At 35.4% G+C, this 70,436-nt stretch overlaps 8 protein-coding genes across 16 annotated transcripts; 5 read left to right on the forward strand and 3 right to left on the reverse strand.

The window, feature by feature from the left end:
• The first annotated feature begins 5,276 nt into the window (after positions 1-5,276).
• On the forward strand, positions 5,277-8,953 carry LOC110605359 (ketol-acid reductoisomerase, chloroplastic). Its single transcript, XM_021743872.2, has 11 exons — positions 5,277-5,338; positions 5,425-5,788; positions 5,895-5,987; positions 6,203-6,268; positions 6,458-6,598; positions 6,974-7,201; positions 7,289-7,406; positions 7,495-7,634; positions 7,733-7,900; positions 8,014-8,169; positions 8,287-8,953. The coding sequence occupies exons 1-11, from the start codon at positions 5,292-5,294 to the stop codon at positions 8,653-8,655; spliced, it is 1,890 nt and encodes a 629-aa protein (XP_021599564.2). The 5' UTR covers positions 5,277-5,291; the 3' UTR covers positions 8,656-8,953.
• Positions 8,954-10,340: 1,387 nt separating this feature from the next.
• Positions 10,341-14,640, forward strand: LOC110604797 (putative disease resistance RPP13-like protein 1). The gene has a single exon (XM_021743103.2). It carries the CDS (start codon positions 10,387-10,389, stop codon positions 14,557-14,559), a length of 4,173 nt encoding a protein of 1,390 aa, XP_021598795.1. The 5' UTR covers positions 10,341-10,386; the 3' UTR covers positions 14,560-14,640.
• Positions 14,641-16,183: 1,543 nt separating this feature from the next.
• Positions 16,184-16,839, reverse strand: LOC110604798. Its single transcript, XM_021743105.2, has one exon. It carries the CDS (start codon positions 16,788-16,790, stop codon positions 16,377-16,379), a length of 414 nt encoding a protein of 137 aa, XP_021598797.1. The 5' UTR covers positions 16,791-16,839; the 3' UTR covers positions 16,184-16,376.
• A 1,377-nt stretch (positions 16,840-18,216) lies between these two features.
• Positions 18,217-19,411, forward strand: LOC110605023 (ervatamin-B). The gene is made up of 2 exons (XM_021743314.2): positions 18,217-18,690; positions 18,793-19,411. The coding sequence occupies exons 1-2, from the start codon at positions 18,246-18,248 to the stop codon at positions 19,362-19,364; spliced, it is 1,017 nt and encodes a 338-aa protein (XP_021599006.1). The 5' UTR covers positions 18,217-18,245; the 3' UTR covers positions 19,365-19,411.
• Positions 19,412-20,323: 912 nt separating this feature from the next.
• On the forward strand, positions 20,324-21,435 carry LOC110605478 (heavy metal-associated isoprenylated plant protein 28). The gene is made up of 3 exons (XM_021744074.2): positions 20,324-20,447; positions 20,615-20,690; positions 20,775-21,435. The coding sequence occupies exons 1-3, from the start codon at positions 20,325-20,327 to the stop codon at positions 21,140-21,142; spliced, it is 567 nt and encodes a 188-aa protein (XP_021599766.2). The 5' UTR covers position 20,324; the 3' UTR covers positions 21,143-21,435.
• A 1,497-nt stretch (positions 21,436-22,932) lies between these two features.
• On the forward strand, positions 22,933-29,907 carry LOC110605150 (putative lipase YDL109C). Of its 3 annotated transcripts, XM_021743500.2 has the most exons (12): positions 22,933-23,561; positions 25,059-25,206; positions 25,552-25,619; positions 25,695-25,765; positions 25,902-26,153; positions 27,805-27,968; positions 28,066-28,121; positions 28,221-28,273; positions 28,936-29,104; positions 29,189-29,286; positions 29,374-29,485; positions 29,733-29,907. In XM_021743500.2, the coding sequence occupies exons 1-11, from the start codon at positions 23,399-23,401 to the stop codon at positions 29,476-29,478; spliced, it is 1,347 nt and encodes a 448-aa protein (XP_021599192.1). In that variant the 5' UTR covers positions 22,933-23,398; the 3' UTR covers positions 29,479-29,485; positions 29,733-29,907. The 3 variants fall into 3 exon arrangements, with proteins under 3 accessions (XP_021599192.1, XP_021599191.1, XP_043808509.1); XM_021743499.2 differs by lacking the exon at positions 29,733-29,907 and having other exon boundaries at positions 29,374-29,709; XM_043952574.1 differs by lacking the exons at positions 29,374-29,485; positions 29,733-29,907 and having other exon boundaries at positions 29,178-29,288.
• A 1,461-nt stretch (positions 29,908-31,368) lies between these two features.
• On the reverse strand, positions 31,369-32,480 carry LOC110604808 (dof zinc finger protein DOF1.5). Of its 3 annotated transcripts, none has more exons than XM_021743115.2 (2): positions 31,935-32,480; positions 31,369-31,708 (listed from the first exon to the last, which is right to left on the reverse strand). In XM_021743115.2, the coding sequence occupies exons 1-2, from the start codon at positions 32,386-32,388 to the stop codon at positions 31,617-31,619; spliced, it is 546 nt and encodes a 181-aa protein (XP_021598807.1). In that variant the 5' UTR covers positions 32,389-32,480; the 3' UTR covers positions 31,369-31,616. The 3 variants fall into 3 exon arrangements, with proteins under 3 accessions (XP_021598807.1, XP_021598808.1, XP_021598809.1); XM_021743116.2 differs by having other exon boundaries at positions 31,369-31,612; positions 31,935-32,472; XM_021743117.2 differs by having other exon boundaries at positions 31,562-31,752; positions 31,935-32,477.
• Positions 32,481-41,555: 9,075 nt separating this feature from the next.
• LOC110605057 (protein SCAR3) lies at positions 41,556-49,550 on the reverse strand. 5 transcript variants are annotated; one of them, XM_043952498.1, is made up of 10 exons: positions 49,048-49,550; positions 48,040-48,203; positions 46,846-46,969; positions 46,604-46,736; positions 46,238-46,305; positions 45,325-46,160; positions 43,412-45,276; positions 43,195-43,296; positions 42,028-42,135; positions 41,556-41,916 (listed from the first exon to the last, which is right to left on the reverse strand). In XM_043952498.1, the coding sequence occupies exons 1-10, from the start codon at positions 49,200-49,202 to the stop codon at positions 41,866-41,868; spliced, it is 3,606 nt and encodes a 1,201-aa protein (XP_043808433.1). In that variant the 5' UTR covers positions 49,203-49,550; the 3' UTR covers positions 41,556-41,865. The 5 variants fall into 5 exon arrangements, with proteins under 5 accessions (XP_043808433.1, XP_021599053.1, XP_021599054.1 ...); XM_021743361.2 differs by having other exon boundaries at positions 43,412-46,160; XM_021743362.2 differs by having other exon boundaries at positions 43,195-43,293; positions 43,412-46,160; positions 49,048-49,546.
• Between the last annotated feature and the right edge of the window lie 20,886 nt (positions 49,551-70,436).

Below are 70,436 nucleotides of genomic sequence, written 5' to 3' on the forward strand. Positions count from 1 at the left end.
CCTTACCGATCTGCTTCTACCCAGATCCAAAGACCTTCTAGGGTCTCTTACTGCTCTTTCCCTGCTAGACCTACTAGACATTGCCCTAGGCAATGCAGGAGGACGGGCGCTCGTGCCCTCATCCTCAGGTGGTACTCCAGTCAATCGTGCAGATCGATGAGTTCCTCTCATCCTGTTTCTGAAAAACAGTACACATTGTACAAACATTAATATCATATGGTTCATGTGGGAACACATGAACCCACATCACATACATCATATACAAAACATATCATTAATGCACATGCACATTATCATGGCATTTCACATCATCATACAAGACAGGACTCCACATCCTATCCTAGTGGACATGACCTTTCCTATTGTGCTTGACCTTCTATGACATCTATAAGCCCAACACACTATAGGTCCGACCATATGAACCTAGGGCTCTGATACCATTCTGTAACGACTTGAAAATCGGACCGCTACCGGCGCTAGGATCCAGGTTGGCTTAAGGCCGCCGAGACCCGTAGCAAGCCTGACATACAACCTGTAAACCTGTTTAATCCCATACATGATCAAGAACATACATAAAAATTTGAACTTTTCTTTACATTCATTCATTCACTAAACTCAACCTATGCATGCACTATACATAACATGGTTATAAACATTAACTCCTTTTTGGAGTCCCAACAGTGCCCCAATGGGGTGACATCATATATATAGAGTTTGGTTACAAAAGCATCATAAAACATAGATCATGTTTACAAAAGGGATTACTATACAAACTCGGTCAAGCACAATTTCTAAACCTCAATCTCAAAATCAACATATACATGACATAACTATTCATAACTTTTACATCATTATACAATTTATCATGTCCACATTCTATCTATTACATACACATAACTTCATTCATCTTGACTTCTCTGTCTAGCCCGTACCTGCAACCCTGGGGGATTAGGGAAAGGGGTGAGCTACTAGAGCCCGGTGAGCAGAATAATAAAACATTTAAAATCTCATGCTCTCATGTAATGTAACACATCACAACAAATCACATCAAGGATGGTATTGTCACCAGTAGTCCTCTACATTCCAAAGTGCCGGGACGTAGAATGGGTCAACCGGTCTTTCTCTTAAACATAACATATCATAACATTCCAATGTGCCAGGGATGTAGAATGGGTCAACCTGGACTTCCATACCATATCATGCCGTCACAGCATCATATCATATGAGGACTAAAGGATCATCCAATAACCAATCCGCATCAACATCATAAAATGCAATGCAGCATATTCGTGGGTTCTAATGCAAACAACCTAAAATCATCACATGGCATCCATGATGCATGAACATGCTCAAAACTTTATAATTTATTTGCTTTTAAACATAAAGGTTTATTCTACTCACCTCCGCTAGCTCTGACAATGACTGAAGCAGCTGACTCACTGCTGGGGTCCTCGGTTCCTCGGGTCCGAACCTACACAGGTGGACTCAAATGAGGGACCAAACATACTAGAACATGACTCTAAAAACATCCCCCAAAAACCCTCTAAAACACCTCAAACATCCATGCAAAAACATGCAAAGGAAGGCTGAACAGGGCACTTTCGGCGGCAGGTTCGGCGGCCGAAAGTCCCTCCAAAGCCGAAAGTCAGGCAGGTTTGGCGGCACCTTCGGCGGCTGAAACTCCCAGACAGAGACGAAACTCATGCATGTTCGGTGGCACTTTTGGCGGCCGAAACTGCCCTCCAGAGACGAAAGTCCTCTTTCGGGGGCAGGCTTCGGCAGCCGAAAGGCTGGCCTCCCAGGCAGGTTCGGCGGCCGAAAGTCCTTCGGCTGCCGAACCTGGTTTCTGCCAAAAGGCAGAAACTTGGCTCCTCATGCACATTTGCCTCCCAAAACCATCCAAACATGCATTTTTCCTAATCTACAACATACATACTCAAGCATACAAGTTCCTAGGGGCTTCAAACTATCTTAAACCCCATCTACAACACATCAAACATTCACATTGTCCAAAAACATAATATGAACCCATAAACCTAACCATAAGCTAAACATGCATTCTACCCCATAGATCTACTTAAAACTTACTTAAAACATGCCATAAGCTCAAGATCGACCCTTACCTCTTGAAGATCGAGAGGAGAACGACCCTAGCTCGGAAAATGGGAGAGAGAGAGTTCCTTGAACCTCCAAGCTCCAAAACTTGTTCAAATGTTCAAAACCTTCAAAACAAGGGTAAAACTAATGAAAATCGAGAAAGATTTGAAGGAAGGAACTCAAAACCGGCGAGGGATGGCGGAGAGCTCACCTTGGCCGAAAATGGGGAGAAAAGCTCGCCCGTTTTCGGCTAAGGGATCCCTTTATAAGTGGCTGGCCAGGCCACGTTAAAGTGCCTCCGCATGCATGCCATGTTCGGCGGCCGAATATAAGGTTCGGCGCCCGAACCTGGTTTCCCCCACTTATGCTTTCGGGGGCCTAAGGCACACCCGAAACGCATGCATGTTCGGCGGCCGAACCTGAGTTTTCCTCTAAGGTTGTTTTCATGCAAAAACTCATTTTCTTTCATGCTTAAAACATAAAACACATTAAAACATTTTATGAAAACATAGTTTTACCCTTCTAGAGGTCTCTGACACCCGAGATTCCACTGGACGGTAGGAATTCCGATACCGGAGTCTAGCCGGGTATTACAGTTAGCTCGAAATCGCATTGTTTAATGAAAAAGACCAAGTTGCACCCTTGCTGGGCATCTATTAAGTCCATCGGAGAAGGGTTAGGAAGGACAATCCTCTTATTAGGAAGAGGAGCCATAATCTTATATATGGTGGTATCGGCATAGTCGCTATAGAAGAAATTAGAAAGAAAAGAAAGGGTGATAAAAGACACCAGACCCACAACATTCAGAACTTTAACGGAAACCATGAGAAGAGTAAGACATATCTCAGATCGAAAAAGTAGAAATTACAGAGAAGAGGGAGAGTAAGATAGCAGAAGCAGCACGAAAGGTAGAAGAGCAAGCGAAATCAAAGCGCAAATTTGAAATGGGTGAAGGCAATGAGAAGAAGTTTTGACAAGAGCACTCCTAGGCTACGTAGTAATAATTAGAGTTTCGAGATTTACCTTCTCATTGATCATAGAATAATTAATGAGCGGGTAAAGGGACATTTGATGATCATCGGGCCTTAAATATCCAAACTATAACGGGCTTTTTGCAAAATTAGGGGCGGGAGAAAACTTATTTGTGAATTTAGGGTTGAAAATAAATTATTTGCGGATTTGGAGTTGGACTGACAGGTGGCAGCCGAAAAGAAAACCTGCCGCTTGTTTAACCGGCGCCAGGACCTGGCGCCATTTTAAATGGCGCCAGGCATTATTCTTTTTTTTTAAGAATGGCCTGGCGCCACTTAGAGTGGCGCCAGGCCATTCTTTATTTTTTTTATTTTTTTTTATTTTTTTATAAAATTATAAAATAATATTATTATATAATTAAAAAATTACTCATATTATTTAATAATAATATTATTATATTAATTTATTAAAATAATAAAAAATTTTATCATTAAATAAATATATATAACATTATTAAATTATTTTTATATATCTAATTACAATTGAATTGTTTTTATATATCTAATCGCCGTATAATATTAATTTTATAATTATGAAATTATAAATTACAGTAATTTTTTATTTAAAAATTAATAATAAAATTTATTTAATATTAATATATTAAAATTATAAAAAAATTATTATTATAAAAATATCTAATATTATTTAATTACAACCAAAACTACTTAGATCGTTAGTACGGAAATGTCAAGACTCTTTTCACGTCAGACGGTTATTTAATTTCTTCAGCGCGCATGCGAGCAGAGCTGCGAATTGACTGGGTTTGCTGTCCTTCTTCAAGTCACATCACAAGGCTGGACTCCTCGTGCTGATCCAGACTCGCAGGCAATCCGATCTGTCTCTTGTCTGGATCAGGACCGAATATGCTGGACCGGCTAAATAAAGTGGGTTTCTGAGACCTTAGACCTATTTCACTTTTTCGGGTTTAATTTCCCTTAGAGTGAGAAAAGTCCGGCAGTTATCAAATTATATAATAATATATTTCATAACTCTCTAAAATATTAGGACATTAATATTATTCTGTACGACTGGATAATAGCAATTCAATAAAAATAAATTTAATTTTTATAATTTTAAATATTTATACACTCATATATTAATTAATTAATTAATATAATTATAATATTTTAATAAATAAAAAATAAATAAAATAAATAATGGTCTGGCGCCACTTAGAATGATATATTTCATAATTCTCTAAAATATTAAGATATTAATATTATTTTGTACGACTGCATAATAGCAGTCTAATAAAAATAAATTTAATTTTTATAATTTTAAATATTTATACACTCATATATTAATTAATTAATATAATTATAATATTTTAAATAATATATAATATTATTGTTAAATAATATGTGTAATTTTTAATTATATAATAATATTATTTTATAATTTTATAAAAAAAAAATAAAAAAAAAGAAAAGAATGGCCTGGCGCCACTCCAGGCCATTCTTAAAAAAAAAAAAAAAAAAAGCCTGGCGCCATTTTAAATGGCGCCAGGCCCTGGCGCCTGTTAAACAGGCGGCAAGTTTTCTTTTCGACTGCCACGTGGCAGTCCAACCCCAAATCCGCAAATAATTTATCCGCAAATAATTTATTTCCAACCCTAAATTCACAAATAAGTTTTCTCTCACCCCTAATTTTGCAAAAAGCCCAACTATAACTGAGCCCACGTTGAAAGGTCAAACCGTAGCCCCACCAAAACCCAATATGTAGGTCTGAGCTCCAGTAGGCAGTCCAAGCCTCGCGTGAACAGGTCGAACAGGGCAAGAATCAGATCTGAGTGAAGGAAGTCTGACTAATCACTCTAAACATCTGGATAACATCAATAGTGCTAAAAAAAATTAAATGACCATCTGACGATGAGAAATAATACATATACGACTCCACATAATAATGACAAAGACAAAATGTATAAATATAGAATCACGGTTATAGGTTGCTTTGGGATAAAAAAAATATAAATAAAAAAAATTATAAACTATTAAAAATAAACTTATCAAAATACCCTGTAAACCTACCTATTAGGTGTCATAGCATCAAATTCGATGGTATTAATGTGGCTCGTCAAATTATAAAATTTTAATAAGAGTAATGAGTTCACGTTGTTTTTATTTATCAATTTTTCTTTAATTGTTATGTTAGGGTTGGCGTTTATGGTTGGGGACTGGTATCAACTACCAAAGCCGATAATTAAAACGTGGTAACCGACGCCGTTTCACCTCCACGTGCTACAATTTTTGCTTCCACGTGACTAAATCTAACAAACTTCCTCCCTCTTTTTAACAGTCACTTCGTCGTTGCATTTCTACCATCTGCAGCACTCACTACTCCGCAATTCTCAACAATGGCTGCCGCCGCCGCCACCTCCTCCGCCATCAAGTCAGCACTTTCTACTCCGTCACTCTCTCCACCATCATCATCGCTTAATCCCAATGCTTCGAGATCCTCTCTAGGATTTACATCCTCGTCTTCCTCGACGCTTAAACCTCTGGTTTCTCGTGTCTACACCAGGCAAAATGCCCCATCAAATGGAAGATCATCGCTTTCAGTTAATATGGTTTCCGTTCCTTCCATCACTCCTACGACGTCGCTTGATTTCGACACCTCTGTTTTCAAGAAAGAGAAGGTCACTCTTGCTGGTCATGATGAGGTATATATCAAAACCCAAATCCTATATCCATATAGATTTTGGAGTCTTATTTGATTGGGTCATTGATTGATTTTACTTATCGATTTTTCTTGCTGATGCTTCACAGTATATTGTGAGGGGAGGGAGAGACTTGTTTCCCTTGTTGCCTGATGCTTTCAAGGGGATTAAGCAGATTGGAGTTATTGGCTGGGGATCACAGGTCTGAAAGTAGCAATCCCTTGTTTTACTTTTTCAAATAAATTACGTATTCAGCTAATTTCTTTAGTCTTTTAAGTTATTTCGTTTGCTTACACTTTGTTGGAAATGGTCGAAGGTTACTTGTATATATGTAGCATTTTGCTAAAGTTTTTGGTTTTTGACTTGCTTTTCTGTTATCGTAATCTTCTTTCATGCTGATTCGTGTTATCTTGATAGGGGCCAGCCCAAGCTCAGAATTTGAGGGATTCTCTTGCTGAAGCAAAGTCTGACATCGTCGTAAAGGCAAGATCTTCTTCCATCCATTAAGCCACTGACTGTATATGCAATTTGTCTTACGTAATTTTTCTTGTTCATGTCACGTGATTTATAAATTACTTCACACTGTTACAGCTCTCTCTCTCGTTCACAGAGAGACAGAGTCCTATTCGTATTCATAATCCAAATTTCATCTTCATCGTTTTGTTATTTCAGATTGGGCTGAGGAAGGGCTCCCAGTCTTTTGCTGAAGCTCGTGCTGCAGGGTTCACTGAGGAGAGTGGAACTCTGGGAGACATATGGGAAACTATTGGTGGCAGTGATCTTGTCTTGTTATTGATTTCTGATGCAGCACAGGTTGGTGGATCCTGTGTAACTCTTTATTTTCTTGCTGGCATGAGATATCTTTCTGGACTTTAAGACTATTTTACAAAATCATCCACTAATGCATTGTTCAGACTACTGAAAGGTTTCTTAAATAGTCATGACTGTGGCTAACTGATGCTAGTGCTTAATGTTTTCAGAGTTTTCGTTGCCTTTTGATGTTTAACTTAATAATGGATATGAATAAGTTGATATCAATATATTTTAGGGCGATTCTTTGAACTTTGACCCCCATGAAACAATTTTGGGGCTGTTGGAGTCAAACTCGGTTTTACATTTGATTCCAATTTTATTTCTTATTTGAGTCCTTTCTACCAGTTCTTAATATGTTCAAATTGTGTGCTACAGGCAGATAACTATGAAAAGATATTCTCCCACATGAAACCAAACAGCATTCTTGGGCTCTCCCATGGTTTTCTTCTTGGACATTTGCAGTCCTTAGGGCTTGATTTTCCTAAAAACATAAGCGTCATTGCTGTTTGCCCTAAGGGTATGGGGCCTTCTGTTCGGAGACTTTATGTTCAGGGCAAAGAGATAAATGGTGCTGGAATTAATTCCAGTTTTGCTGTCCATCAGGTATCTCTTTTCTCTGTTCATATTGCAATTAGTCGACATGGTTTCATGAGCAAATATACTGAAATTTGATATATAATTTCTGAGCAGGATGTTGATGGTAGGGCTACTGATGTTGCCTTAGGCTGGTCAGTTGCATTGGGATCACCTTTCACATTTGCCACCACATTGGAGCAGGAGTATAGGAGTGATATTTTTGGGGAACGGGGTGAGTTCAATTCTTTATGGTCTGTTGACATCAATCATGCACTTAAAGAATAGTAGGCATCACATTCTGAACCTTTTGATCATCTCAGGCATACTTCTCGGTGCTGTTCATGGAGTTGTTGAATGCTTGTTCAGAAGGTACACTGAGAATGGAATGCATGACGATTTGGCTTACAAGAATACTGTTGAATGCATAACAGGAATTATATCAAAAACCATCTCAACAAAGGTTGGTTTCTTGACACATACTCTTTCATTGGGATTTGGGAATATTTAGTATCCCTGTTCTCTTATTGTTGGTTGTTTTTTGTCTTGTGTTTTGATAAGGGAATGTTGGCTGTTTACAACTCATTGTCAGAAGAGGGCAAAAAGGACTTTGAGACTGCATACAGTGCTTCATTCTATCCTTGTATGGACATCCTATATGAGTGTTATGAAGATGTAGCTAGTGGTAGTGAGATTCGAAGTGTCGTTTTAGCTGGTCGTCGATTCTATGTATGTTAAGTGCAAACATTGGCACCTTTATGATTGTTACTTGCATTGTTATTTCTGACAGTTTAGAATCATCTTTGTAAACTACTCTTGCTGTTGCTTGTACTTGTTTATAGGAGAAGGAGGGCCTTCCAGCTTTCCCAATGGGTAAGATTGATCAAACACGGATGTGGAAAGTGGGTGAGCGTGTTAGAGAAACACGACCAAAGGGTGACTTGGGTCCCTTGTATCCTTTCACTGCTGGAGTGTTTGTGGCTTTGATGATGGCTCAGGTAATCAGATTCTATTAGTATAGCTAGACTAATAATGTTTCCTAGATTTGTTGCGACTTGGCTGTAATATTTTCTCACCGTACATTGTATTAAGTAGTCTTGCATTCAAAATGTCAGATTGAAGTATTGAGGAAGAAGGGACATTCATACTCCGAAATCATCAATGAGAGTTTGATTGAAGCTGTGGATTCACTGAATCCTTTCATGCATGCTCGAGGTGTCTCATTCATGGTTGATAATTGTTCAACAACTGCACGATTAGGATCAAGGAAATGGGCACCACGCTTTGATTATATCCTTGCGCAGCAGGCCTTTGTAGCCGTGGATGCAGGCGCTCCTCTCAATCAGGACCTTATTAGCAATTTCCTATCAGATCCTGTTCATGGGGCCATTGAAGTCTGTGCCCAGTTGAGGCCAACTGTTGACATTTCAGTGCCTCCTGATGCAGATTTTGTTCGCCCAGAGCTGCGCCAGTCTGGCAATTAGATAGGAAGGAATTTGGCTTTACCATGATGCATTTCATGGAGGTTTACAAGGATGGAAGATTTTGTAAGATTGAAGTGAGTGGGATGTGATCTAAATGAAAGCTTTATCTTCCTGTCTGAGTTCACCTGAGAAATGTTTTTCCTTTTCCATTTTTCCCCTTTTCCTTTTGTTGCAAGCACGTTATACATCCCTTAGTGCGGATGCTGCTTTATTTCTTTTTGTTTGTAAGGGTTATGGGATATATTTCCATCTATGTCGTTCAGTTGCTAAATAGTTACGAGTTCAATTTCTCCCTCAAGTGACCACATTGCTGCTTGTTCTAATTCAAATTCGTTGCATATTTAATTGTGAATTCACTTCGACAAAAAGAAAAGCTTCTGAAATTAGATGCATAGGGTACCGAGGAATGCTAGCTAATAGAAAGATGTAGAATCTGCAATGCAGACACAACGCTTGAAGATTCTAAATGATCCATGATGATCAGAGTCGGAAGACGAGAAGACCTCTAATTAATCAATGCCTGGGCGTAGAGATATTTTTCTTCCTTCAGATGGTCCTTTTCAGGTGATCCCTCGAATCTTGCTGGATTCTGGAATCAGAGAATAAAGGTATATCGAATGTGATGGAGAATTATTATACATAGTGTATATCATATCGGGACCATTAAAAAATTAAAATTAAAAATAAAATTAATTATAAAAAAATTATTAAAATAAAAAAATAATAAATAAAAAAAAATATTAAAAGCTCTGTCACTCCATCTTTTTTCTCACAAAGAAACAGAGCAAAGCTCTATTATTTTAGAAAAGGAAAATTTCATTTTTAATTCAAATCTCCTCCTCATCAATCCAATTAATTCATAAATTTCTAAAATTTCCAATTAATTCTTTATTTAAAGACTAAAAATTCAATAATTTCTTCTATAGAGTTTTATCTCTTTTATTCAGATTATTACGATATAATTTATTTTTTCTATAGTTAAATAATAATTTTTGTGATTAGAATTAGAAAAGATAAATTTTAATTAGATCAATTAATGAGATTGTATTTTTTTATATTGATAACTTTTATAAGTTGATTCAAATAATATTTATAATTTATCGTAATAGATTATACGTATTTATATATATATATATATATTTATGGAAAATTCTATTCATTTTTTAATCATATATCCATTTTTATAGATCAGAGAATGGTATGTATTGGTGTGACAGTGTAGCTCATGTATTCGAATATTTTACTGTGGGAACCAAGACGGCTTTAATTTGCGCAATTCTACTGCTTTCTTTACTTTCCTCGCAACTCCAACCCCCTTGTTCAAAGTATTTGTGCATCTCATCAAAACGGGAACATGAACTGCTTGAAATTAAAAAAATAAACGACAATTATAATTATCCCAGACTCGTTCTAAGCCATGTTGGCGAGACGCGGCATTACTTTGTGATTTCTGGCAGCCTACTACAAAGCGTAGCAGTAGCTGATTTGCTCTTCTATACGATGATGAAGTTCTCTTTTCTTTATATAATGAAATTATTATTTTTTTGTTAATTTCAATATTTGCAAGTTGTTTTCTTGCTTTGAAATTTCACATTGATGACGGAAAGAGGGGACTTTGTTTATTTATTTTTTAAAGTCAAATGCGTAAGGATTCAATTGTCCCAGTTTAACTACTGGCTTATTTGACATTGTCTTCTCTTTGTCCACATCTCCAAAGCCATAATACCATGCATGATTGCGTTGCTTGGTTTGTTATTTCCCACGGTAGGTTTGTCAACCTTGCTAGCCAAAATTATATCCTCCTCTTCTTTCCTCTGGTTGCCTTTCCTTGATCAATTTTTCCTTCACAGTTCACATTCACATCCCTTGCAGATTGGAGAAACCATGGCTGGGGCTTTGGTAGGAGGATCAATTATCTCTGCTTCTCTTCAGGTTTTGTTTGACAGGATGGCTTCCCATGAGGTTTTGGACTTCTTCAGGGGCCGAAAGCTTAGTGATGAACTGCTTATGAAACTGAGGACCGCAATGATATCTGTCAACGGACTGCTTGATGATGCAGAGGAGAAGCAGATCACCAAGTTAACCGTGAAATGCTGGCTCGATGAACTCAAAGATGCTCTCTATGAGGCTGATGACCTGTTGGATGGTGTTGCTTACGAAGCGCTCAGATCAAAGTTGGAAGCTGGGTCTCAAAACATCAAAAATCAGGTGTGCAACTTCTTAACTTTTCGTGATCCATTTGGAAAGGAAATGGGAGTCAATTTAGAAAACATACTTGATAGACTTGAATATTTATTAAAACAGAAGGATGCTCTTGGTTTGAATTTGAAAGAGTGTGTTGGAGAAAAACCTAATCAGATGAAAATACCGACCACTTCTGTGGTAGACGAATATGGTTTTTATGGTAGGGAAGGCGATAAGAGCACCTTAATAGACTTGCTAATATCTGATGCTGCAAATGCCAATGAACTAGAAGTGATTCCTATAGTGGGCATGGGTGGGATTGGGAAAACCACCATTGCTCAACATGTTTACAATGATAGCAGAGTCCAAGAATGGTTTGACCTAAAAGCATGGATCTATGTTTCTGAAGAATTCAATGTTTTCAAAATAACGAAAGATATTTTTGAGGAGATCACTTCAAAATCTTCTGATGCCAACTCTTTGAATAAGCTTCAACTTGAGCTGAAAACAAGATTGAGAGGGAAGAAGTTTTTGCTTGTTTTAGATGATGTTTGGAATGATAAGTATGGTGATTGGGACATTTTATTGAGACCTCTCAAAGCTGGATTACGAGGTAGTAGAATAGTTGTCACAACTCGCAACCAAAATGTAGCGTCAATTATGGGCACACTTCCAACTCACGATCTAAAGGAATTGAGCAATGATGATTGTTGGTTGTTATTCGCAAAGCATGCTTTTACTGATGGAAATTTCAGCTCATATTCAAGCTTAGAAGCAATCGGTAGAGAAATAGTGAGAAAATGCAAAGGTCTACCTTTAGCTGCAAAAGCACTAGCTGGTCTCTTGCGTGCCAAAGGAAACCTTAAGGAATGGGAGAAGGTGCTGAAGAGTAGCTTATGGAATTTGTCAAATGATAATATTCTCCCTGCTTTAAGGTTGAGCTACCATTATCTACCCTCCCATCTAAAGGGGTGTTTTGCTTATTGCGCAATATTTCCCAAGGATTATCAAATTCCAAAGGAGAAATTAATTTGTTTATGGATGGCAGAGGGATTTTTGGACCAGCCAAAAGGAAATAAGGAGGCAATTGAATTAGGCGAAGAATACTTTCAGGAACTTATGTCCAGGTCATTTTTCCAACAATCAAGACGTATTCCGAGGCGTTTTGTTATGCATGACCTTATAAATGACTTGGCGAAATTTGTTTCCGGGAAATTTTGTATTCGATTAGAGGATGATAATACCTGCAATGTTACCCAAAAAACTCGTTATTTTTCATATTTAAGGACAAGGCATGATGCCTTGAAAAGGTTCGAGACCATCTACGAAGCTAAGTTGCTACGAGCATTCTTACCGGTAAGTTTCTTAGATTATTGGATTTATGAGGAGATTGACAGTAAGGTAATGCATGATTTGTTGCCAATGCTTGAACGGCTGCGAGTGCTATCTTTGTCGCATTATGATAACATAGTTGTGTTACCGGATTCAATTGGCAAGTTGAAACATTTAAGATACTTGAGTTTTGCTGGAACACCTATTAAGAGATTACCAGAATCCGTTTGTAGTTTGTACAATTTACAAACTCTAATCTTGAACAAGTGTAAAGATCTAGTTGAGTTGCCAGTCAACATGGTGAAGCTAATGAATCTGTGTCATCTTGAAATTACTGACACGAGCTTGAAAGAGATGCCACTGCACATTGGGAAACTAACAAAGCTCAGAAAATTAACCGATTTTGTTCTGGGAAATCAAAGTGGGTCTGGCATAAAAGAGTTAGCTGAGCTTCAGCATCTGAGGGGAAAGCTTGGACTTTGTAATCTTCAAAATGTCCTGGATGCTGGAGACGCTTTGCAAGCCAATTTGAAGGGGAAGGAGCTCCTGGAAGAGCTGCAGTTGAGATGGGATGGCGACACTGATAATTCACTGCATCACAGAAATGTTCTTGAGCAACTAGGGCCTCACAGCAATGTAGAGAGTCTTCTAATTGTTGGTTATGGGGGTACAAGGTTTCCAGATTGGATAGGAGATTCTTCTTTCTCAAATTTAGCAACCCTGGAGCTGAACGGATGTAAACACTGCTGCTTCTTACCCCCACTTGGGCAGTTGGTGTCTCTAAAGATTCTCTCGATCAAAGCATTTGATGAGGTAGTAACTGTCGGTCATGAATTCTACAGCAATAGCACAAGCATGAAAAAGCTATTTGGATCCCTTGAAATTTTAAGGTTCGAAAGGATGCCGCAATGGCGGGAGTGGATTTCTTATGGTGATGAACCTTTCCCTCTTCTACGAAAGCTTTCCATAAAGAAATGTCCCAACTTGACCCATAATTTACCCGGTCATCTTCCTTCTTTAACAATTCTCGAGATCGAGGGATGCCAGCAGCTTGAGGTTTTACTTCCAAGGGCACCGATCATGCTTTCAATTAAATTGGTGGATGATAATCGTAATTTTTGGTTTGGAAAAATGTCTTCTGGGCTACAGCGTCTTAAAGTGGAGAGATTCCAATACCAGCCTTTTGATTCTTTGCTGGTGCAAATGAGTGGTCTTTCCACTAATTTAGATGAAATTGAGATCAGAAACTGCCTCGCACTTAAATGCTTCCCATTGGAACTGTTCACCAAGTTAAAGACACTTTGTATCAGTGGATGCCCAAATTTTGAATCCCTTTCTGCTTCTGGAGGACCTCTGGGAGACTTGACATGCCTTAATTCCTTGGTGATATCTAACTGCCCCAGTCTAGTATCTTTTCCCATAGGAGGATTAGCAGCCCCAAATTTGACACAGCTTGAGCTGAGGGATTGCTTAAATTTGAAGCATCTGCCAGAATTTATGAACTCCCTGCTTCCTTCTCTCGTGGGTTTGAGGTTATATCATTGCGTCGAACTTGTCTCCTTTCCACAAGGGGGTTTGCCATCCGCGTTACAATTGCTTTCGATCCATCACTGTACCAAACTCATTGATGGTCGCTTGCGGTGGAACTTACCAAGGCTTCCCTCTCTGTCGAAGTTTCTTATTGGCACAATTCAGGAGGTGGAATCATTTCCAGAATATACACTGCTTCCCTCTACTCTTACCTTTCTCACAATCTCAAGTTATAAGAATCTGAAATATTTAGATTCTGAAGGCCTTCAATGCCTAACCTCTCTCAGAGAACTGACGATCCAAAACTGCCCAAATTTGATGGAGCTGCCAGGAGCCGTGCACTCTCTCCTCCCTTGCCTTGTGAAGTTGGTGATTTTCAACTGTCAGGAGCTTGAGTCGTTTCCAGCAGAGGGTCTACCCTCTAAATTAGAATCACTTGTGGTCCAGCGCTGCAATAAACTTATTGCTAGTCGCATGCAATGGGGCTTGTGGAGGTTACACTCTCTTTTAAACTTGACTATTGGCAAGGATAAAGATGTGGAATCCTTCCCAGATGAGTTGCTGCTGCCTGCCACGCTTACCTCTCTTAAGATCAAGGATTTTCACAATCTGAAGTCTCTAGACTATAGGGGACTTCAAAACCTCTCCTGTCTTAGAGAATTGAAGATCCGAAAATGCCCCAAGGTACAGTCCTTGCCAGTAGAGGGGCTGCCTTCTTCCCTTACTTCTCTAATTATCTCTGGTTGTCCTATGCTGAAACAAAGGTGTCAACGTGAGAATGGGGAAGACTGGACCAAAATTTCTCACATTCCCTCCATAGAAATCAGTGGTGTTATGATCAATGAGATAAAACACTAGACGGATTCTCTTTTCTTAAATCCATCCAATCCAGCAAGACAAGGCATGATAATTGCAACTCAATTTCAATTTCTTTTCTTCCATCCTCTCTTAGCTGCTTTCGTCTCTGAAAGCTCATACCATGTTTTTGTAATTCATTCTTTCTTGTTCTTAGCAGGGTCTGATCCAAAATTTCCTTTTTCATGCATTAGCTGCTCACTGAGCTCATCTTTCAACATTGGTGCTCGTAAGTCGCATTGATTATTAGCAAATACCTGGTGGGAACATAAAAGTTTGACCGAATTGACAATATTGTCATGATTTAACTAAAATGAGTTAAATATGAGCATAATTTGATACATCTTTGCACAAGGCATGAGCAGGATCATAATTTTGTTTTATGTTCTTTATCTCCATCAGGTTCTCTGCAACAAAAATTCAATCTTCACCAAGGATACTGGAGCCAGTTTGTTCCGGTAACTGTATTCTAGTCATTATAACAATTGCAATATGATTGCCGTATTAGATCTTACCTTATTTATCTATCAGTTCATTGTCCTTTTATTTCTTCTCAACACTGTTCCTTGCAAACGTCCTTGAAATGCAAATTGACTGTCGTTTACTGAACATTGATTACCAGGCTTGAAAAAGATAATGAGAACCACTGATTGTAGCATGTTCTGATTCACTGTTTACTACAGAAAACAGGCTTCTAAAGGGTTTTACCAGTAAAGGCAAGTTCTATTTCATCTATTAATGCATCTTTCAAATATCTAGTACCTCATTTGCTGGGAAAAAAAGAAAAGTGCAGTTTATGTTGAGGGGTCACTGCTTTGCTCTCTCTGTGTACTGTTCTTTTTCTTTACTTAAACCAACCCCTGTACGTTCACATTTATATCTGAAACTGTGATTAAATAATTGAATATCAGAATATACCATGTCTCAAGTTCATCCGACAGTTGATGGAAGAGCTATACATGTCGCCTTGGCATGGTCAGTACTCAGTCCCGTTACTGCTGTAATGTTGTGGCATAGATGCTGGATCAGGTAGAGATTCTATAGTTGTTATTTTTAAATCAGTCATTTACATGTTTTCTATAAAATTTATGGCTGTGTAAAAGCAAACTAATCTATTATCACCCTATGTTCTATTGACAAAAGTAGACATAGAAGTGCTGCTGTTTGCTCTTAAGGATTCGAGGAAGAAAAGCAACTCAAATCTGAGTTGCAGTTTTACTCGAGATGTGAACTATGAAAATCCATTCACCTTCATGCATGGTCAAGAAGTGACAAGTGTTCCACAAGTGCACAGTTTTATAGGCCTTTGTAACTGCAGAAAATGGCAATTTCATCAACCGGTGTCTTATTAGCTACTTCTGATTCGTGTTCGGTGGGGTAGTCAAGCTCATGGAGGAGAGAGGACCGGTCTTTAATGTTCTGTGCCTGTACAAGCAAAACTTTCGCCCTGACCTTGGCCTGTCTACCAATCAGAAATCAATCGCCTTGTCAATGCCATTTTTTTTTTTACAAATATCATTATTATTGGTACTGCGTTTCAGGAAAAATTTCGTATTGCAGAGTTGGATTTAAATTGTAAAATTGATATAGATACTCTATTCACTATTAGTTGAAAGAGGTTCACTGAGAGACAATCTTGCAGCAAGGTATATAACTTTATTGTCTTTCTTAAACACTAGCATAATTAACCCATCAAATCCCTGATGAGAGAATTGCAAAATGAAAGAAGGAAATATAGTGTAACAAAAGGACAAGTAAACTTATGATAGAATTGTTGCAAGGTCCTGGTGGACCTTCAACAAATGTTCACTTTGTAGGCATCACTGGCCAGCAGCAAAAGCCTCAACTGGGAAAGTTTTGGTGATCCCAGCAAGACTTTTGAAGTGAATCTTGCCAGTAGGTGTATCATCAACAATAATCTCACTAACAGGAGGCCAAAGCATGAGCTCCTTAGCCTTCACTCCCTTGAGTTTCTTGATCAACTTCTTACTGACATAACCAGTTATTTCACTGTCATAGCTCACAAGCTTACTGATCATCTTGAAGTTGTGCTCTACTTTCTTCTTTTGGTGGATCCACATGTACCCACTACTCCTAACAAATCCAACTTCAATCACATCTTCAAGAGGGAGAAGCCCTAGAGGAAGTCCAAACTCCTCGAGAATAGAAACTGCCATTTTGATGCCTTCTTCATGACCCTTCTTCACAATTCCTCCTTCTTTTTTGTCTGCCATGGTTGATGGGTTCCTGGTTTTCTTTGTTACCAATCACTTTGAGGCTGCTTTGTTTGATTGAAGTTGAAGTATTGCCATTATTTATACCAATTAATCATATGAATAAGACAAATTTATATGGAGAAATCGAAGTAGGTAGGCATTGTATTAACCTCCAGAATTGGTTTTCTTAATACAAAGTTTCTGTAGTTTGTGTTGCGATTATTTTGCATTTACCAGGTGAGGTTTGCTTGTGTTTGTCCGATCATTATTTGTCCTCTATATTGATTTCAGCCGCTTGTGGCTGCATAAATATTGTGATTTGTGAAACTTCCATATAAAAACATAAGAAATTTATATATATATATATTTTTTGAAATGGAGATCGAGTGAATAGAATTTGAAATCTCTTAAATTTATTTAAATGCACTTAACATCAAAGTATATAAGTGTAAATTTGTATATTTTTATAAATTTATAATGAGAAAGCATCATTATTCAATAGTGTCACAATAATTAAAATAATTAAATTATACATATGTTATTTAACTTTTTTAAAAAAAATTTAGAAATAGAATTTATATATTAATATAATAGTTTAATTTTTAATTAATTATATATTCAAATGCATATAAATTTTTTATCTTATAAACCTTTGACACTTATAAGTTAATTCTTCATAAGTCAAGCTAAACAATCTCTATAAAATATGTTCTTAATATTTACATTTTAAATATTATATGTTCTTAATATTTACATTTTAAATATTTTTCTAAATTTATATATATTATATTTATTTTATTAATATTTTTTAAAAATTAAAAATATATCCGCAACTAAATATCCAGTTGGAATAATATAATTTCGGGAGAACATATCTAAGAAAAAACAAAAATTCCTACAATCACGCAGCTGACTTGATTAAATTACCAAAGAAATGGTGCAAGTGAAGTGAAAATTCCACGTACAAAGCCAATTTATCAATCAATACTGTGGAAAATTTGAATTGACGCTGCTTGGCTTTGGAAGTCTGGTTCAGTTAGAGCTAGACTTGTAATTAACTTGAATCCTTTTCTTTTCCAAGTCAATTATTACCTTTATTTTTATATATTAGAATCTCCAAAAAAATAATTTGCAGACCATAAAAAAGACAAAGGAATACCTTGATTTAAAAAAAAAAAAAAATCTCAGAGCTTTAACTTTTGAGAATGAATTATGATAATTAAACTAGTGTTAAGGATTAGTTTTTCGTTTACTATGTTAATTTCCACAACTTTCAATCTAATTATTTTTAATTTAAACAAATAATTGGAGTAATTCGGTTAGAATTAAAATTTTTAAAAAATGCAAAAATTAATTTTATTTAATTGACGTTTCTTTTTGACTGGAGACCGATGCAAGTATTTATACATGCATAGATTAAGTGCACAGAAAAGCAAAACCAAGCCATTTCCCATTTTGCAAATTAACTAAACCATGGCTCTCTCACTCCATGCAAAAGTTTTGTTTGCTGTGCTGATGATCTTAGGTACACGGGCATCTCAATCCATGTCCCGACCAATCATGGATGAAGAAGCCATTGTTCAGAAGCACGAGAAATGGATGGCTCACCATGGACGAAATTATCAGGACAATGAAGAGAAAGAGAGGCGATTTCAGATATTCAAGACCAACTTGGAATACATAGAAAATTTCAACAATAATGCAACCAACAAAACGTATAAGTTGAGTCTCAATGTATTTGCAGACTTAACTGATGAAGAATTCTTCGCCACTTACGCTGGCTTCAGGGTTCCCTCACTCCCCAAAACAAACAAAACAACACAATTCAAATATGCAGATCAGGCCGATGAAGCTCCGGAAAGCATTGACTGGAGAGAAAAGGGAGTTGTCACCTCCGTTAAGGACCAACATCATTGTGGTAAGAGCAAAGATCCAACTTTGGAACAATTTAATTACTCAAAAAAATGTGAAATTTATTGGTAACTAACCTGTAAATTTCATTTTCGTTACTGCACTTCAGGTTGTTGTTGGGCATTTTCAGCAGTAGGAGCAGTGGAAGGAATAATCCGCGACGGTGTGTCCCTTTCTGCGCAACAATTAGTGGACTGTGTGAGTAATAATTACGGCTGTAATGGCGGCACGATGGTAAATGCTTTCGAATACATAATACAAAACCAAGGCCTCGCCTCAGAAGAGAATTATCCATACACTGAAATGCAGGGAATGTGCACAGAGAGCAACTCAGTTGCAAAGATAACTGGTTATGAAAACGTACCCAGCAATAACGAGAACGCCCTAAAACTGGCAGTAGCGAACCAGCCCGTCTCAGTAGCCATCGATGCTTATGGACAAAGCTTCAAGTTATACAGCGGTGGTGTGTTCAATGGGGACTGTGGAACTCAGCTAACCCATGCTGTTACTGTAGTTGGGTATGGGGTAAGCTCCGAGGATGGTTCCAAGTACTGGCTTATCAAGAACTCATGGGGCGACTACTGGGGAGAAAACGGATACATGAGGCTTCAGAGAGACGTGGATGCCATGGAAGGTCTATGTGGAATTGCCATGCAAGCTTCATATCCTACCGTTAATTAATCCTGTTTTGGCTTTACTTAATTAATTACATATATTATGTTGCTTATATCATAAAAAATAGTTATATAGTGATATTTATGAATAAATGTGAGAGGTCTCATATTCTAATCTCTCAATTTTCTGTTTCTGATTAAAAAAAATTTAATTTCTCATGTTTTAATATTATCATTAATTTATTGTTAGATTTAAGTCTATTATAGGTATAAAAACATAAACTATATAATTTAATTATAATTTTTTTATATTTTATTAAATCAAAATCTTTAATATTTTTATCTTAGTAAGAAAAGAAAAAAGAATAGCGAGAGAAGTTTCTTTGATGGGTACGTAGATTTACGTACCTGGAAGTTATATGATAATTGACAATGGAAATATGAAATTGCAGTGATCTCATTTGTGATGAGGTCACACTCTCAAGTAATTTACCAAGCAACTACACCACCTTATTATTATTATTATTATTATTATTTTAAAAAAAAATATTATTAATTAATTATTGGGGTTGTTAGATTGTATGCGTAAGAGAATTATAAGTTATCCTCCAATTACCCTCTACGCGGTTGCCCAAACCATATAAATAAATGAATTTCCTTGCAAGCAATAAACAAGAAAATATAATATTCCAGGAAAAATCGAAATTAAGCTGTGCATCCTTACCCAGAAAGAAATAATACTTTCTAACAGTAAAATGACAAAAATTATAATTATTCAAGTTTAGATTCCACTGCAGATATTATAAGATTTAAAGGATCTATGTATTTCTTGGAAAGTTAGGTTTCCATTCTGACTTGGAAGCAGCTGCTATGCACTTTCTGTCGAATCTTTGGCGCAAGGTTTGTCGCTTAGAAGCAAGTTGAACAAAAGAGAGAAGAAAAGGTCGGTGGGGACTATTTTCTATTTTATTCTTTCTTATCTCTCGCTCTTTTGTGTCTTAACTCCCAAGAATCAGCAATCAAAATAATGCTCCTCTATTATCTCTATATAAAGCCTCCTTTCTTCTCACATTGTTCTTCATCACACCCTCTTAAACTCGAAGAAACCAAAACCCTCGTGAGTGTTCTCAAGCTATATCCCAAGATGACGGTAAACTCTCTTTTATCTTTCTTTAATTTCCTAGCCTTGGTGTGTAGATTTGCTTGCTTTCTTCATTCCTTAACGTCTGCATCTTATTTATTCGTCACCTTTGATATAAAAGTCTAGCCTATGGAGGAGCATAATACTAAAGTGAACTTCTGGTTCTTGTGTTGCAGATCATAGAAATGAGAGTTCATATGGACTGCGCTGGCTGTGAAACCAAGATTAAGAAGGCTCTTCAGAAACTAGATGGTACATATCCCTTTATCCATGTTGAAGCTATACATGGGGCTTGGATTAATGGTTAATTAACTTGATTGTTGTGTGTTTTCTCAGGAGTGGATGACATAGATATAAACATGGCCATGCAAAAGGTGACAGTGATGGGTTGGGCAGACCAGAAGAAGATTCTTAAAGCAGTGAGGAAGACAGGAAGAAGAGCTGAGCTATGGCCATATCCTTATAATCCTGAATACTATAATTTCAATCAGCAGTACTATTATCAGCAGCAACAAGGAACTCAACCTGCTGAAGCAATCACCTATTATGCACCTCAGTACTCCACCTCCTCCTACAACTATCGCAAGCACGGCTACAGTAACGAGGACTATGGCTATTATCAAAAGCCACCTTATTCAGTTGTTGACGAACAGACAAGTGCCTTGTTCAGTGATGAAAATCCCCATGCTTGCTCCATAATGTAATATGATCGAAGGTGGTGTTTTCAGTGGAATTTCAAAGGCATAGACCCTTGTATGTATAGCTAAGATAGAAAAAGCAAGAGTTTTTGTGAATCTAATGTATGTAATCGTGACATTTTCTTTGAAAGATTCGGGTTAGGCCAGCCGTTCAAAAATATATATATTGTAATTTATGAAAATTCATTGGGTTTCAAAAATTGAAAAATCATCCTATGTAATAATCAATTTACAAAGGCATTATGATCTTTTTTCTGTATAATTATAAGCAAAAAGAATCAAATTAATGTTATGAGAAACTACAGCTTATCATGTTTAATTAATTTGCAAAGAATATTATTAAAATTATAAAATAATAACCCTGGTACAAAGGATTAGGTGTGAACATTTTCATCGGTTTAATTTAAAATCGAACCGAACGAATAAATTAAAAATTAAAATTTTAATATTTATGAAAACCGAACTGAATCGATTTTGATAAGAAATTAAATCAAATCGAATTGGTCTGATTCAATTCGGTTCGATTTGAATTTTTAATAAATTTTTTTATTTTTAGTATTTTAAATTTTAATTGGAATATTTTAATATTAATATGATCTAATATCTGTATATTATTAAAAATAATATATTATTATTACTAATCGATTTGATTTGATTTTTTTAATTTTTTCTGATGAAAACTAAATCGAATTGAAATAACTAAAATTTATAAAATTAAAAATCGAATCAAACTGAACCAAAATAAATAAAAAATTGAATCAAAATTTCAAATTAATTTAATTCGATTGATTTTTCAATTTAAATCGAATATGAATAACAAGTGTAAGTTTATATGCATTAGTTTAATAATATTATAATATTTGAAATAAAAAATAATAGAAAAAATAAAATAAAATAAAAATTAATTTATATTTTTAATTTTATTGAGAAGAAAGTTCATGAAAAGTTAATAAATCAACAAAAATAAATGCCCTTAATGCAAAATTTCCGAAACACTTTTTTTTTTTTACAATTATATTTAAGGGAAAATCAAACTGGACTATAATCGTAGAACCAATGTTAATTTCATTGAATTAAATTAATACTAAGATTTAATTGTATTTACTTTTGCAAATAATTCCTAGCATTTTATTCAGAATTAACAAGTAAATAAAATAAAATAAAATAAGATAAAGAAAAATATAAGTTGAATTAAATTTATTTACATGCATTGTAATATTTGTCATAATATATTTTTTTCCATAAACTAGGAAATTATATTATATTTTTTAATTCAATAGAAAAAATAATATTATTTATTAATATTATAAAATATTAATTATAAATAACACCGAATAAGTTACAATCGTTTAACATTTTTTTTTTAATTTGTGACTTGAATTGAAATTATAAATTTTATAAAAAAACTTAATTTTACAACTTACTTTAAACTATTTTTGTAAAATATTACTATTTTTCGATAAAATAACTAATTACAAAATATTGTAAATTAATAAATATTTTTGGCTTTTTTTAAATAAAATTTGCCACATACAATTAGTTGATGGATTTCTACAAATTATTACATACACATTTTTTAAAGCTTTTAATTTTATAAAAAACATTAAATTATTTTAATTTTTAACAAAGCAATTTTTAAATTTAATTAATTTATCATAAAAATCATTAAATTATTTTTTTAACAAAATAATTTTTTTAAAAAATATTTATTATTAAAACTACAAAATACACTTATTTATATAACAAGTGGTTCCTCGTAAAAGAAAAACTATTTCCTGTAATTTTTAAACCTTATTTACGAATCTAAAATCCCATTGGCTGCAGACAGCAAACCCAATCTCATGCCCATCCCCTTCACTTTCGTCTCCTGTTTCAGCATGGCTTTTGTCTCATAGCTTCCCTCTCTCTGCAGATTTTCCCTCAAATTGCGGAATTCATCCACTCCCTGGTCCTCGGTCGTTACCCTCATAGACACTTGTCAATTCACAGCCCATTACAAGAGTTTTATCATTATCGCTACACACATATTTCTGGAAATTCAGAGCTTCATTATTTGCTGGCCTAAAGGCAGTGGCAGTAGGTGACTTATTGATGATGCACGAAGCTTTGAAGGGATGGGCTTCTTCTGGGTAATCTTCATATGATTTTTTAATCGTCATCGACAAGGATAAGCGAAATTTTATGGTTATGACGCTGACAGCATCGAAAACCGTGACTCGAGAGAATTTCGTTTCGTAACTCTCTCTCTCTATATATAAATAGATGGCGACGGCTTCTTTGATACAAGTTCGATGTGGGTATTCACCAAGATTTAGTAATAACTTGAGAAATGGAGCTTATGTAGGACCTGCGTGTTCCACCTCATATGCACCGTCATCTTCTTCCTGTTCCTGCTGTTCGTCTCAGGGACTAAATTTCTCATCCGGTAATTTATTCGTTTTCCGTTTTTTTTTTTTGTTTTCCATTTGTTTTTGGCATTGTAATTTTGTTATTCAGTGATGAGAGCTTTATTTGTTTTCATTTTGGAGAAAATTTTGTGAATAGGCAGCGGTTCTCTTTCTATGTTGATTTTCTTTTTCATAAATTCTTATGTGCAACTCTTAGAATCAGATTACTTCTACATGTATGTCTAATTTTACAATCGTAATTTTTTGGGGTGTGTGAAAATGCTAATTTCATTAACAAAGATCAGCTTAGGTGAGTTTTTTCCATGGTTAATTTCTTAGCAACTTTCAAGTCTTAAACTTCGGAGGTTTGTGTGTTGAGAGGAGAGACACAGACAGGTAGGGAAAAATAACTTCCAGGATTTTAGATAGTAGCCAATCTCACCTGGGGAAAGATTATATGTTGTGTTGGTGTGTCTTTCCTTCATGCCCTGTCTCTTGTTGCAATCTTATTATTGATTCTGACGTCATTGATCAGGCTCCTGCTATTAAAACTGAATTAATTTTAGCTGCAGAGTGCAGAAGGTTAGGAAATAACAGTTACAATCCACCTATATAATTCTGAAATACATGACATGAGGCAACCCGATATTTGGATGTTTAATTTCGAAAGCCTGGGTATCATACACTTCCATGCATAAATAGATGATGATTGAGCTCCCAGTTGTTCATAAATGAGTTTCTATTGAGCTAGATCATTGGGGAAAAAAAATCTGATTTTGACTCGATAGAAACCCAACATATGGGTTTTATGTAGAGCTTATACAATTTTATTTCTTTCTATTTGAGTCCTTGGTAGAGAAAATGAGAAACAGAACCATCTTTGTAAATTTGTACCCATACTAAGAAATGGATCCTGTCCCAGAAATGGATCAATGCGAGAACTCTAGACTTGGAAAAGCAAAAGTACTGAAAGGACTCAGGATGGTACCAACTTAAACCCATAATACAATTGTTTTGCACATTTACATTCCTTTCTGACCAGTCATTGCCACAGTTTTCTGAAACTTAATGGCATGTATCAAAAGGTTTTAAAAAAGAATGAAAAGAGATAAATCTTGGTTAACATGTCTCTCTAAGACTGGGGATTAAGAAAATTAAAGGATCACATAAGATTATAAGAATCTTGAAATCATCTAACAAACTGGTGGAGCCCTTTCATGACATGCAAGCCAATACTCTCTTGATATTTTAATGTGTTAGCAAGGCCTTTCTTTGCTTGATACTTCTTATGTTAATCTGCTAAGAAGTATCTCTGTTATGGTCCCCTGGTTTTGACAACTCGTCTTACTTGCATAAAAATGATTTATTACAAGAGCCTGCATTGTTTCATCTCTATGCATTTTTTGTTGTAAGGTGGTTTGTCAGTTTGATATGCTTTTTTCTTGAATAGTATGCTTTTCTTTTGAAATTTATGTACATGTGATCTGCATGTATAAATCTCAACTGTGCTTGAGGCATTGCAAAATCTGTTGCAGGTGTAAATAGCTATTGGAAAAATCAAGGTCTTAGAGCTCAAGCTATGAATACTACAACTCAAGGAAATTTCGCGTCACCCAGGGGAATTATGAATGGGAGTAATGAGCCTGATCATCTTCTTGTTCTCGTTCATGGCATCTTGGCTAGGTATTTTTCAATCAAATAGAATCAACAATGTAATATTCTTCCCAATGATCAATTATGGGAAAGTAATAAAATAACCATTTACATGCTTGGTATACCATGCAGTAAGTGTGTACTTTCACGTAAAATGAATCGATCACAATTCATAACCCATATGGATTAGATGTACATCAGGATGAAGCAAAATCCAAAACCAACTGATCTCGCAGTAGCATCAATAAATATTATTGGCCACACCCTTGAGTTTGGAGTTTTAAGAAAAGATATCAATTAAAAGTATGATTGCTTTTTGCCTTTATCACCCCCTCCAAATTGACATTGAATTGACCGGTATTCTGCATAATGCAGCCCAGGTGACTGGACATATGTACAAGCAGAGTTAAAAAAGCGTCTTGGAAGAAACTTTCTAATTTATGGTACGTTTATCTCTAAGTAATTAGACAAAAGGCTTAATACAAATAATTTACCATTTATTTATTTAATATTGGCAGCAAGTGCATCCAACACCTACACTAAAACCTTTTCTGGGATCGATGGAGCTGGAAAGCGACTGGCAGATGAAGTGAACCTTGAGTCTTGAAATCTTTAAAATTCTGTTTTTTAGTTCCAACAACTGGTAGTTTGATTAGTTCTTGGAATGGGTTGTGACATATTCAATGATATCTCCTTGTTTTTCTTTCTCTGAATTTTATGCACAGGTTATGCAAGTTGTAGAGAAGACAGAGGGTTTAAAAAGAATTTCCTTTTTAGCCCATTCTCTTGGTGGCTTGTTTGCAAGATATGCTGTTGCTGTCCTTTACTCAGAGAATGCCTTACATACTAGTCAATCCAATGATCTTATTGATTCTACACTCCCTAGGTCCATAAGACGAGGTACAATTGCTGGATTGGATCCAATCAATTTTATTACCTTGGCAACTCCACATCTTGGTGTGAGAGGAAGAAAGCAGGTCCGTTTTGGAGGGTATTTCTAATTTCATTGATTCTAATACTTTATTGGAAGTTCTCCAAAATTGGTCCTGATAATGGCTCCATTTTGTTGCCATTTACTTGGACCTTGTTTTGCTCACTTCCCTCTTGATATTCACCTTTAATTCAGGAGTGACATTTCTTGCACTTCTGAATCTATCAATGGAGGAGTTGAAGTTGCATTTACTTTCTGCCAGATTTTTCTAAGACTATCCCACCACAAGTGAACTATTGCCTTGTACAAAATTTAGGTGTTCAACATTTTCAATGATTGATTGGCTGTTCCAGTGATGAATCTAGAGAATCTCTACTTTAATCAGTTGTTATATTGTGCTCTATGTGTTGCATTTGGTAACCCACTGGAAAGTCATGATAAATATGAAGAACATTCTTCACCAGTTGACCATTTATCAGAAAAAAATTCGTTATATCAGTTTTCAGTGATGCAATATAAATGTAATCATAAATGAGCCTTGTCATGAAATGTTAGGACAGATAGTTGATGAGAAAATGAAATACAGTTTGCTGATTGCGTCTGGACAGCATCTACTGAAAATGCTTGTTGAAGTTTAGAATTGTGACAAAACCCTGTTAAAATTCCAGTGCCTTACCATTTTACTGTCAATGATAATTTCATCTGGACTAAGGGTTTGTTTACTTATGCACCCACTGGTCTTCATCACATTTTTCAGTATGTTCTTAGGCTTGGTCAATGTTTACAGCATCTATCACATAAAGTTTGTTAAACAAAAAGGAAAGACAGATAATAATCTACAGCTTCAATAGTTAGGGCACGGAAATGGTTGACTTCTGCGGATTGTCCTGCAGGTAGCTGAATTCATCTACTGAATTATGCTGTATGATTTCTTTGTCTGAAAAATGTGGTTGAATTGGTGTGGTTTCCAAGGGAAATGAAAGTTTTTTGTTTTGGGCTGGGGGGGCAGGGGTGGGGGAGTGTGGTTGTTTACAAGAATCAATAGACAGGCATCTAATCCCTGCAAAAATTGTCAAGAGTAGCTTGAATTCATTGTGCCGAGGATCATTAGTTGGATTGCAAGACTAGTCTGCTGCTGCTAGAGGCACTTAGAACTAGTGATAGAACCAATATGTAATGCACTTGGCTAATGTAGCACGTTAATTTAGGTTAGCATCACTTTCTGCAATGGGTTCAAGGTTGCAAAATCTGAGATCAAGTGATGCTCCAATCATAATTGGGAATTGCAGCATTGTCAGTTGAAAAAAATGGAGAAGAATTTAAGGGGAAAAATACTTCAACTAATAAACACTTGCTACAACATGGCTTTATTAAACATAATAAGTTGTTTAAATTCAAATAACTAATAAACACTTGCTACAACATGGCTTTATTAAACATAATAAGTTGTTTAAATTCAAATACTTTGCATGGTTAACCTTTTATGGACCTTGACATGAGGTTTGGCAAAGACCTAGTATCCACGCATCACTCAGAGGGTCATATCGCAGCTTCCTTGGAAGGTCATAGCATGATGTTTGCATAGTATATAAAATTAATTGGCTCTGAGGTTCTCTATGAAAATGTGGAATTTTCCTATGAATTTGTTTATTTTATGAACATACAAATTTTATGACTCATGCATTCCTCTCTCTCAGCTTCCATTTCTTTTGGGAATTCCCTTTTTGGAGAAACTTGCTCCACCAGTGGCTCCCATTTTAGTCGGTCGAACCGGTAGTCAGCTGTTTCTTACTGACGGAAAACCTGACAAGCCGCCACTTCTTTTGAGAATGGCATCAGATTGTGAAGATGGAAAATTTATGTAAGTATCCAAGATTTTGTGGTAATTAAGAGTCAACAATTGTTTTAAGAAAAAATAACTGTCTTCCTTTTTTCATCCCTTCTATTTTTGGTTACAGATCTGCCCTTGGTGCATTTAGATGCCGCACCATCTATGCAAATGTATCATATGATCGTATCCAACTGCATGACACCATTTTGTCTTCATTCTTTAGCGTGCACTGCTTTATTCTTCTCTGCTCTGCATTTGATCAGCTTCTTTGACATTAACTAGATATGGTTGGCTGGCGTACCTCCTCCATAAGGAGAGAGCAGGAGCTTGTCAAGGTGCGCATACTAATTTCTTGTAGTCAGTGTTTTATATTCTGAGAGTATCCATCATTTATTGAACAATCCCTGGAGGTAGGAGAACTTGATCTGGACCTGGAAAAGGGAAATAGTTGAGAAAGTAAATTTGTAGATCTTCAAGTATAATTCCACTTTATACTTCCTTCTGAATCCAGTAAGCTCTAAGAGCATGATACAAGTTTGGGTCCAGTGACCACATTCCAAAGGTCAAATTAGTACAGAATGGGATGGTAAAACTTGCAGGTTAATTGCCTTGGGTGTTATTGCCTTGGGTGTTTCCTACTTGCCTGTGTCTCGGTGATTTAAACATATGAAAATTACAAACTGGTTCTGCTCATACTCACCTCATTATGTTGCGAGACAAATGAAGTATACATGAACGTGTGACAATTTCTCCTGGAGAAGTCAGGATTTCCTAGCAATTATTTTCTTTGTAAAATATTCATTTGAGAGTATTTGGAAGATTTGGGACAAGGTGAAAGGGTGAGGATTGCAAGATTTTGTTTGGCTTTCCTTCTGTTAGGCCAAGAACTTCGTAAATAAAATTTTGCGGTGTGCCTGAGCTCGATTTATCTGGAATGTTAAATCCATAGTACATCATACTAACTTTTCTTGTTTCATCAATATATCTTGAATGGCAGCCCCCTCGGCGATCTTTGGATGGTTACAAGCATGTGGTAGATGTTGAGTATTGTCCACCAATCTCTTCTGATGGCCCTCATTTTCCTCCAGAAGCTGCTAAAGCAAAGGAGGCAGCACAAAATGAACCTACCGTGCAAAACACAGTGGAGTATCATGAAATTGTGGAAGGTAGAATTCTATAGCAATGGAGATTAGTGTTTTGACAATTATGGATTTAACAAGGAGTAATGACCACTCACAGTTTGTTAACAGAGGAAATGATACATGGTTTACAGCAGTTGGGATGGAAGAAAGTCGATGTCAGCTTCCACTCAGCATTCTGGCCTTTTTTCGCCCATAACAACATACACGTATTGGATCAGTTTTCACTCTCTTTTTTTTCTCTGTTTAGATATGCTTCTCTTTGTTTCTTGATTGAATTTTTGTCATAAATTCAGGTGAAAAACGAATGGTTTCACAATGCTGGTGCTGGTGTAATAGCTCATGTCGCAGACAGCTTAAAGCAGCAAGAATTTTCCTGTCTGATAACTGCTAGCCTGTAGCTATGAGGTGCTACTACACTTATGCATTTGTATTTGGAACATTTTAAAATTATTAAATAAAGTAAATTTGTATATACATATGTAGGGGTTCTATATCTGTCTGCAATGGTTATTGTTCTCTTCATTTGTATTGACCATGAATCTACTATCAGTTTGCTATGTCTTGCAAAGCTGTAGCCACAGAATCTTTTTTTTATTTTTTATTTTTAGTGGTTGTTATTCTTAGCATTAGATTCTTTCTCGTACTATTACAGGTTCAATCATGAGTCGACGGACCATTATTTCTAGAACTTTACCGTTGAAAGTGGAACGAATTAGGTATTTTTAGATATTTTAGCTATAATTAAATTTTGAGCGGATTTGAATTTAAAAATTCCATATTTCAATAGAAACCAATTGTATTTTTAAAGAAAATAGAGAACAAAATCCAGCTGTAATTAGTTGTAAAAATTCCATATTCGAAGAGCATCTAAAAGAAATCGCAGTGCATGAATGGGTTGCTTTTCACTATTTGCAGCACTTGTTTACTATTTAAAGAAAAATAGAAAGAATGTGCTTTTGATCACAAAGCATAATGTAATCTTTTGGCATCATTTGTCCTTTTTTTTTTAAAAGGCTTTTTCTGGGTTTCCTTTTTCCTTTTCCTTTTCCTTTCTAAAAGGAATGGTTCTGTACATTTTTCAACTTCGAAGTTGGACAAGTGGTCTCCCTTTTTTCCATATCAATCAAAATCTCAACAAATTTTTCACCAGCAAATGTGAATTGATAATGACCCATATTTGCTATTTTTTTATTAAACAATAAATTATAAAGATAATTCTTATAATATTAAATTAAAATTCTTTAGTTGTTTGCTTATAGATAGGCTTGCTGTTGTTTTCTTTACTTGAATAATGCACATATGGCCAAACAAAAATATATAAACCTTTTAAATATGACTAACTTTTCCCATCACTTTCTTTAAATTTTTCTGAGCTTCACATTGAAGCCAAGAAAAAACTGCACAAGAAAAAAAGGGAATTTCAGTTTTTCACATTTCCCAGTTGTCTTCTAGATTTGAATATTCTGATGTAGAAATTATTTATTGTTTAAGTGTTTCATAGAAAACTTTTCTTAGTAAAATATTTTTTTCAATTCTTGAAACAGAAAAATTAGATAATAAAATATATTTATTGGTTAAAGAAAAATTAGCATTTTTTTTATAAAAAAAAAATTCAGTGTAAAAATTATTTTTAAAATAAGAAGTTTAAACACTAAAACCATATCATTAATTTAACATTATAACCAAATAAAGAAAAATATTACTGTGGAAACTATATTTTTGAAATTAAAAAATATTTTATTTATATTTTCTAAAGTTTGTGATACTCAAGAAAGTTTCTATTTTTTTATTAGTTAAAGAAAATTAAGATATTTTTTAATAAATAAATTATTTTTTTAAATAGAAAGTTATTTTTTAAATTTTAAAAAGATTTGATTTTTATGTATAAATCTTATTAACATTTTTTTAATATTACAATTAAATGATGATGAACAATAAATTATTTTAGTAGAAAATAATTTTTATAAACTATATACAAATTATTTTTTAAAATAAATTGAGTCTAAATTTTACAAGAATTAAGTACAGGAAGATTTTTTATTTGTCCCAATATAATTAAATTATATTTTTTAGGAAATTTTTTATTTAAAATTAAAACATTAATTTAGAGAGAGATAATAGAAATCAAATTAAAATTGCTGCTTATAGAATCAAAAACTGCATTCTATATATCAAATGACGAGAAAGGCCTGCACAATTGAATTTGACCCATCTGAATATATATTATAACTTTTTTTTTTTTGGAAGAGAAAATATGTCATGGTTAAATTACCCAGAAGTCTAAATATGATGATGAGATGACCACCAAGAAAACTTGCAAATTTTCTTTGGAAATAATTAATTATATATCTACAAATAGCTTTTGCACTGAAAATTTCATGGTAACTATATCATGGGTTTCCAATTTCCATCCAATCTCCTGGCATTGATCAAGATCATGTCTTCATCTGTTGACTCCCCCATGGCCTCAAATTTGATTGAATTGGATCATAGCCTCTTGATGATGATGATGATGATCAGATTGATCTGGACCTACTCATAGTTTACATGAATCCCTATGGTCAGCTGTTAATATACATCTCTCAACACCCAGATATGAGTAATCATTGAGCTTCATGTTTAACAACACTACACAAACACCATACCTAAGATTATACGTTACAGCAAGATCACTGTAAAATCAAAGATGAAAGACTAACATGTTATTAAGTTTTTTTAAGTATTATTGAAGTTAATTTAAAAAAAAAAAAGATTTGAAGGTTATTTGTATATATAAATGAGATTCAGTTTCTATATGCACACATATTCTCTTTCAAGATAAAGACAAAATGTCATAATCAACAAGTTTGACAACCTGAACTACTCCTCTGACGCTTCACCGGGAAAACATGCCGGAAACCACCATGGACAGCCATGTGCCACTCCTCAACCAGCATCTCACTATCCAGCTCAATCTGATGGACATCACCTGAGCCATCATACAAGCACCCTTCTGGGAACCCACCAAGCCCAGCACGGCCTGGTGGCTTGGTTTTACGGCGACCGGCACCAACAGGAACATTACGAAGAGCCCCACCTGCCGTCCAGTATCTCTGGCAGCCCTTGCAGAAGTGCCTAGGCTGGTTAACATTATAGTTGTTGAAGTAACAAAATTTGGTCTCCATGCTCTTGCATCTAGGGCACGGTATGATCTTGTCCGGCCTCTTGTCCGGCGACGGATTTTCTTTATTTTTATCTTCTTTAGCTTGTCTTGCATGCAACGTAATTGTCGTGCCAAAAAGCTTGATACCCTCTTCTTGGGTGGCCATGAGAGAGAGAGAGAGAGAGAGAAGTGTTGTGTGGTTAAAGATTGAAGAGTTGATAGAGAAGGGAAAGACATTGCCTTATATATATATACGAGGATTGAAAAAGTGCAAGAAAATTGTATAGTTGAAATCTTCATGTGACAAAGCCGCCAAGAACAAGATAGGTGGCGTGGAAAAGCTGATGATGAGCTTTTTGTCCACATCATTACTCCACGTCATCTGCTTCTAGGGCTAAAAAAGTCTATTTGTGGGTCCCGATACAGGTAGGATGCTTACAAAGTGTCGAATGAGAGCATAAAGAGATAAAGCTTTGTCTAAATGGGAAGTTGCAATTCAAATATATAAAACCATAAAGAAACTAAAAGGATAAAACTAAAGCCTTGACATTTGCCTTTTCAAGCTATACCTTTATCCCAAGATTTCTCCATTTACTTTCCGGGATTCTGTTTCCACATCATACAGTAGAAGAATACGCTGTATTACTATCTGATAGATCTAAAATCAGACACGTGGGAACAGAACCTTTTCACATGCTTGATTTCCATCTTAATACATTTTGTCCAATCAGATTCCATCAGTGAGCAAGAGTCCTGTTGCTAGTTGGTGATGCATCACTGTTTGCATTACAGTATAAGTTTATAAAGGACAAAAGAAGTTTGTGGGTAATGAATATGTATTTTTAATGTTTAATATATTTATTTTAGATACGTATACGTATAAATTATGTATTGAGAAAAGTTAAATGATGATTCTTCTGGTTTCAATGGATTTGATGATAAGTTTGTTGAATTTTTGGGATTTGAAAAATGTAAGGGATTTGAAAATTTTGTTATTAAATTAATCCATACTTTAAAAAAGGAATCTGATTTAATTAATTATTAATTAATATAAAAGTAGTCTACCCTAATTTCCAGCAACTTTTTCTTATATTATATAATGTAAACAAAGAAGCATTTTCCTTTCTTTTTACTTAGAAAAAAAGACGCACTTTTTCTTTTTGATGCTTTAGAAGTTTCTTTTCAATTAAATAATCAAAGTTATAATTATTTTTTTAAAAAGTCTGGGTAGTGATTTGCATGGGTCTACTTTCTTTTCTTTTTAGTTGTTTATGGGCACCTCATCCATGGCCTGCAGACAGGGAGAGGATTTACTGATCTTTTTTGGTGCATGCAAGAGAAAAGTGCAGAATATAATCTGTATATTAATCTGGATCTTATTTTACAAATTCCAATTTTATTCTTGATTAGGCATATTTTGCCTAAAGATGCATACTGCATATTGGCCTCTAGTGCAAGCTATATGTTTGGTAAAAAGACTCAGAGACTCAAAAGAATGGTATGGATTTTTAACTCTTCTAATAAGCTTGTCTAAACTTAAATTTAGCTTAATCAAATTTCCTATTAAAATTGTCAGATGCCAAACGAAAGAATTTCCTATTAAAATTGTCAACATGGGCTGATTCTAATTTGCAAGTAATATGCTGTTATTTATTAATTTAGAGTTAATTGTTCTGTGAACCCTATACCTAGATATCTTCATTTCTTATTGTTAGTTAGTGTTTTTTGTTTTCTTTAGAATAAATTTTATATGTCCACCTCTGGGCTAGAAGTGCCCTAATCATGTTCATAAAATATTATGATTTAAATATTAATTAATTAAGATAAAGATGGATGGATGGGATTAGAAAAGAATAAAGAAGCATGCATGTTGCTTGCTGTTGTGGCACTTCATTATCAAGTTGCTTTAATAAAATCAGGCAGGAAAGTCTTCCCTTTTTTTTTCTTTATTAGTTTTTTATTTAACAATTTATGTGCTTTTTCTTTTCCTGATGGATACATAAGAATTGATGAATTTAAAAAATGAAAGCTTTGCTATATATAAATCAAATTCATATTCACAAAGCTATACAAGAGATAATAATATTGATTTTGTGTAGGCAGCTGCTGGCTGCTAAAGATGGTGGGGCAATTGTGTTTCTTCCCATGTGAAATGTTTCTAATAAAAATTATTGCTAAATGCTGAAAAACATGGCCCAATCCTTCATCTAGTAAATTTACCATAATATTTCATATGTTTATAAAAAATAGTTTTCCATATTAAATTTCCAGTTTTTATGTAAATATATATTTATAAATTTTTTTAATACACTCTATTAGTATGAAAAATTACAATTTTAACTAATATATTTTAACTCCTCCACTCGAGAAATTTTCAATTTAGACTTAATTAAGATTAATTATTTTTAAAAATAGAATTTTAACGATAAATACGCCCATTACTATAAAAAAAATATGTACTTTTCATTAAAATCATAGTTTAATGTATTATTAGAGTCAAATAGATAAACTTTAATGAAAGCAAATAGGTATTAAATAAACATTCATTATAGTGCCCATTTATACTGTTAAAAAAAATCAAATTTTATTTAAGTATATACATAGTTTTTATTATTTTAATAAATAATAATAAATTATTGATGTAATAAAAATTATTTTTTCTAAAAAAATTTTAATTATTATCAAATTATTATTTTAATAATAATAAAATACTTAATTTTATATCGATAATATTTCACAAACTCTAAAATAGTGAATATGATGGGAAAAATATTTGAAAGTAGATTCGGATTACCTTATTTGTTCTTCTTACTATAAAAAACTGTCGGAACACTATCTGAAATCACTAATATACAAAGATTTATTAGTGTAATTAATAGAAAGGCTAATGGATGTTGTAATACGTTTTCTCCACCAACAAAAACTTAAATCTGTTAATAAACACATTATATATTAACAGACGGTAAAATCAGTAATAATTCCGTTATTAAAGAAAATAGTTTGCATCTGGAATTATTCCTAACGGAAGTTATCCGTTAGTGAATTTTAAACTCAAAATGATTTCATCTCTTCATCCTACGGGTCCAGAAATCTCTAAATCTCTATTTGTGAAATTCCTAACTACTTCTCCTTTTCCATTTTTGAAATCCCTATTAGTGTGAAATCTCTCGCTGCCAACACTATCACTGGTCAACTGCATTACCGCCATCACCAACATCATCGGACGACTGCGCACACTCTTTTCTCTTGTTGGCAATCTTATTATCTCTCTCAAACGATCAATTGAAGGTAAACTTAATTATACTCAATTAATTTTTTTTATTCCCTCTATTATCTTCATTCTTCTTTTTGTTGTAACTTGATGTTTATCTTTTGTCTTAGTTTTCTGAAAATTTAATAAACTGAGTTTTCACGTATTTGTTCTTCAATTATATAGTAAATTGTGGTGTTCTTTGGTTCTGAAGATTTAGAATATTTGTTCTTGCTTGTAATTATGGATGCATAGTAAATTGTGATGTTCTTGTTTAAAAATGAGAATGTTTGCCAATATTATTGGAGATCTGGCTTGTGCTATTATGAGGATAGGTAGCTTATTCAATGGGTTGTATTGCTTGTTGTTTATCTGTGTGTCTTCTTTTTTTCTTGTGGAAAAGAATATTCCGAAAAGAAAGATATTTCATGATTTCAAGGGTATGTGGTGCATAGAAATTTTTTTTATATAGAATGTTTTGACAGTCAAAAGAAAAAATTAAAGTATTTCCAGAGGCCTTTTGAAAATAAAAAATCTATGGATCACAAGGAACTCATAAGAGGATTATATGGGCTCATACTCACTGTTGCATATTACTGCTATCCACTATAGTGACTAATAACCATTAGAACTGCATCAATTTACCACTTTCTGCTTTATTGTCTATTATGTTCATGCAAAATTTGAAACCATTATGCATACATTGAGTATCTTGGGTCTAAACATTCACAATATATATTTCGCAGGGGTGATGTTTGATTATTCTAAGGCTAGGAAATAAAAGTTTGACTTAATTTTTAGTGTTGGAAACAATTAAGAGAGAATGATTTATTTTCCAATAGGCAAGTCATTCTCTAGAATAAATAGAGCCTTAGAATATTTCGCCGGGGTGATGTTTTGGCTTTAAATGGGGTTATTGTTTGTTTGTTTTTTTGGCATATGAAAGCAATACAAGTTGAAATATCTTGTCAACTTCTAAGGAGAACTTATTCTAGGAAATCTCTGAATGTGTGTGTGTGCAGGTTCCCTCCATTTTTGGAACTTCTAGGGAGGCTTATTATTGTAGATTGTTTATGAACCTGTTTTATTACTCTTTAGAAGCATAGATATGAATGCATCTTCAGTAACAAATTGTCTATAATTATCTCTTATATTATATATACTTATATCAAATGGTTTCAGTGAGGTACTTTGCTGACTTAAGCAAAAGAAGATTTTCTAGAATCATGCTACTATATATTGAATGTAATTAATATAATAATCAATGATATGTATTTTAATATCAACATAGTGATTATAGTTATTATGGCTACTGAAAAAAATTGGATGTATGCTAGTCTCAGAGAGGGTTTACTGAACCCTAGATTTTTAGAGAGAATAAATGATTTATAGAGAAAGTTAAGAACTATCCAGATTATTTAAATGGTGATCAGATTCATTGTCCTTGCAACCAATTTAAATGTCAAAATCGTAGCTTTCAAGATGAAAATATAGACAAGTATCATTTAATAAAGCATGGTTTTGTACAAAATTATCTTATTTGGTACTTGTACAATAAAACTAAAGTGCATCATAGTTTTGATGATGCACTATTAGACATATCTCATAGTTCTGATAGGGTCAATCATCCAAATTTTAATCTGTTGGAGGATATAGTCAAGGATGCCATAGGTTTCCATGTAATAAATAATGAGACATGTGAAATGTCAAATTCCGGTGCACTAAAACTGTATGATATGTTAAATGCAGCTAAGCAAGAACTATGGCATAGATGTCAAAGTCACTCTCAATTATCAGCGGTTTCACGTTTACTAAATCTGAAGGCAGAATACAATTTCTCAGAGCGATGTTTTATCATATTTGTGAACTTATCAAGGAGATGTTATCGAGTGACAATGTCATGACGGAAAGTTTTTACTCAACAAAAAAACTAATGCAAGAATTGGGACTTCCCGTAGAAAATATACATTGTTGTATTAATGGGTGTATGATTTATTGGAGAAATGATACAGAACTAACCAAATGCAAAGTTTTTTACCATGCAAGGTTTAAAAGATAAAGGGACACTGTGGGAAAAGATAAGACTGTTATACTATACAAAAAGATGTATTACTATCCTATAATACCACGTTTGCAAAGACTTTATACTTTGTCTGTTACAGCGAAATATATGACTTGACACAATGACCATGTAAATGAGGATGGAGTCATGCATTATTGTTCAGATGCTCCTGCTTGAAAGCATTTCAACCAAACTCATCCAATCTTTGCAACAGAGGCCTGAAATGTTAGACTCGGCCTTTGCACTGATGGCTTTCAACTATTCGGTCAATCTGGGTAATAGTATTCTTCATGGCTAGTAATCTTAACTCCAATCAACTTGCCACCAGGGATGTATCTGACAATTATCATACCTAATCCTAAGAATCCAAAAGAAAAGTTTAATGTATACATACAACCATTAATTAATGAATTGAAAGAGCTTTGGAAAGTTGGTGTGGATACTTACAATGCTTTCCATCAGAATAATTTCATCATGTATGCTGCTTTAATTTGGATTATTAGTAACTTCTCTGCTTATTTAATGCTCTCAGGGTGGAGCACAGCAGGACACGTTGCATGTCCATACTGCATGAAAAATACAAATTACGCCTTTACATTAAATAGGAGAGATAAACAAACATGATTTGATGACCATCGAAAGTTCTTACCACACGACCACCCTTTCCATTAAAACAAGATATCTTTTATTAGGAACTAAACTGTCTGCAAGTCACCACCACCAATTAGAACTGGGGAATACTTGTTAAAAGAAATTGAAGAAATTGGTTTGATGCACATAATAGATAATGACAGTCCAGAAATAAATGGTCGGATTTCAAAGACAACTGGTTGGCATAAACAGAGCATATTATAGGATTTACCATATTAGTCATCAAACATAATTCGCCACAATCTAAATGTCATGCACATTGAAAAGAATATTTTTGAGAATATTTTCAATACAATGATGAATGTGGAGGGAAAGACAAAGAATAATATAAAATCACGAGAAGTTTTAAAGGAAATATATAGAAGGCCAGAATTGAATAAAGATGCAATCAACAGAAAATATCCAAAAGCAAATTATTGTTTAGACAAAGAATCAAAGATGTTAATATGTGATTGGCTGAAACACTAAAATTTTCTGATAGATATGTTTTCAATCTAGAAAGATGTGTTGATAGTTGGAAGCTTAGACTATTTGATATGAAAAGTCACGATTATCATGTTTTCATACAACGAATTCTTCCTATAACTCTTACAGAATTATTATCGAATAATGTTTGGCAATCAATAATAGAGTTTAACAATTTTTTTAAAGAAATTACTTCAACTACAATTACTAATTGGGATATACAACGGTTAAATGAACAAATTTCTGTGATCATTTGTAAGCTTGAACGAGTATTTCATCCAAGTCCGTTTGATTCAATGAAACATTTACCAGTACACCTTGCATATAAAGCATCAATTGCAGGACCAGTATAATATCGGTGGATATACACATTATTCCGCCTCATACTCATGTGCACCCCAGATGAATCCCCCTTCCATTGAAACAATGAATAGGATGATGAATAAAATTGATCGACGGGAGACAGAGAATGGTCAACTTGGTGGAGGAGTTGCAGGCATTTATGCATAGGATGATAGCACGACAGGGTGCTGAGACATCCACTCAGACATTTGCTCCTGCACCTCTAGCTCCAGCTCCATAACAGCAACGTGATAATGTCTCTGTCACTGGTGATCATCATACAGACAGTGATGACGATACAAATGATGAGCTCACTAATTTAGTTTAGTATGTATATTTTGCTTGGACTATTTTATAGTTTTACTTTAGCTTAGATATGTTAGTACAAATTTAACGTATGTATTATAATTATGAAATATTTTAAGTTTTAAGGATATTTTAGTTTATATATTGATTAATTAGATTCTTGCATATATAGATGAATAATGTATTGGGATGATGAATATATATGAATAATGTACAGGGATGATGATGGATATATATGAATAATGAATAGGGATTGGAAGAAAAAAAATTCACTAACAGATTTTTCATTGATATTCCTAACAAAATAATTCGATTTTAATGGAAAATAAAATATTTTTTGTCACTAATGGATCAAAAATAAAAAAATCCATTAGTGTTAATAACGGATCACTAAATCAATTAGTAAAATTATTGTAAAAATATATTCTTTCACTGACGGACATATATTTCATTAATAACTAAAACAGACGTTTTCGCTACTGATTCATTATAATTGCTAATAAGTTTTAAAACTGTTGATAAAAAAAATTTACTAATGAAATTTTCTACAATGAATTTAATCAATCATCAATCTATTAGTAAATTATTTTACTACGAATTTTTAGTGCTCAATTTTCTTCTGAACTTAGGTTAGGTTTGGTTATATAGCAGTTATATTTCTTTAGGATTTTCACTTTAATGAAATTTAATAAGTTTATTTGAAAAAACAACTCTATTGAGATAGTGAGAAAAGGCTAGTAATTAATGTATTTTATTTTGCCTTGAATTCCCTTTTATTAATTATTAGTGAGAGTTATTAATTAATACTAAAAAAAGAAGAGACATATACGAATATTAAAATAAATAGAAAAAATGGTCTGAACCTCTCTCCTAATTAGACTTGTAGAACAAATAATTAGTGAAAATGGTAGTGCTGAGAGACTGGAAATGTCCTATGCATTTGTTGGTTTGCTTCCATTTCTGAATATACTACTACATAATACTTTTTTTTCCCTTTATATATTCCCAGATTTATGACTTCTAATTTGGATATTAATTACTTCAATTCATTCGGCCAGCTGCTTAATTGCAAGTTGCGTTAGCGAATATGTAACCATAATAATAATAATAATTATCACCCAAGAAATTCGTGGGTTAGGGTTCTTGGTCCTATTCCTATCCTTAATCTACAAGGCTAAGCATCAATATTTGTCAACTCTTCGCTATTAGTTTATTAATTAATATAATAATTAAAATGGAGTTCTTCCCCTAGATTCCTCTTTAAAACTGAAAAGGGGGAATTATATACTTCCAACATATTCCGATTAATAGATTAATTTAAATGACAGTGGATTTATTAATATTCCACAAGGTTGCTTTATCTTCCAAGATTCTAAAGCACGCTCACTGGTTAATTTCCTTGAGTTATTTACTCTGATTACGACGGCATAAACGATAAAGATTAGAAAAGAAATAAAAAAAGGTAATAATTAAAAATATCCTTTTATTTTTTTACCTGCAAATCATTGCATTAAAAATGTCACTACTCTATTGTATTTACATGATATAATTCAGCCGTGAAAATATCAAATCCATTTTTTTAATTCTAAAAAAGTAGATAAAACTTTCCATTAAACGTTGAACTTGAATGGTTAGCTTATACATGCAACCAAAAAAAGGTCTACTTTTTATGGGCCCAGAAGCAGAAAGCCACAAACTTTGAACTAGACTGGGCACCCCCGGCTAATAAACTTACTCTTCTGTTTATAATATTTATTTAGCTTTTTTTAAAATAAATAGAAATATATATATATATATATACATATTAACTTTTTTTAAAAAAATTAAATAAATTCTTATATAATCATACAAAAATTTAACTTACTTTAAAATTCTATAAATTTAGAAAGTTAAATTCTTACTTTCAAATGAAAATTATATAAATTTAAAAAATTAAATTCTTTTATTTTAAATAAAAAATTGTTAAAATAATTAATTGAATTAAATTTTTATATTTACAAATTGATTTAATTAATTATTTATTATATTATTTCATTTAATTTTAAATCTCCACTACGTACTTATTAACTTAGTATTTTAAATGGTTATTTTATAAGTTAATCCAAATGCCTACTTAATATTTTTATAAATCAATTTTAGAATGAAAAGAAAAGAACAATAAAATTGAACTAATTTTAGCAAATTGAGGTTACTTTCAGTAGCCTAGAGAAGAATGAAGTTTAAATTGAATCACATGAAGAAGAGAAGCACAAAGGCATTTAATAGCTCAAAAACCATAATTCATGGAACATTTATATATGCTCAGGCACCACGCATAAATAAGTGCCTCAGGGATGGAAAACTACATGATGGTATATTATCTCATTGTTTACACCATTTTTCCTAAACTAAGAAAAATTAATGCAAGTATTTGCAATCCCTACAAGTTAATTACACAAAAGGAACTGGAATTATTCACATATACATATATATATATATTATACATTACAGCCTCCCCCAACTACACGAACTCAAAATTACAATGACGATTCGCTTCTTCATCATATTGCAAAATGTCTGTAACTGGATCAAGTATCACTCCAAGTATCATCATCTTCCCCATCGTCACTTCCAACAGCCTGATTTTTTTTAAATGTCAAAATTTTATAGTGCGGAACAAGAGAATAAACGAATAGCAACAAGCAACAGAAAAAGAATGCAGAGAAAAGAGCATGAGGAAAATTGAAAACCTGTCGGATTGCATTTGCTTTCTCCAAAATTGCAGAGACTTTGTCATTTGCAGCAGGACCCGATGCGAAGGTAGGCTTTGCCGTCACAGTCCGTCTAAGAGTGAATGACTGGAATAGGACAAGAGAAGGGCAAGTCAGGAAAAAGAGAACCATATTTATTTCACAGCATATTCTAATCCTAGCCAAGAGAAGCATGCCCAAGCCATATAGCATATTGGTCAAACGTCAAAGAGTCGAAGACAAGTAATGCAGAAAATTTCATAATTATGCATACCTATTAATGAGAAATACAGAAATTTCTCAGAGTTCAGCTATTTCTGCAGCACCTAAGGCTGGTTATGACTAAAGATTTGTGGGTTCTAAATGGTAAGATTCTCAATCTAACGACTGGAAAATAAAGTTCAAAAATAATGAGCGACAAACATGAGGCTCTATCTTCCATCATTCTTCCTCCATTTATAATGAAGGTGGTAAAGAAATGCAATTGTCAATTGAGATCAAATTTTGTAGCTAGTTTGCATGGAGTGACTCTCTACTAGCAGGATGGAAGATATAGGGCTTGATTGCAGTAAATAGATTAGAGATGAGTATAGCAATCTCTAGTACAATTATAAGCGACCAATTAAAGCATTGGCTCCCTTGACTGTTAGTGGTGAGAGGTTCAATTGCTCCTCTAAGTGGAAGTACCGTGGGAATGAACTGAGCTATTCATGGAGAAAACAGTTGTAATACAGGTTCAGAAATGAACGTAGGTGTTCCGAGGAAGTGTGGTCTACTTGCATACATCATAGAGTTGTGGCAGCTCCATTTGGGGATGACAAAGATTACTCTAAGTTCCTGATCTTAATTCTCCAGAAGCACGGTGGTGTTTACAATAAAATATCAATTACTTGGTTCTCAGATCAGTGAATTATGAACTGTGGAAGTGGAACTCATCAGAACTTATCAACAGTTAAATCGAATATTTAAACATTAGTGGAAACAAGATCATTCGCCCATATCATTGTTGGAAATAAGTGCCACCTTGTCCAAATCATAAAAACACTGAATCTTTTTTTTATCCATTAAGCTTGTTCCCATTCTAAATTAGTCCAATGGATAAGCCAATATTGATTTATTAGAAAGGAATCAAATACTAACAATAAAAATAACAAGAAAAAAGCTTACTTTTGTTTTGATCTGATGCAAAAAATCTTCCTTTTCATCCATCCCTTTGCCATTTGGAGGTACACTAACTTCTCCCTGTGCATTCAGCTTCCAATGGTCCTGCTAGTTCAGTTAAAACAATCATTGATACAGATGACTCCTACTTCCCCACTATATTTAATATTAAAATAAATGGATTAAGAAGGAAACCAATGTACTTATACTAAAGCCATTTTACCTTGTTATTTGGTTTAAACTTAAGGGCCTCCTCAACTGTTTGATGCTTTTTAGCTGGGGCTGGTTTATGTTGCTGAGATATTATAGATCCTGAAAGCTTTAGATCAACTATATGCTGCTCACTCACAGTGTCAGACACTATATTTTGTTTTTCTTCTGCCACATAAGAGGCAGGTTTTGTGACCCACCATTGCACTGGGGGAGGAGGTGGTGGAACTGGGTTGCACTCCTTAGGGTTGTGCAATTCTATGAGATTCCTTGGATCCAAATTTTCGTTTTCCTTTTCCTGTAGTACAGGGCTCACAGCATCAAAACTGGGAAGATCTAGCAAAGAATGGAGAGACGGATCTGCACCATTCTCAGTATATTCACTTTTAAGTCCAGAGTCCATGTGAAGGCCATTTTTACCCATTTCTCCAGCTTGAAGAGAGCTTGAAACAGATTCAACAGAAGATATTCTGCATAAAGCATCATATAGCCCAGGGTCCTGGTTTTGAGGAGATTCACCAGGTTCCCATTGCTCAGAACAGGAATCAGAGTGATGGCTAAGACAGTCATCTGACATATAAGGAGATGATCTACAGAAGGTATCATCATCAGATTCAGAACCTGCATGTTGCATTGGAATACAATGCTCTGGGACCAATTGAAATGATGGGAACATATCTCTAAAGCTTCCAGTACTGTGGTTCCCATCAGGAACTTTCAGCTTCAATTTGGAAACCTCAAAGCCATCAATAGGGTGGAAAGACATTTTCATATGTTCTAGTGGTGGTGAAGAAGTAAGTGAATCTACAATAGATTTATGTCCAAACTTGTCATTGGATGCTTTCCCTGGATTTGCATGATATGCAATGCTATCATGCCCATTTCTCTGCTCTAATGCATTACTTCTCTGTGAGCTGGCCATCTCAGGTTTACTATCAGGGATAAGTGACATCGTTTTACGTAAACCATTAATCAGCAACCTAGGGCCAAGTCCAAACATTTGACCTGAGTTTTCATCATTCTCCTGACTAGTCTCACGTGATGCAGATTTGACATCTGCATCAGGGCACAGCTCTTTTTCTGGTTTCGCTATACTGGTACCATTCAATCCTCCCATATGAACGCTACCAAATCTATTACTATGATGAAAATCACCAGATTTTTCACTTTCAGCATCTTGATCCTCACACCGTGAATTGAAGTGATCATCCTTGATCAATCTGCCAGGCCTCACTCTCTCTCCATTGTCGCTTGGCATGGAACCAAGATTTGGGGAACTTTTTACCTCACCTTTACATCTCGCCAAAGAATCCTGCATTGATGCGTTTGATACAGCAAAATCAGGAGGCTTTGATGGCTCAAGTCCTAACAGACCACCATTTGTCCAGAATGAAACTGAAAGAACACTAGACAATTCAGCCTGAGATTCTTGAGACTTGTGAGATTCTTGAGAGACAGCCATTTTCTGAGACTCTGGAGATTCGTGAGACTTGGCCAATTCTTGAGTCTTGGGAGATTCTTGAGGCTTGCAGGCACTGCTCGCAGTAATTTCACTCAACGGTTCTACTAGATTTGAAATTCCATCGCTGGAGGATGATGGATCACTGACAAGAGATCCTACTTCTGAACCATCAAGGGCGTCAGCACAAGTAGAACTTCCAATGTTGTCTAAAACAGAAGGTTCTTTGGATGTATTAGATGTATGTTCATGGGCAACAGTATCTGAAGGGATAGGCATCGGTAATTCACTGACAATTCCTTCCTTTGGAGAAATGTCTGAACCAGATGGTTCTTCACTGACCATTCCTTCCTTTGGAGAAATGTCTGAACCAGATGGTTCTTCACTGACCATTCCTTCCTTTGGAGAAATGTCAGAACCAGATGGTTCTTCACTGACCATTCCTTCCTTTGGAGAAATGTCTGAACCAGATGGTTCTTCGGATATATAAGATGCATGTTCATGGACAATTGTATTTGAAGGAACAGATATTGGCAATTCACTGACCATTCCTTTCAGAGAAATGTCAGATGCAATATAAGATTCTGATTTAGCTGGAAAATCAACTGAAATATGTTGTGCCATCTTGCTTGCTTCATCTTCTATTCCTTCATCATTAACTTTGGAGGAAAGTTGCTCCAATTCACGCTTCGTTTGGCAATCAAGATCATTTTCAGATTCTGATTCTATGGTGTTAAGGGCATCTTCATAATTGTCTGGTTCACTTTCAACTTCATCAATCTCATTCTTGTCAGTGCTTGATTTCTGTGCATCTTCATTGTCAAAAACCATGCCACTTTCATCAGGATCTCTATAGTTGGCAATTTCCTCATGATGAATGCCTAGATCATAATCTGTTGTAGACATCTCCGGAGATTCACTCCCATCACAATTTAGACCCTTAGTCTCCACTATTTCTGCTTTTTCATCCCATGTGTCACAAGATGAAGCAGGCACAGTTGGCTCAGGTGATGAACTCTGAGGGAAATTCTTAGTTTCAATGCTGTGTTGTCCATCAGGGAAAACTGAATCAATGTTATCATTATGATGCATGAACCTTGAAGAGTATTCCTTAGGTTCATGTTCTTCAGGTTGCCTAGAGGAACTTAAATGGAAAACGCATTCAACATAAGCTGACCCAGTTCTTGAATCAAACGAATTTGAATGATCACCCAGATCAGATTTCAATGTCATATCATTTGTGGAGGATGTACCAGTAGGAGAAGAAGTCCGCCCATTAACAATTGTAGTAGCATACTGCATTCTGCATAGTTAAATATCATGTATGTGTCAATTTCATCAAACTGAACATGGCAAAAATAACTCAAATAGATACTATACCTGGCACTCTGATTTGGCATTGATGCAGAACGCAGAAAGTCAGCATTTCTTCGTGATGGTCTTTTTTTCTGTCCATTTTTACATTTGCAATTAATAATAGCATTTATGAGACAGCTATGTTTATTTGATCAGTTGCATACAGCACTATGATACAATAGGCACCAAATAAAGGTATAAAGTAATTAAGAATGTTTGCACAATAATTAAGAAAGCCTGGAGGCAAATATAGGTACAACCTGCAAAATTACTATGACCAAACTAGTTCCTTAAAACAAATTCAAGAGTACATCACAATATCAGATCTGCAATTAAAAAAAAAAATGCTTCTCATGATGGTTGCAAATTTTCTTTGACGACTAGATATACCTTGGTTTTTCGAGTCTTCTTTTCTTTAGGGAATTTCTCAACATCTGGTTCATTGAAGTTGCCTGATGCTCTTCTAAAAAAGGTTGGATCAGAATATCTCTTTAAACAAGATCCTGGGCCACCAGTATCAAATCTGAATGGAAAAGCAAAAGAACATAATATCTAAGATCAAATCTTCAGCCACATAATTCAATTATACTTGCAATTTTTTCACATTGGGAAGGAGAGGGAAATGACCATACTTGTCAAGCAAATGTAAGCGTGGAGGATCACGACATTCCTCATAAGAGTCCATAATAAATCGAGGCAAGTCATTAGAGATAAAATGGTTTTGTCCATTATGAATACGAGAATGCCATTCAGAACCTGTAAGGTAGCTGCTTTATGTAAATAGCTGAACTGGAAGATTAAAGTGAAAACAAGGAAATTGGACTGAGCAGAATAACTTTCAAGAAATCTACTTATGTATAGATTATAGGGAAGCCCATGCTTTGATGGAAGCGTTAATGTGAATTACTTTATCTACCATCACTATAACAGCCCTCTCTACATGCTAGTGCTGCATCCAATTAATTATTTAGCTGCTTTATACTTCAATCTATCAAGATGAACAGTCCAAAATTGAAAATATGGAAGTAGGGTTGGATTTTATTATAGAAAACATATTCAGTTGGATGCCAACAAGTCAAAAACTTGAGGAACAACAATAAGACAATATATGCCTAGAAACCATATGGACAGATGTGACCAAATTAAAATATATTATGCAAAGAATGAACACAGTTATCAAGGTGACATGGCTTTTTCTAAAGAAACTGACTAAAAATGATATTGTCAATTTGTCATTAGTGGATCAGCATAATTCATTTACTGTATAAGGGATAACAAAAATATTCAACAGATGAAAGATCACAAGTAAACAGTCAGCTTTCGTTCCCAAAATGGCTGTCCAATTTTGTCCCTTTTTTTAGTAGGAAATTCTTTATGCTACCCCCCCCCCCCCCAAGTTTCTCTCTATGTGTCGGTTCCATACCATTGAATTAACATAACCTATCAAAAACCAAACCATGCTAAACAACAGAAATTGATAGTCTTTTTGTCTATTCCAGATTTTGTTAAATAGTTTCAGATGCTCATTATACCAATATATTAATGCCAACAGAAACATAACATTGAATGGATAAATTTAGACATTATGGGAGTGCTCTAGACCAATAATCTGAAAATGCTGATATAGACAATCAGCTTCTACACTTCAATCATCAAGCCTATAAGTTGTAACAGCTTTTGCAAAGTTTGTCATAGATATTGAAAATAAGGATATATTAATCAGACTTAACAAACAAAACCAAAGAAATTTTGTTATCCAAACTTATAAAAATTAAGTCACAGAAGATCTAATATTATTGATTTATTTCAGGTTACCATATCCATACCAGCTGTGTAGGCAAGGTGTATGTGACTTGTTTGGGCCAGCACCGCCTTCTCTAGAGAAGGAAGCTTAGCTTCAATCTTTTGCACACGAACCTTCAATTTATGACTTCTAGAAGCTGTAGTCGTTACTTGCTCCTGTAAGCCATGAAAAACCTCTGCTGCAAATCTACAAACAAATGAAATATGCTATGTTAGTTAAATTACTGGTAGATACACATTCAAAAAAATATGTTGGAAGCTAAATTCTCTCCAGGTGTCCAAGTGTATTGACTAGTTTAATTTTTTAAACAGAAAAGCAAAAGTTTTAGTAAACCATATCATGCTTCATTAATGATTTACATTCAAGAAAAATATAATTTTCATTAATGAATTTATAGGTTCCAAGGATAGTTTTTTTTTTTTTTCTCTACCAGTCTGATGCCTGTCTAAACGCATAGAATAAGATGTGTTACAGAATAACTTATCATCAGTTCATCCTGTTCAAGGAGCTCCCAGCAGCATAAAAAATCACACTCCAAAGAGAGGTTATTGTTTTAAGATGAATTAGCTTCAGGAGATATTTGTCCTTCAACGTTATTACCTAAACTGTTTTCACCCGAACACGTTCAGCGGCACAATAAAGCCAGTCAGATCCAATACCTATATATCTCCTATCTGGTGAAATTCTCTACTTCTTATCCCTCGTATGCCTAACTCACCATTCAACTGAAATAAGAAAAGCATCTTATTCTACTGAATCCAAAAACTAAGTAACGGTTCCTCCTTCCTTCGTTTCTCTATTTCACTCTGCATCTATCTATTTATAAGGTTTGTAATTTTGATAACTAATAAAATAGACGTTTTCGTATAGTTATAGAAGAAGAAGAGATATTATTCACATAAAATCGCATTCTTCCACTAAATCATAACCAAAATCGTTGCAGAACTTCCAATCTGATTTGAAAAACATTAGCTCCATTAATCATGCAACATCCAATCTCAAACATTAAAACAAGTAAAAAGGATCATACTCAGCGAGATCGCCTAATTGGCGCAAGATCCCAACGAGACCAGCAACAGCGACACCATCAAGCACAGCTTTAGGATCTTCACGGTTAGCTTCTTTGTAGAGCTCCGGCTGACCCAACCTATACTCATTCCTAACTTCAAACCTCACCAGAGGCATTTCACCTTCTCCTCTCAAATTCCAGCTCAGTAGCTTCCAAGCGAAGAAGAGGAAGAAGAGGAGATATTATTCACATAAAGGACATAGAGGAGGAGCAGAGAAATAAGTGTGAAATTGAAAGAATGGAAGTGAAATGAATGAAAGAAACAATAAATGAAGAAAAGATGAGAGATAAAAGGAGTGAATGCGGTTTTGTAGAGAGAGGAAGAGAGTAGGTGAGGAGATTGGAGCAGCTTAACTGCCGAGAAGAGTACGTTTGTTTTCTAGAATGAATGAGCGAAGAAGAGAGCGACTTTGCCAACTCTGCAAGCCATTCCTAATCCTCCATAGCTAAAATCATTGTTCCAACGGTGTCGAGAGGTTTTACTAAAAGACTTATTTGCCCTTCTTGTTTGCTTTTAATGCCTTGGGCTGTCCTCAGATCAGGTGTTTGACACCGCTTGTCAGAGACTGAAAACGTGGTTCCCATCTCCCACTAATTGTTTGGATTGCGTTTCCCTTGTTTTTTATTTCAGGAAAATTTAATATTTACTCCTAATATTCAAAAACTCAAAAGCCTAATTTTTCACCATTAAGTATTTTATTATTTTTCTCTCATAATTTTTACAAATTTTTCTTTTTTAATTATTTTAAAACTATTATTCACTTAATAGCATATAAATTATTATTATAATTTGGGAAAATTACTTTGTAGTCCCCGAGGTTTAACGTAATTAACACTTCTGTCCCTCTATTTTGGCGATCCAACACTTAAGTCCCTCACTTTCTTTTCTGTCCAACTTCGTAGTCCTTCCGTCCAAAATAGCCGTTTGGAACACGTGAATTGACAAAATTAACCCTCTTCTTCTTCTTCTTCTTCTTCCCCTTTCTGCAACTTCTTCTTCTTCTTCTTCTTTCTTCTTCTTCTTCTTCTTTCTTCTTTACTCTTTCTGCAGCAGCTTCTTCTTCTTCTTCTTTCTTCTTCTTCTTCTTCTTCTTCTTCTTCTTTCTTCTTCTTCTTCTTCTTCTTCTTCTTCTTCTTCTTCTTCTTCTTCTTCTTCCTACTCTTTCTGCAGCAGCTTCTTCTTCTTCTTCTTCTTCTTCTTCTTCTTCTTCTTCTTCTTCTTCTTCTTCTTCTTCTTCTTCTTCTTCTGCAACTGGAGAGAGAAAGCATGAAAGAGAAAAAAAAAAAAAAGGAATTTCACATTAAGAGAAGGGTATTTCTGGAAAAAATTATCACCTCTCACTTTTGACTCTTTGACCAAACGGTTTAAATGGACGGAAGGACTGCGAATTTGGACGGAAGAGAAAGTGAGGGACTTAAGTGTTGGGTCGCCAAAATAGAGGGACATAAGTGTTAATTACGTTAAACCTCAGGGACTAAGAAGTAATTTTCCCTTATAATTTTATTTTATTTTTAAAATATTTTAAAATATTTTTAATATTTAATAAAATTTAATATATTTAAAATAAATATAATTAAAAAATTAATAAAAAATATTTTTTAATATGTGTAAAAAATAAAATAAATAAAAATTATAAGAAGAAAAGAATTTATTAATTAATTTTTTAATTTTATAAAAACAATTATTGAGTAATTTCTTTATATAAAAATATTTTAAATTTTTCTATAATATTTAATGATTAAAATAAATAAATAAATTTATATGCTTTTTAAATCTAATAAATATAATAAATTTACCTATACTATATAAATTAAAAAGTAATTTTAATTATTATTATTAACTTTAAATTTTAAAAAATTTAGTTATTTTAAAATTATTTTTATACTTTATAAAATTAAACTTTTTAGCTTTTTTATCATAAAAAATAATTATTTTTAATATTTATTTTATTTAATTTCTATAAATTTAATTATATATAAGAGTTTTCTTTAATTTTATATAATATATTATTTAATTTGTCTAATCAAAGTTAATAAATTAACTAATATTTATTTTAACAAAATAATTAAATAATTCAATTTTATAAAATATGAAAAGTGTTTTTGACATAAGAATGAATCAATAAAATAAAGCACGTATTATTGTGGCTGTGAGGAGGGGCTTTTATTTGTATTTTTTTCCTATCCCTTTCAGTTTTATATCTTGTTTATTTTAAAAAAAGGGAAAAGGAAATAAACGAGGAAAGTGAGATTTTGGAGATAAATAAGTGGAAAGGATATTTTTTGTTTTTTTGGGTCAAATTGTTGAAAGGAAATGAAGGGAGGGAAGGAAGTAAAGGGTATTATTGGGAGGGAGAGAGTGATATTTCTGATATTTAATTTAATTTAAGAAAATTGATGCCAGCCCTTTGCCCATTGGAAGCGGTAGATGCCATTCATTCAACAACTGTAAATTTTATAAATGATTGCTAAAATAAGGAACTAAACAAATAGAGTTTATATTAAATTATATTTTTTATAAAATTAAATTAAAATGCTTCTAATTAAGACTATAGACTAAAATGTAATAATGTATATCTATAGTTTCTTTTCCTTTTATTTTTTTTTTCCTTTTTTAGTTTTCATAGTCCTTTATAGTGGGATTGGCAACTCCATGACTAAACCACAACAACCATCAAATTAGTTGTTCATAGTCAATTTCAACTTGTCAATAGAACCCATAACAAAAGTTAAGAGCATTTATCATATGGTCCCGCAATTTAATATAGTAATGAATTAATATCGATTTTTAAAATACTTAACTCGTTGAAATTCTCATGTACAGTTAATAATTTTTAAAATCGATTATTTTTATTATATAAAATAATTTATAATATTATAATAAAATAAATTTAATTTGTAAGTAATTTCAAAAAAAGAAAAAAAAAATTATCTGTTAGCCGTAGTGTATACTTAAATTGAAAAACTTATTAACTGATTAAAAAAAAATTTTTTTAAATATGAGATAAAATTGGCATTATCTTAACTGATTTTCGGATAAAAAAATCAGTCAATAATGTTAACTTTCGTAACGTTTAGTAACTAATCTTTTACTGGTGCAGAATAAAATTTTTAATCAGATAAAATATTTCTCACAAAAATATCACCTATTTGAAAATCAAATGAAGTATCCATGCTCTTAATCTCCCTTCTAAAAAGAAAGAATGGGCAGTGGACGGGGAGAACTTGTGGCACGGCGGTGGATTAGGAGTAGAGTATTGCGATGGGTAAAGAACGGGCGTGGAGAATGCTAAATTAGTAGAGTTGTTGGTCACTTCGGCATCAGCGACTGTCGTGCTTTCGGCGGCCACTGAAATTGGCCATGCTGCGGTCACCTTTTGGTTTAAAACTCCATTATAAAACAAAATACAAAATTGAAAATCACAGTTGTAGCTCCTTTTTTAGGGACTAAAGACATGATAATTGAAAATCATGATGTGATTGAATAGAAAAACAAATTAGAATTCATGATTCTAGTTTTAAAATTGTAGGCACTAAATATTATTGTGATTTTTCAACTATTTGAATTGGTTGAGTTTAATAAATGAAAATAAAGAAATTAATTGGGGATAAAACATCTTAGTTATTTCATAAACTGTTAAATTATATATGATTTTATAAATATTTATTTGATTTTTTTTATAAAATGAATTATATTAAACTGATGAAAAATATTTTTTAAAATTAAAAATCTAATTAAATTGTTTGGTTAAATATGTATCATTCTTGTTTGTTATCAATAAGTTGACAAACAATGACCTATCGCGGGGTTGGAATTATTATTTTTATATATTAATTTATTTTGGGATAAAAACACCGAAACGACAAGGTTTTGCTCTAAGAATAAAAAAATAGTAAGTTAAGCAAAATGCGTTGGGATTTGATGGGTGATGGTAATGTGAGATCTGGTGAGGTTTTGACTTAGATTAGGGATTTAGATTTAAGATTAGAATCTTAGTTGGCTTTCACTCTACCTCAGGACAAAACCAGCTTACTGTAAGTTTCAATTTTAATTATATATCTACATAACAACTTTGCATTATTGAGTTGTACTAAACATATAATTAATTAATTAGTTATTTTCTTTTCATAATTTTTAATAATGAAGTCAGTAGACTATGGATCCAATGACCTATTTATTTATGTATAAATATAATAATGATAATTGGTAATAATAATAATAATAATAATAATAATAATAATAATATATTACCCATTCATCATACAGTGGTTGGGATTGATGGTGTGGAGATCTTGCTTATCTCAATAAAATTTGTTATGATGTTAGTTCCCAATCTTTATAAATGAGAATACATTTCTTTATAAATTATAAAATATATTTTAGTTAAAAATATTATAATATTTATTAAGTTAATAAAGATAATTTATTTAAAAATTAACTTAAGAGGATGACAGTTTAAATCAATATAGATTCAATATAAATTCAATATAGATTCAACACATCATTTCACATTTAAAATTATATTGAATTATATCGAAGTATAACACATTTCTGGGAGATTCAAATTCAATAAAAGATTTTAATATCATATTAAATTTAAAATAAGTTTAATTTATTTTAAAAATTAATTGTGTTTAATTTTTTTAATACATTATTCTATCTTAAATGAATATGAAATTCAATAATATTAATAAAAAAATATAACATATTTAATCAAAATAAAAACTAGTTTTCTATATATATAAAACAAAATATTGTCACAACTTTCATTTCATTTTATTTTTAAAATCACGCAGGAAAGTATACACAATCATTTTTAATATACCCACTTGAAAATTTGTGAAATTTTCTCTGGGGAGTTTACAGTAATAAATTATAGGGTTTTTTAAAAAGTGTTTTAACTTATTGATAATAATGAAGGCTAAGATTCGAATCTCACTATTATGATTCCCTTTTTCAATATTAAAAAAATATAAAATTAATTTTATCATATTATTTCGAAACTAATTGATAAGTATTAAAAGAAATTTTTTTGTTACAATTGGATTTACATAAATTTAAATATATTCTTTTTTTTGTCATGTGATTTATTTTATTAAATGTATGCAAATTCATTATTATATAATTTTTTTACCTTTTTTAAAAATGTAAATTTTTCTAAGTTAAAATAATTAATCATTTTACTTAAACAATATAATTATTAAAAAATAAATTAATTGGATAAAATTTTTAATTTCAAACAAATTGATGAAGAAACCAGTGTTTTAATGGCATCTTTACAGTTTTTTTATTTTTTTTTATTTTGATATTAGTGTGATATTTATTAGGAGTGTTAATTTAAAAATTCAATTCAGTTTTTTATTTCAAAATTTTCTGTTATTTCGATTTAATTTTAATAAAAAAAAAATTAAATCGAACTAATTAGTGATAATAGTATATTATTTTTAATAATACAGATATTAAATCATATTAAAATTAAAATATTCTAATTGAATTTTAAAATATAAAAAATAAAGTGTAAAAGATAAAAAAAATTATTAAAAATTTAAATTTATCAAACCAGATCGAATTGAAATTTAATTTTTAATTAAAATCAATTTAATTTAATTTTTATAAATATTAATATTTTAATTTTTAATTTATTTAATTTAATTTAATTTTAAATTAAATTGCGCGAATACTCCTCATCTATCACCCCTAACCTAAATAGTTAATAAACTTTCCCAGCAATAAATTATAATGCATGGCAGACCAATTAATATTAATTATTGAATAAAAAAAAGCATGCTACCATCATGTGTTTAGACCTTTGCTTTCCATAATTTAACTCTAATCAGCTCTGACACCTATACTAAAATAATATGTGCCAACCACTACATGATTAGATCCAAAATCTCTTGAATTTTATTGTTTTTATCTACTCTCTTTCTCAGTTTCAAGGAATACTAAAAATCATAATTTTTGTACTGAATTTTAATTTGGAGTGTAATTCATTTAATAACTTTAGGCATTTCACTTAAATAAAATCATTCATACTAAATAATTATTCTACTAGAACAGTTAACAACGACAGAACAGAGATTACAAGCTCTAAATGGAATTCATAGTGCTAAAACCTCGAGAGAATTAATAAAGAAAAACATGGACAAGGTGAGATGATGCCCCACACTTTTATAGCTGGACTGATAAAGTCACTGCCCTACCAAAATAAAAGCCAAGTTAAAAAGCAATATAATTATAAAGAAGAAAGTGGGGTGTAATTCTAGCTCATGCCTCAAACGTTCATGTCTCACTAAATTCCATATCTTCTCAGCTGGACTTTCAATTTTAAATTTCTATATTAATTAATCATCTTAATTTTTATAGAAAATTTTGATAATTTTTATATTCATATTTATTACACTAGAAATAGTTGAGAAGGTACAAAGAGAAATTTAATACATGTAGGGAAGTAATATTAAAAAGCTCATAAAATTTGAATATTAAGGTAGGCCATGGATTTTTTTTTTTTTTAATGTTAATTGGTTCAAGAGTGAATGACATTATTAAATACTAGATGGGGCGCACTAGATGTCAGATCAGTGGCGACATGGCCATGCAGATACAGTGAGCCAATGAGGTGTGCGATCTCAATCAATTTGTCCTCACTTCTTGAGTTGAATCCTTCTGAGGTTTTTGTCTCACATGTCGTCTCTCATTTCATCGTCTTGTACCCTTCCAAGGAGTCAGGACTCAAGACCCAATTCGCTCCAATTTCAAATGGTCCATTAGGCATCAGCCAGGAGGCCCCGTTTCGATTTTCATTTAGGGACCACCTTGGTTTATGAGTTCCTGGACCACGAACCAATAGTAACCATAGGATAAAATATTTGGTCTAACAAGGCCTGTGGTTTTTCTTAGTGGGTTAATATTCTGGCCCATTAATCCCAAAAACTCCATCAGTAACTTGGCCCAGTCTTTCAAATCAAAATTACGTGCACGGAGCCGTGTGGATTTAAGGGCCATGTCTTGTCCCCCTTTCTAAAAGCAATATATGTACTATAAATCTACAAAAACTTATAACATTATTGATTCAAAACTGACAAGTGCTTTGGGTAATGCTAGATCTCCGAAAAGGGCGCTTGAGAGTTGGAATAGCGCCAACCACGTTGGGCCTATCTTCCTTTTGATGAACTGTGGTTGTCGGTATGTATAGTTTCTATAGTTTCTTGTTCCTTATTTGTTGTTGTTTTCATTGGGAAGAAAGGTTTTGAGAGTTTTACTATAGGTTTCTCCATTTGGGCCTTTGTAGTATGAATTTGTGTTGGTCCTTGGAAGGTCGACATTTGTATGTAGGGAAATTTTTATTAGTTTCGGTTCTACATTTTGAGAACCACACCGCTATGTTCAATAATAAACACTAACGTTTCTGTTAGTTTTTCAGTAGTCATAAAGTCTATCGAGACATCTCTTTGTATATAATTTATCGAAATTTAAAAATTTATGTTCATAAATTTGGGTTGTGAATGATATTGATTTCTCTATTCGCATTTTATTGTTTTAATTCTTGTTGGTTTTGTGTTTTTGTTCTTGTTTAAGTGTTGCTTTTATGTATGCGCACTTGTAGGGATGGATTTGAATAGTTTCTATAGTACTAGGAATGAAATAAAGAGTTTTATTTTTTTTTTCCGTTTGCACAATGATAATGGCAGTGGTTCCTTAGTTTAGATTTTAGACGACATTGGGTGAGTTGAATTAGAATGAATTAGTTTGTTGGATTAAGCTTTTCTACATTTGGCTTGAGTTTTTAATCTTTTGACTTTGTATTTAATTACTCGGTCAACTTTTAATGCAAATTTCATTGCATGATAAAAGAAAAACAAAATGCTAAATCTCCACCGGCACAATAGATTTTTGCAATTTGCATGGAGGGCCCATGACTGGAATATGCACTCAAAGCCAATTGGAGGAGAGGGTGGGGGCCATTTCACGTGATTGGCTGATCATGCTGCTAGGGAAAGCAAAGCAATAAAGAGGCAAAGCATCATAGAAATGCTTAGTATAATTGGTGATTGGTATGTGTTATGATATAGTCCAACTCCATTTGGCTTTGATAAAAGCTAAGCCACTCAGTTTCAGTGCTTCACCATAATATGCATTACTTTATTTTTTTTTTTACTTGCTTTCTTTTTTTCTTTGAATGACTAAATACTGCAATTTGCCTTTCAACCTTTGCCCTTAAAACATTAATTACTTTTTTTTTTGAAAAAAAAAAGTGAATTCTGATTCATTCCAAATAGTCAATTTAAAAGAAAAGTGTCCATAACATTATAAAAACATTCCAAATCAATATAAATTTAATACATATCACTCATCATCATAATCAAGCATTTGGACTATAAAAATCTTATGAAAAATTTAATATTTGATGAAAAGACTTATAACATTTTTAAAAATGTTCGAGTATTTAGCATAAAAAACTAGCTCAATATGAGATGAGTGTCCAAAAGTTTAGAAGGGGCACAGTACTTTTATTTCAAGCCAATGTATAATTTAACACTAATCCCTAAAACTTTCCCTACATATGTATGTCAAAATAATTATAAATCAAAGTTATTACATTCTTTTTATTTAGTTCAAATGTCATATATTTTAGAAAGTTTATTTTTCAAAAACTAATTTATCTAAGGTCTTGTTAGATTCAATGCTATTAATTTTATAGAAAATAACTTAACTAAATTCGAAAAAATTTTAAATTACTTCAGTTTTATCAAAAAAGAAATTCCTTCAAGTTTTCAGAAAATAAAGTAAAAATGTCAATCAAACAAACAATTTTAACAATGAAAATTTAAAATTTTCTAATTAAATCATCTCTAATGATGATATGAGATCCAAAAGAGAATAGAGTTCCAGTATGTGTGTGTAAGTTTGATTTTTATTTTTTCTGTGTATCCTTTTATTCCCATTTTCTTTTGTCGTTTTGTTACGTATAACCGTCACCTTACTACAGTATCCTGTATTGTTATCATACAGGATCGTACGTATGGATGTACGGTTCTTCCCTCTGCTATCAGGCAGTTATTTAATTTCTTTCGGCGTCTACCTTAGCATGATCCTGAATGTGTGGGATCTGCTACTTCGTGGGCTTAGCTGATCGATCGAACTAGGTCTTTTTCTGTTGGGCTCAGGTCCTATTTAGTCAGGTCCATTGGTATGAGTCTTGGGTCGACCTCCTGAGAATGAATCAATGCTTTGGACTATCGTTGGAGTCAGGCCCGATCTTTCTATCATGGGCCTGACCGCAGTTTTGGTGTTCGAGGCCCACAGGTTATCAAGTGCCCCTTTAGCTGCTCGTTAATTATTCCATAATTAATGAGGGATAAATCCTGAAACTCCAATTGCACGGCTCTAGGTGTGCTTTTACTGGAACTTCTTTCCTCCCCCTCTACCCATTTTAAATTTGCACTTTCGGTTTTGCTCTAGACTTTTCTATTTGCTTTGCTTCTGTTAATCTATCTTCCTTCTCCTCTGCAAATTTTACTTTGAGGTACGTCCCATCCTTCTCATGGCTTTCATTAGAATTCCTGACGTTGTGGGTTTGATATCCTCTGTCACTCCTTTCCTTTCTAATTTTTTTCTCCAGCAAATACGTTGATACCACCATTTATAGAATTAGGGGTCCTCTTCATAATGAGAGAATTGTCCTTCCCAACCCATCTCCGATAGGCTTGATAGACCTCCAGCAGGGTCGTAGCTTAGTTTTATTCGTTAAGCAACGCGACTTTGGGCTGACCTTTCTCTTCACCCCCATTTTTCATTGAGGTTTTTAATCATTTCGGAGTGACCCCGTATGTTATCCCTAAATTCTATTCTCTTAATGTGCTCATTTTAGTCGGTTTGCTTGTGTTGGGGTTTTGCCCTGTCTGTTGCTTTGTTCTCCACTTTCTTCCGCCTTGTTCGAGCTAATCATGGGTTTTACTACTTTGCTCCCTGGAGAGGGTTATCCATCTTTTCTAGGTACAAAGATTCAATAAAAGGCTGGACTGAGGCCTTCGTGGTGGCCGAGCTAAAGGAGAGCTCGGAGATCAACTGGGATGTTGATCTCTCTTGGGGGGAGGTCCCTTAGGGCTGTAATGACCTTGTGGACCAAATTTGCTTGCTCTAACTGACCTCTGTACGAAAGAAGTATGATGTCTAAAAGTGCATGTTCTTGTCTAACCTCTGGGACTGCTGGGAAGCTGGTACTGTTAATAATTGTTTTCTTGCTTTTTCTTTTCTGGTTGTATTTTTCTTTTGTTATTCTGAATTCTGACTTGTATTATTTTCTCTTTTCCAACTTCTGCCTTGCCCATGGACAACACTAGACTGCCAAAGAACTTTACTCTGTCTAGGGAGAGCATGAAGGCCATGCTAGAAGCGTTCAAGGCTAGCAAGTCCGCATCGAACGTGAGTCGCGAGGTTTTTCAGGTCGTTGCCCCTGCCTCTATGAGCTGGACCCCTGCTCTTGCCCCTGCTCTAGCATTGGCATCTATTGTAGGGGGCTCTCATTTTGCAGCTTCTAAGTCCTCTGCTCTTGCTAAGGTGTCGGCCTCGACCAAATCCCCAGCAGCCTCTAAGCATACCCCTAAGGAGCCCATCCCCATCAGTGAATCTGACAAGGGCAGTTCTAAGAGGAGCGCTGAGGTCGCTCCTTTGGACATCTAGCCTCTTCAAACCGTTGTTGCCATTGTGATCGGAGGGGCTGCTGGTAAGCGGGCGCAGACCTTTGAGCACATTTCTGAGGGTAAAGCTGCTAAGAAGACTCGAGCCGCAGAGCCTGCAAAGACAGCACCTCCCTCCTCTGTTGATAAAGGGAAAGGAGTCATAGAGCTGTTGTCGACCGCTACTAACAACGAGTTTCTTAATGCTGTCGAGGTGACTCCTGAATCTACGTCAACTTCAGTTGCCAAGGAGCTTTGTAATAAGATGTTTGGGGGGACTCCAAATGCCTCAGATCCCCATTTTTTGGCCCTCGTCAGCCATCTTGTCTGCTCCACTAGACAGCAAGCAGCACTCAATACTCACTCCGTGGACAACCTCAGAGACAGCCTAAAGGAGATGCTCCTTATGGTAAGCCATATGTTTTCCTCGAGAGTATTTATAGCTCCCTTAAATTTTCTAATTCCATCTTTCTTTCCTTGTGGCAGGCCTTAGGAGTGTTCCTGAAGATTGATGTTCAGAACTGGTCTTTCCAAAGCTTAGTGGAGCAGCGCATCACCGAAGAGTGTCAGGATGAGAACATCATCACCACTAGTGAGGCCCGTGGGTAGATTATCGAGTTAAAAGGAGTTATCGAGGACCTCACCAAGCGGCTAGGGGAACATGAGGGAGGAGGTCGCCTAAGATTCCCATCGAGCTTCTGCGGCTGAATCTTAACAGGATGAGGCCTTAGCACAACTGTTCTTTTTAGAGGAGTCCGACTGCCAACGTGATGAGCTAGGGCCCAGCATGATGAGGCCTTAGCTTGTGTTCTAGTCTTCCAGCAGGAGCTCAATAAACATATCGAGGACCTGGAGGGCATGGCCTTGGCAGCGGAGGAGTCTTGTCTCCAACAACAACAACTTTGCCAAGAGGTCACTGCTCTGGAGGAGTGGTGTTCTACCTTACTGAAGGATGTCCAGGCTGCTAAAGATAGGGTCCAGCTGGCCTGAGAGGAATGTCTTCAGGAGTACAAGGACTTTGCTGAATTGAAGGCCAAAATTCAACAAGCTTGTGAAGTGTGACTTAAGGAGAATAAAGCCTCCGATGAGATAAAAGAGAGATTATACAGGGAGGCCTTCCGCATGTTCTCTTTCGGCTATAATCAGGGCCTGAAGGCAGCTAGAGATGCCCTCTCCACTCCGTTAGCAAAACTGAGAGCTCCCAAAGTCGATTTTGATGGCAAAGAGGTGCACTACGGAGAGGATGACAACCCCTTGGCGAAGAGGGCTCGTCGCCTGCCTACTGAACCTCAAGGGGAAGATACTGTAGACCTCAAGGGGAAGATACTATAGATAATCCTTTGAATGATCTTGTTAGATCTGGCTCTCTTTCCCCTACTGATTCTGTAATCCACTCAAATTGATGAATAAAGATATATTTTTTTTAAGCACTTGTGTTTATTTTTATTTACTAGGTTCTGCTTTTTATACTTTGCCTTGAGCTGTTGTATGTATTTTTCTTATGGATGTTAATAGCCTGTGAATTCTAACTTAGTGTATTTCTTGCTTGCATACTTAGACAATTTTTGAATGTGTAACTTGTTGCACTTTCCCAGGTTGTTGGTCCATTGGGACTTAGTTTATTTATGCTTGTATGGTGGATTGTTTTTACATTTTCAACCTGCGAGCTCTTTTTAGCCTAATTTAGACATTCAGCCTGTGAGCTCAGCCGAGCTGTTTAGTTTATTGAGCCTATGTAAATGTACTTAGACTGTTTTTGCACAATCTGTTAATAAGTTTACCCAAACTGTGAGCGTGATTATATTAATATACTTGAGCCATTGTTACATATTTGGCCTGTAAGCCTATCTAGGTCGTGAGCTCGCTTACATTTAAGATACTCTGGCTATTTTTGTGTTTTTAGCCTTGCGAGCTCATCTAGACTGTGAGCTCGATTATATTATACTTAGTCTATTTTTTACGTGTTTAGCTTGCGAGCTCATTCGAGCTGTGAGCTTTGTTATATTATAATAAGGCTATTTTTGCATGCTTAGCCTATGAGCTCGTTCGGGCTGTGAGCTCGGTTATATTATACTTAGGCTGTTTTTTGCATGTTTAGTCTGCGAGCTCATTCAGCTGGGTTTTTCTGATTTACCCCTCATTTGTCCAAGGCCTTTAAGTGGATCGAGCTTATTTTTAATGGTATTGGGATCTCTTTTTTCCTATAGGTCGAGCCTTTTAATTAAGTCGAATTTAGGCCTTTCTGATATTGTTAAGATCTGTGTCCTCTAGTGAGGTCAAATTTGAGTTTATGATTCGTGATTCTGCATTTTGAGCCTTTAAGTGAGGTCGATATTGGATTTTTATCCGTCGTTCATGGGTATTCCATACTCTTTTTGTGAGATCAGGATCAGGTTTTTACCTATTTGCTGAGTCTTACTCGAGCTGAGGTCATGTTTTAGATCGGTTGCTTATTGCTCAGTTTTTCTCTTGGAGGCTTATGGCCTTAGTTTGATGCTGTTTTCTTATTGTGTTGGTTTTCTTCTCCTCAGCCAGTCTTTTGGTGACGATGGTCATTTTTCGAGAGCAATCAACTACCTCATTAAGGTCTTCTTTTCCTCAGTCGGTTTTGTGATGCCGATGGTCATTTTTCGAGATCGGTCACCTACCTCACTGAGGTCTTCTTCTCCTTAGTCGGTTTTGTGGTGCTGATAGTCATTTTTTGAGACCGGTCACCTACCTCACTGAGGTCTTCTTGTCCTCAGCCAATTTTGTGGTGTCGGTGGTCATTTTTCGAGACCGGTCACCTATCTCACTGAGGTCTTCTTCTCCTCAGTCGGTTTTGTTGTGTTAGTGGTCATTTTTCGAGACTGATTACCTATCTCACTGAGGTCTTCTTCTCCTCAGCCGGTTTTGTGGTGCCAGTGGTCATTTTTTGAGACCGGTCACCTACCTCATTGAGGTCTTCTTCTCCTCAGCCGATTTTGTAGTGCCAGTGGTCATTTTCCAAGACCGGTCACCTACCTCACTAAAGTCTTTTATACCTGCTTCAGGGATACTAATAGGAAGAATGAACTAACAATTTTTATTCATATTTCAAAGGACAGGGGTTTACATTATATGTCTTTTACGAGAAGTACCTCTTCAAGTGTTGGATGTTCCAGGCATGAGGCTCCGGGTTCCCTTGTAGGTCTTCAATTCAGTACACCTCAGGCTTGACGACTTTAGCTATCCTGAAGGGGCCTTCCCAGGTTGGTGCCAGTTTTCCCACGACTTCTCTTTTTCTCATTGCTTCTAATCTTCTCAGGGCCAAATCTCCAACCTTCAGGCTCCTCTCTTGGGCCTTCTAATTGTAGTACCGTGTTGCCTTCTGTTGATAAGCAGTTGTTCTTATTTGAGCCTCTTCTCTAACTTTCTCCAAGGCATCCAAGTTACTCCTCAATTTCTCTCCATTGGTATTCTCGTCATTGAACTGAACTCGGTGGGAGGGAATCTACAGCTCTATGGGGACTACAGCTTCAATTTCGAATGATAGTGCGAATAACGTCTCTCCCGTCGGTGTCCGAGGTCTAGTCAGAAATGCCCATAGGATGCTATTTAGCTCGATTGCCTAGTTCTTTTTAGCTCCATCTAGCCACTTTTTTAGTCCTTGGAGGATAGCCCGATTTGTTACTTCCGTCTGGCCATTTGTTTGGGGGTGTGCTATCGAAGATAACTTGTGCCATATGCCCATGTTTCTTGTGAAGTCCTTGAAGGATCTGCAGTCTAACTGCTTGCCATTGTCCGATATGAGTGTCCTTGGCATCCCGATTTGGTATATAGTGTTGCTCCAGACGAAGTCTATCACCTTGTGGGTTGTAATTGTGAGCACAGCTTCTGCCTCGGGCCACTTGGAGAAGTATTCTACAGCCACTATCACGAACCTCTTCTACCCCACAGTCTTTGGGAAGGGAACCAGAATGTCGATTCTCCACTATGAGAATGGCCAAGGGCTAGATATGCTTGACTGTAGTGTGGCTGGGCTGTTAATGGCATTGGCAAACCTTTGGCAAACGTCACATCTTCTGATGAATTCTTCTGCTTCCTTTTTAATCATGGGCCAATACTATCCTTGCCTGAAAATCTTATTTGATAATGTGGTTGCTCCTTTATGGACTCCACAAACTCCCTGATGTATCTCCCGAACTACTCTGGCAGTCTCTTTTAGACCCATGCACCTTAGCCACGGGTAGGATTTCCCCCTTTGGTACATGGTCCCCCTCACTGCTTGATAATTGGCGGCCTTAGCCGCAATTTTTCTAGCTTTTGCTTTATCCTCAGGCAACTTCCTTGCCTCCAGATACTCTAAGTATGGAGTCATCTAGCTCCGTTCCTCTTCGATCTGCATGTTTGGGGCTGGTTTTTTTGGAAGTAGGGGCATTAATGTGCTGTATATATACTTCGTCTAAGAGCTGCTCTAGTTCTTCTTCGGACAGCTTACTGAGCATGTCTGCTTCTTTATTTTCCCTTGGATATTCTTTGATGCTGCATAGGGACCCCCTGCTCTCCGAGCTCGACTTCTATAGCCCGTATCTTGGCCAAATATTTCTGCATGACAGGGGTTTTTGCCTGGTATGCTCCTGTTATTTGATTGATCACAAGTTGGGAGTCACTCTTTATTTTGAGGTTGGTTGCCCCCACTTCCAATGCTATCTGCATCCCATTTATGAGGGCTTTGTACTCTACCATATTATTAGATGTAGGGAACACAAAGCGCAGAGCGCAACATACCTTGAATCCGTCTGGTCCTTTCAAAAGTACCCCTGCCTCGCTACCAGCGGAGCTGGATTACCCATCTGCGAATAGGTTCCATCTGAACTCATGTGGCTATTGATCCCCTTCCTTCTCTTTTGTTGGGCTCGGTGGCCTTTCAGTCTATTCCTCTTGGTCCGAGCTGAAACATCACTCAGCTATGAAGTCAGCTAAGGCTTGGGCTTTGATGGTAGTCCGAGATAGGTAAACGAGGCAGTATAGGCTAATTTCCACGGACCAGGCTAGCATCCATCTCGAGGTCTCAAATCTATGCAAGATTTTCTTCAAAGGCTGCTTGGTCATCACTACCCCTTAGTGACATTCCAGGTACACTCTGAACTTCTTTACCGCTAGCAATAGGGTAAATGCCAACTTCTCAATGTTAATGTACCTGACTTCGACATCCTTGAGGACCTTATTGACAGAGAAAATAGGCTTCTATACCCCAACTTCATCCCTTACTAGCATAGTGCTTATAGCTTGTTCAGAGGCGGCTAAATATATCAGAAGTTCCTCTCCAACTAAAGGGCTACTGAGCACATGTGGAGAACTGAGGTACTGCTTGATGTTTTTAAAGAGTTATTAGCAATCCTCTGTCCATTCAAAATTTTAATAACGATAAGTATCTTTCTGCAGATTTCGATATGAACCGGTTGAGCGCCACCACTATAACGACCCGGAAACCAGACCGCTACCGGCGCTAGGATCCAGATCGACTTAAGGTCGCCGGGACTCGTAGCAAGCCTAACATGCAACCTGTATACCTGATAAAATCCTATACATGATCATACAATTACATAAAAATTTTAAAATTTTCCATATACCAAGCCTGTCTCGCATACGTTATACCTGTCACATATAAACCCCATACTAGAGCCCTCATCAAATGCTCTAGTTGGGTCAACATCTTATAAGACAAGCTTGGTTCAACACCAACATTATTAAAACATTAACAAAAAAATAGATCATGTATAAAAGGGATTACAACAGACCATAGGGCCAAGCACAATACTAATACTCATATCTTTACATTACATTACGCTTTATAACATTTCACAAATCATGTCCACACTAAACTATTACATAAACAACCTCTAGCCTCGAAGACTCCCCGGTCTATCCTGAACCTGCATGCCTAGGGGTTAAGGGAGGGGGTGAGCTAAAAAGCCCAGTGAGCAGAACAATAAAACATTAATATAAAACATGTTTTCATGGAATGCATCACAACACAATTAATTCACATCACGGATGGACTGACCCAAAATTCCCTCTACTCTGTGCCCGGCCCTCGAAGGAGCTCCTCAGGACTTCTGTTGCATACAATAAGCTCTGTGCCCGGCCCTCGGTGGGGCTCCTCAGGACTTATGTTACATACAATGAAAATCTAGAGGGCTAGTGAGTCGTCCTGTTGTCCATCCACACCCACAATGAATAATGCAATGCGTCATATTCATGAGTTCTAATGCAATCAACCTATTATATATCATGATGCATGAATCATGCTTAAAACATTTAATTTCTTGAAATAAGAGATTAGTTAGTTCTACTCACCTCTGGCTGACTCTGAACTGACTGAAAAGCAGATATCTCACTGCTAGGGTCCTCGGTTCCTCGGGTCCGAACCTACACAGGTGGACTCAAATGAGGGACCAAACATACACTAACATAACTCTAAACAACTCCCCAAAAACCCCCTAAAAAATTACAAAATATTCATAGAAAACATGCAAAGGAAGGCTGAATAGGGCACTTTCAGCGGCAGGTTCGGCGGCCGAAAGTCCCTCCAGAGTCGAAAGCCATGCACCTTCGGCGGCACCTTCGGCGGCCGAAGGTTCCTTCCAGATCCGAAACTCATGCATGTTCGGTGGCACCTTCGGTGGCCGAAACTGCCCTCCAGAGCCGAAAGTCCAAACTTTCGGGGGCAAGCTTAGACGGCCAAAAGTGCCACCATAGGCAGGTTCGGCGGCCGAACATGCCTTCGGCTGCCGAACCTGAGTTCTTCCAGAAATGGCAGAACTCAGCCCTCACATGCACAAATGCCTCCCTAAACCTTCCAAACATACATTTAGCTATTCTACAACATGCATAAACTCATTCTCAAGCATATAGGGGCATAAAACTAGCCTAGACCCCAACAAACAACAACATAACATCACATTACATACATTTATCCTCAAATCTACATAAACCCTAACATTTTTTTACAACTAGCTTAAACATGCATTTCTACCCCATAAACCTTCATAGAACTTGTTTAAAACATCAAAGACGATGGGGATCGACGCTTACCTCTTGAAGATCGAGAGAAGGCGTGACCCAAACTTGGAGATTGAGAGGATTTGAGCTCTGGGGTCTCCAAGCTTTTCAACTTCGATTTTGAACTTAAAATCTTTAAAACCAAGATAAAACTTATTAAAAACTTGAAAGGATTAAAGGAAAACCTCAAAACCAACTATGAAAGGGCATGAATTCACCTTTGCCCGAAAATGGAGGAGAAAACTCGCCCATTTTCGGACATGGGGTCTTTTATAGGTGGCTGGCCAGACCACCTTCGGAAGCCAAAGGTGACTCCAAAACTCCACCAAGTTCGGCGGCCGAACATGTAACGACCCGAAAATCGGACCGCTACCGGCGCTAGGATCCAGATCGGCTTAAGGCCGCCGGAACCCGTAGCAAGCCTGACATATAACCTGAAAACCTGTATAATCCCATACATGATCAACAACATACACAAAAAAATTAAAACTTTTCTTTCCATATACATCAACCAAACTCAACCTGTGCATGCACTGTATATAACATAAACCATAAACATTGATCCCTCAGTGGGATCTCATCAGTGCCCCCAATGGGTGACAAAACATATGTTGAGTTGGTTTACATAAACATCATAAAAATCTCTAAGATCATGTATTAAAAGGGATAACAACAATCTATGGTCAAGCACACCTCTAGCATCAATAAACATCATCTCATTACATATCTAAACTGTACTGATTAAGACATTACATTACAGTTTGATCATGTCCATTGCTAGCTATTACATAACCATGACTTCTCTACTCTATCCGGACTCCTGCTCTATACTGTACCTGCAAGCCTGGGGGTAAAGGGAGAGGGGTGAGCTAAAAGCCCAGTGAGTAGAACCATAAAAACATATTAACACTATGCTCTATGAAATGCATCATAACACAGACAATTCACATAAGGGTTGGGTGAACTTGTCACCAATTAGTCCAAGCTAATTCCGTGCCAGGCCGTAGCATGGGGTCCTGGTCTTCCTGTCATAATATACATTACTTACCATTGCCCCAGGGCCTCCTCTGGGCTCTTGGTCTTCGAGTCCCATAACCGTGCCAGGCCGTAGAATGGGGTCCTGGTCTTTCCTTACATTGTGCCAGGCCGTAGAATGGGGTCCTGGTCTTCATGTCATGGACTAATTGGGTCATCCAATATTCACCCACATCAACAACGATTGATGCAATGCGGCATATTCGTGAAAACTAATGCAATCATCCTACTGCATAATCATGATGCATGAAACATGATAAAACATTTAATTTCTCAATTTAAAAGATTAAGTTTAGTTCCACTCACCTCTGGCTGACTCTGACAACACCGAAGCAGCTGAACTCACTGCTGGGGTCCTCGGTTCCTCGGGTCCGAACCTACACAGGTGGACTCAAATGAGGGACCAAACATACCTGAACATAACTATAAACTACTCCCCAAAAACCCCCTAAAACATCATGAAACAATCATAGAAAAACATGCAAAAGAGGCCTAGACATGGCACTTTCGGCGGCAGGTTCGGCGGCCGAAAGTCCCTCCAGAGCCGAAAGTCAGGCAGGTTCGGCGGCACCTTCGGCGGTCGAAACTCCCAGACAAAGACGAAACTCATGCATGTTCGGCGGCACTTTCGGCGGTCGAAACTGCCAGACAGAGACGAAAGTCTCCTTTCGGGGGCAGGCTTCGGCAGCCGAAAGGCTTGCCTCCCCAGCCATGTTCGGCGGCCGAAAGTCCTTCGACTGCCGAACCTGGTTTCTGCCAAAGGGCATAAACTTCAGCTCCTCATGTACCAAAGCCTTCCAAACCTTCCAAACATGCATTTTTCCTATTCTACAACATGCATACTCAAGCATACAAGTTCCTAGGGGCTTCAACTAACTTAAACCCCATCTACAACACATCAAACATCCACATTGTTCATAAACACAACATATACCCATAAACATAACAATAACCTAACATGCATTTCTACCCCATAGATCTACTTAAAACTTGCTTAAAACATGCAATGAGCTTAAGATCGGCTGTTACCTCTTGAAGATCGAGAGAGAGACGACCTAAAACTCGGAGGTGGGAGAGATTGGGTTCTTGAACCTCCAAGCTCCAAAACTTTGCTCAAAAGCTCAAATCTTCAAAACAAAGTTAAAACAAATGAAAATCTTGAAAGATCTAGAGGAAAAACATCAAAGATTGGTGAGGGATGGCGGAGAGCTCACCTTGGCCGAAAATGGAAAAAAGCTCGCCCGTTTTCGGCTAAGGGACCCTTTTATAGTGGCTGGCCAGGCCACGTTCGGGGGCCGAACGTGCCTCCGCTTGCATGCCATGTTCGGCGGCCGAACTTGAGGTTCGGCGGCCGAACTTGGACTTCCCTCACTTATGCTTTCGGGGGTCTAAGGCTCACCCGAAGCGCATGCATGTTCGGCGGCCGAACTTGGGTTTCGGCGGCCGAACCTGAGTTTTCCTCGAAAGCTATTTTCATGCAAAAACTCATTTTCTTTCATGCTTAAAACATAAAACACATTAAAACATTTTATGAAAACATGGTTTTTCCCTTCTAGAGGCTTTCGACATCCGAGATTCCACCGGACGGTAGGAAATTCCGATACCGGAGTCTAGCCGGGTATTACATTCTCTCCCCCTTAAGAACATTCGTCCCCGAATGTTCCTCAACTAGTACATGCATAGAATCATCACATCATACACATAAAGCACATAGAGACTAACCTTAAAAGAGATGAGGATATTGCCGGAGCATAGACTCCCGTGTCTCCCAAGTGCATTCTTCCAGATTGTGGTGGTTCCAAAGGACTTTCACCATCGGGATTTCCTTGTTCCTTAGCTTTCTGATCTGGGTGTCTAGGATCCGTACTGGCTGCTCAACATAAGTGAGATCCTCTTGGATCTCCACATCAGGCTCACTTAGAACCTTGCCCGGATCTGACACGAACTTTCTCAACATAGAAACATGGAAAACCGGATGGATTCTCTCCATTGAAGCAGGTAAATCCAGCTTGTATGATACATTCCCAATCTTTTGCAAGATTTCAAAGGGTTCGATGTATCGTGGAGCCAGCTTACCTTTCTTCCCGAAGCGAACCACTCCTTTCATTGGAGACACCTTGAGCAATACCAGATCCCCCTCCTGAAACTCTACTTGCCGTCTGCGGATGTCTGCATAACTCTTCTGTCTGCTTGCAGCAGTCTTGATCCTTTCTCTGATTATGGGTACCACCCTGCTGGTAATCTCTACTAGCTCAGGCCCTGCCAAGGCCTTTTCTCCAACTTCTTTCCAGCAAACAGGTGATCTGCACTTCCTCCCATACAAAGCTTCATATGGAGCCATCCCGATGCTAGCATGATGGCTGTTATTGTAGGCAAACTCCACCAAAGGTAGATGCTGCCTCCAAGAACCGACAAAGTCCAGCACACACATTCTGAGCATATCCTCGATAGTCTGGATGGTCCTTTCGGACTGTTCGTCCGTCTGTGGATGGAAAGCAGTGCTAAAATCCAACCTGGTACCCATGGCATTCTGCAGACTCCGCCAAAACCTGGAGGTGAACTGGGGTCCTCTATCTGACACTATAGAAACAGGAACCCCATGCAGTCTG

The sequence above is a fragment of the Manihot esculenta genome, chromosome 17 (genome assembly GCF_001659605.2).
Source record: "Manihot esculenta cultivar AM560-2 chromosome 17, M.esculenta_v8, whole genome shotgun sequence".
Classification (NCBI taxonomy): domain Eukaryota; kingdom Viridiplantae; phylum Streptophyta; class Magnoliopsida; order Malpighiales; family Euphorbiaceae; genus Manihot; species Manihot esculenta.

Coding starts and splice junctions, on each gene's coding strand:
- LOC110605359 (XM_021743872.2), top strand. CDS start 5,292: ATGGTTGGGGACTGGTATCAACTACCAAAGCCGATAATTAAAACGTG. Junction 6,269..6,457: donor AGTCTGACATCGTCGTAAAG/GCAAGATCTTCT, acceptor TTGTTATTTCAG/ATTGGGCTGAGGAAGGGCTC. Junction 7,901..8,013: donor TAGCTGGTCGTCGATTCTAT/GTATGTTAAGTG, acceptor ACTTGTTTATAG/GAGAAGGAGGGCCTTCCAGC.
- LOC110604797 (XM_021743103.2), top strand. CDS start 10,387: ATGATTGCGTTGCTTGGTTTGTTATTTCCCACGGTAGGTTTGTCAACC.
- LOC110604798 (XM_021743105.2), bottom strand. CDS start 16,790: ATGGCAGACAAAAAAGAAGGAGGAATTGTGAAGAAGGGTCATGAAGAA.
- LOC110605023 (XM_021743314.2), top strand. CDS start 18,246: ATGGCTCTCTCACTCCATGCAAAAGTTTTGTTTGCTGTGCTGATGATC. Junction 18,691..18,792: donor TAAGGACCAACATCATTGTG/GTAAGAGCAAAG, acceptor ACTGCACTTCAG/GTTGTTGTTGGGCATTTTCA.
- LOC110605478 (XM_021744074.2), top strand. CDS start 20,325: ATGCTCCTCTATTATCTCTATATAAAGCCTCCTTTCTTCTCACATTGT. Junction 20,448..20,614: donor AGCTATATCCCAAGATGACG/GTAAACTCTCTT, acceptor CTTGTGTTGCAG/ATCATAGAAATGAGAGTTCA. Junction 20,691..20,774: donor GGCTCTTCAGAAACTAGATG/GTACATATCCCT, acceptor GTGTTTTCTCAG/GAGTGGATGACATAGATATA.
- LOC110605150 (XM_021743500.2), top strand. CDS start 23,399: ATGGCGACGGCTTCTTTGATACAAGTTCGATGTGGGTATTCACCAAGA. Junction 25,766..25,901: donor GAAAGCGACTGGCAGATGAA/GTGAACCTTGAG, acceptor TTTTATGCACAG/GTTATGCAAGTTGTAGAGAA. Junction 27,969..28,065: donor TGTGAAGATGGAAAATTTAT/GTAAGTATCCAA, acceptor TTTTGGTTACAG/ATCTGCCCTTGGTGCATTTA.
- LOC110604808 (XM_021743115.2), bottom strand. CDS start 32,388: ATGGCCACCCAAGAAGAGGGTATCAAGCTTTTTGGCACGACAATTACG. Junction 31,709..31,934: donor GCGTCAGAGGAGTAGTTCAG/GTTGTCAAACTT, acceptor GTGTTTGTGTAG/TGTTGTTAAACATGAAGCTC.
- LOC110605057 (XM_021743361.2), bottom strand. CDS start 49,202: ATGCCTCTGGTGAGGTTTGAAGTTAGGAATGAGTATAGGTTGGGTCAG. Junction 42,136..43,194: donor TGCATCAGATCAAAACAAAA/GTAAGCTTTTTT, acceptor GTCCTATTCCAG/TCATTCACTCTTAGACGGAC. Junction 41,917..42,027: donor AAGCAAATGCAATCCGACAG/GTTTTCAATTTT, acceptor AAAAAAAATCAG/GCTGTTGGAAGTGACGATGG.